General features: G+C 39.1%; 1 long non-coding RNA gene across 1 annotated transcript; it reads left to right on the forward strand.

Annotated features, from left to right (window-relative positions):
* Positions 1 to 4,401: 4,401 nt before the first annotated feature.
* LOC121943961 lies at positions 4,402 to 28,435 on the forward strand. The gene is made up of 4 exons (XR_006105884.1): positions 4,402 to 4,473; positions 8,122 to 8,225; positions 27,301 to 27,433; positions 28,326 to 28,435. It is a non-coding gene; the product is annotated as an uncharacterized LOC121943961 (long non-coding RNA).
* The last annotated feature ends 43,654 nt before the right edge of the window (positions 28,436 to 72,089 follow it).

Genomic DNA, 72,089 nt, shown 5'->3' on the forward strand with positions numbered 1-72,089 from the left:
ACAAACAAAATAGTTTGGAGATGAAAAGACATCTGAAAGGAGAATAAAGCGGCTGAATTACCCAAAAGATGCTGTGTGTTTAAAGAAGCTTAGACGCTGCAAATATCCTTCATTTCAGCAGGAAAGGAGCTCACAAATAGGATACAAAAGAGATACATGACGATCAATTTGTACAAAAGAAATTAATTTTGAAGCTTTTTATGACTAAAGTTAATTAAACTCGCCTCCTCTCACACGTCAGGCATCGCTGAGACAATTTGTGGGTTTAAACAAGAGTTTTTGTGACTCTGAGTGGAAAATAATTCACTGTTGTATCTGCTTGATCCCTCGTCTAACATGCTGATTGGAATAAAAGAGGCGCATGAGGACAGCAGCATCCGAAGGTCTTTGCATTCTTCTATTTTTATATTAACACTCGCAGCCAAGAAAACACCAAGCAAACTCCTAAATCCATCCTGAGCTGTGCCACAAGGTTCTGTTTTCGCAATTTGATGGAGGGGGCTTAGCTGCCATAAAATTTCAACCTCCACTTCCCCTGATAAAGTTTCCCTGGCAGGCAGTGAGCGGACTTAAGCAGCTGTTGCCCCCCGAAAGCCCGTCTGGCTTCCCAGGTTATCCCGATTTGCACAGTTGTCTCTGAAATTTGGGTAACTGTGGGATCAAGTGCTGCGACTCTGCTCGGCCGCTACCCTTTCAAAGCCTGAGCCGCAGACCCTGTCGGATGCAGAGGGCAGCCCATCCGCCCTAAGAACAGCTTGTTAGAGTTGACACTTGATTTTATGCATTGTATTTCTGAGAGCATTACAACTAAATCCCCTTCTCAGGCGATATGGAGGGCTGCTGTTCGACGACGGCTGTGGAAAATGCAGGTGGGGGGATTAGGAGAGCTTGACGGTTCGGGATTTCGCAGCTTTATCTTGATGCTCTTTTCCCTGGGCTCCCTGTGAATTTTAAAGCCCAATATACTATATATGCTGATAAAGATTTAGGAGTCCTGTAAGATGATTAGACTATATGTCGGTGTTGGTGTACTGTTATTTCAAGAGAGCGACGAGGAAGCGAAAACCCTCGTATGTATGTGTAATATAAGTCCAATCATATTACACGCAAGATTTGGACAATTGTGTGCACGACAGTAAAACACAATCACAATGAACCATGAGACAATAAAATGTGGCTTTCCGAAAGATTTAAACCTACTTAGAACACAGACTCGGGTATATAAGTACTTCTACTGTGGTAGTATTGCGCTTAAATTCAGAAAAGAAATATAAAAATGAAAAACTATACACCTCAACACATGTCATTAATCTGAAAAGTATCATAAATGTTCTGAAAATGGTACAATGCAAACAATGCAATGTTTTAGTAACATTAGTGTTCAGCTGCAAGTTTTCCCTGAACGTTATTCTTAAAGTTCAGGTAACATTCTCATTAAACATCAAACAATGTTTAAATGTTTTTGTTGTTGTTAACATATCAAATTACATTTCCATAAAAAAAGTAATCTCAGGCCTCAATAACATACTCTGAATGGTGCTTTGAAAATGTTCTTCTGTTGTTTTCTTGTAACATGTGGGAACGTTTATAAAAGAACATTCAACGATTTGTCACCTCTAAAAATAACCAAAATATTCTCACAATGTTGCGGTTATAGCGTTACGTCTCAGTAAGGTCAGCATTTAACCCTGTGGCGTGGAAATAAGGATGTGTCAGGATAAACTTTACAATTAAAAACATCAAAACGTGACAAACAATCCTATCTTGTAGGCATCATTTAGCTCTTCTTATTTGTTGTGCATCGGGGGTCAAAAAAAACTTTATTTAAAAAATGATGTGATTTAGAAAGGGCCTGTGATCACAGTGCAACAGTAATGAAAGCAGCTTGTTCAGACACTTCGTTTTTCTCAAAAAAATAGTGTAGTTCGCTGTAGCCTAGCAACAGCTTTTTACTTCTGGTGACTGCATTAAGGCTTCGAAAATCATTTAAGTGTTTATTTGTAAAGATTATTTTGCTGAGTAAAACATGTAAGTATCATAAACGTTTGTTTACTGCAGAGCTTTTTCTGCAACAATCCAAAAATCCAGTGGAAAAATCCCATAGGCTTTTTCATGAGGGAACCAGGGCGACGTAAGTAGATGCAGTGTGCTTGACTGAAAAGCAAGAACATCAACACACGTATGCAAAGTGTAATACGTAAAAACATCTGATGAAATCAAATTTGCAGGAAAATAAAATAAAATAAATATTCTCCAGTTCAAACCTAAATAACCAAAACCAAAAAACATTTCACTTTAGCAGTCGCAACTACTGAAAGACGACCTAAGAAGTTATATTGCATAGAAAAGGTTGATATTCATAAACAGGTCAGAGATGCACTGCGGAGCAAAGCCAGTAAGTGATCTGATTTCTTCTGACTCAGACAATGTCTGTTTAAAGAACATAATAATAATTTCCATGGAAATAAATCAGTGTTTTAAATATTGTGTGAATGTGTTCTCAGATGAACAGATGGTCGGCTCATGTAAAAGGTTGCAGATGCAGTTCTCCGGCTCCCACCTCTTGCTACACAGAAAAAAACCTACTTTCACAGTAACCTGCTTTTGCACCTAAATCTGTGCCGCGCTCAGAGATGCTCCTGCTAGGTATGAAATAATGATGGCACAATATGTGTGTTGAAGCTCCGCGGGGGCATATGTTGAGTCAGACGGCCGGGCGAGATCACCTGTCCGGCCCGGAGGGGTCGGTGGGCCGTCTGGAGCCCGCTAATGATAAACCTCCAACATACTGACTGTCAGCTCATGGCAGGCCTTCTCCGAGCAGCAGATCCACGCAGGCAGCCGCAGTCGCCTCTGCTCCGCGTCTGAACCCATATTGACCCGGCACGGCGGCTGATGGAAGGCCCTCTGAGCCAATCGCGTGAGGCCGAGCCAGCCCGTGCCGGCCCCGGCGGGGGTGGAGCCGTGGCTGAGCCGGGTCGAGTCACCTTGCCAGCAGCGCTCTGCGTCGACGCTTTAATGAAGGCAGAGGGAAAGTTTGGCTGGAGGTCTTTGTGCGTAATCATGTCACATTTCCAGAGAGGCACAGGCAGAGGAGGCAGCAGATCGCTTCTGACTTCTCCAGCAGATGTTTGGAAATGGTGCTAATGTTGTGGATTATGTCTGTGGGTGAACACGTACACAGAAACTCTGATGACAGCTGAGTCAAACTGGGTGAAATGTGCCTTTAAAGGTCTTATTGATAACATTTTAATCAGTCTGGGAAAAAAAAGACTGTGGACTTATCCTTTAAAAAAAATTTCAAAATTAATGTTTTAATGCTGAGGCTTGTGAGCCAATAGTACAACAATAATGGTATCATGTATTTCTCCACTAAAAATAAATGTCTTTCATAATTTCTGGCAATGATAAATTGTGTAATTTTGGAGATTTTTTCAAGGTAAACATGTCTTTTGAACCTAGTTGCAGGGTTTGGAGCTCTGAGAGTGATTAAATAAATACAAAATATGACCAATTAAAGTTAAATATCCCTCTCCTGAGCCAAATCAAAAACTATAACTACCTCCCCGATGTTTGAAATTGTTTTTTGAACTCCACTCTCTTAACAGTCTGCTAATGATACACAGTGGAAGAACGCTTGAAAAAAAAGCTCAAGGAAGTATGTTTCAAAATATTACACAGAAATAATTCAATAATTAAACTCAGTTTTTGAATAAGGTTTATATATAAGAATTTATTTTTATATTAGGATAAATATTTTTGTAATTAATTTATACCTTGTAAGATAAAGATTATTGGTAATTAAGATAATATATTAGAAAAAGTCTAGATAATTAATTATTGTAAAGCTTTATATTGATGTAAAAGCTAAATAATTGATTATTATTAATTTATGGATAAGGGGTGGGATTAAATAAATTGTTACATTTTCCACTCCTTTTCTGATATGTGAATCAAATCATTATGTGTTGTTTACATTTTTCATGTCTTCTTCTGTAATGAAATAAATAAATAATAATAATAATTTTTTTTCACATGGTTGAAATAAACTAATACTACTACTACTAATGTTCAGAATGATAAAGCTATTAAGACCCTAAATTATTAAATAATCATAATAAGATACATATCACACAATATCTAGCACTATAAATGTAAATGTAGGTATTATTCTTGTTATCATAATTACTGTTTGTCTTATAATTTTGTGTGGACATTTTGTTTTTGTTGTCGTATATTGGACCTGTTTATTGCTTTTCTGTTCATGAACTTGTGCACAATAAAGAAAGTGAAAAAAGTGTAAAATAAACGAGAAAAAAACGGGAGCTTGAACTTCCGGCGTCATCGCGCTACCTGTCCCCGGTACTCTACAGTTAAAGCCCGAGACCGCGGTGGACGTCGGTTCGGCTTTTTTTCGTCATTTGAAGGAGTTTTAAGAGCTGAAAAGTCGAGTTTGCACCATTTCTTCCGTCGGTAAGTTGAAGCTGAAATGTTTGCTAAGGTTGTTAGCTAAAGTCCGGCGCAGACTCGGCGCTGTTGGACCGCCTGCCGAGGAGCCGCTGTCCTCCCCGATAAAGTGTAACGTTTGCCCGGTTAGCAGGAGCTAACACAGCGGCAGCATAGCTAACTGCGAGTTGTTAAACTGTAACAACAAACTGACTCGGACTCAGTCGTTAAACCCGTAAATAACCGTTAGTAACGTTAGCTGTGTGATGCTAACCGTTAGTAACGTTAGCCGTGTGATGCTAATCGTTAATGACGTTAGCCGTGATGCTAACCGTTAGTAACGTTAGCCGTGTGATGCTAACTGATAGTAACGTTAGCCGTGTATTGCTAACCGTTAGTAACGTTAGCCGTGTGATGCTAACCGTTAGTAACGTTAGCCGTGTGATGCGAACAATAGTAACGTTAGCGGTGTGATGCTAACCGTTAGAAACGTTTGCCATGTGATGCTAACAGGTCGTAACGTTAGCTGTGTCGTGTGGCAGGCGGACTCTGGCTCTCTGTCCCCGTGTGTGAAGCTCAGACACCTGCAGCAGGAGACTCCTAGTCAGGCCGCGGATGCTTCACTTTATGGCTGAGCACCTTGAACGTCAGCTATGTTTGTATTTGGGCAAAAAATATTTATGGTTTCTGAACATGTCTGAGTCCCATTTTAACGTTACATCTTGCGCTTAGTGGCTTCATTTTCTTTTACCACCCATAATCACTGGTACAGGTGTATAATTGCTAAGTTACCAAAGGGTTAACCTTCCGAATTTATTTAATGGGTATTTTGTATTTTGACATTTTGATAAAATTAATTAATAAAAAAGTGCAAAGAACGTGTTGGCATGGGAGGAACTTTTAGTTTGTAAAACCCCAGGAAGCTATTTTAATTATTAATTTATTAAAATTCACTTGACTTTGTAAAAAAAGTTGCTGGGAACTTGTTGTATATGATGTTTTATGTTTCAGTTTTGATTAAGCATTTGCTGAAGGCATTTAGACAAAGTTTTGTTTTTGAGTTTGTTACATTTCAAATTATAAGTATTTACAGAAAGATTTTAATTTTTATTGTAAATGCATATTGGTTAATATCAATTATTGGTCTTAAATGTCTGCCAATAATTGGTATCAGTATTGGCCCTGAAAAACCAATATAGGGTGACCCATATTTTATGCTATGGAGCAGTAAAAACACTCCATTTCATGCTAAATTAATTTGAGGTCAATTCATTATGAATCTTAAACTTTCAAAGACCAAAATGTTTACATTGCTGATGACACACTGATGTTTTGGGGGTCTCTAGTTTGAAACATAGTCAGTCGTGCCTGTCTCTCCATCTCCTCCCTCTGGAGACCCATCCTGGAGCGTCCAGTCCCAGTCGGTCCCTAATCTAGCCCGGACCGCAGGAGGGACGGCAGATCCGCAAAGCTGTTTACAACCTCAGCTGCTGCGCTCGCTGGGCCGAACAAACACAGCCCTCCCACACGGCCGGTGCCACTTCTCTCCGTGGCTGGCATCGTTTAACATTACAATATTTTCCCGGTGTTTGCCCACGGATGATGAGGCTCTCATTGCTATGCATGTGCCAGATGAATCATAAACCTATACCATATGCCATTGCAATTTGCTGATGGGCCCAAGCTGTTTTGGTGGATATAAAATCCTGGGATTATGGAGGCTTGATCCTCAGTGAATGAAGGGAGAGAAGGACAGGGAGGCAGAGAGAGTGAGGGGGGGGGAAAGGTGGAGGGCGATGCTCTCTCTCTGCTTTCCTATTGGTCCACAGGTCAGTGAGCGTGGAAAGGTAGAAAGCCAGGGCTGCTGATTGACGCCTCCCAAATTTTCTAATCTATCAAAGGCTGTGAGGTATTAGCCCAACCTGGTTGTTTGTGAAAGCAAACAAACAATTTCGTGTGCACACAGACAACAACATGTTTGTCACCTTGTCCCCAGTGTCACATGGTGGTAATTGGAGTAGCTGTCAAAAACAAAGGGACAAAAGCCCTCGGGGAGTTGCTGTTGTTGTCGTTTCTCCTCTCTGAAATGGAGAGTTTTACATACGGGCCAATCATCGTCTGTGTCGGCGCTAAAGCTCTTATTTTAGATAAAGCATGTTTATTGACAAAAGGTGAGGAACGCCTCGATGCAGGGAGATCAGTTTGATTGTTAACCAAAAACAGGAATTAAAAGCTTAGTTTGCATTAGTGAGAGTGAACGTTTTTGTTTTTCAGCACACAATACCTGAAATCCTTGTCTGAAATATCTGCATTCAACCTTAGCTGGTTCCCATATACGGCTGTAGCATCTGTTGTTCTAAGAGGCTGTCATGATGGAGAAAATAATATTCTGACGTTTTTATATTTTGGTCGAAATGTATCCTTTTAATTTAAAAGAGTGAATAAAGATGAAACCCACATGTTATTTCCTCTTATGGACTCAACAAATACGCAGCCGTTATCCACTGAGGATGAGGCAAAGGGCAAAATTTCTAGGGTGAAAATATAGGATTGATTTAATTAATGAGACAGTTTTTTTTATAGCCATGTGTCAACAGTGTTTGTTTGAAAAATACTAATGGCAGCCGTTACTTGTTGAGATTTCATTGAATATTGTTAGTTTGTGAAATAAGGGGGAATATGCACTGTGTTTTATATTTGTGTTACATACTGTATATGTATTAAACTAAAAACATAAAAAGAAAATTCAACAAATGTTATTGTTTCGGTTTGGACAGTTTTTTTTTAAGGGAAAAGCAGTCTTTCTTATCCGTTTAGGTTTTCTAGAAGTGTTTTTTTATACAGTAAGCTCCAAGATAGACATGTCTGTATCTCCTTTGTTTTGGACTATGTGGGGCTCCATGCTATGGCCTCACTGTGTTTTCCAGCTAATATCTCCCAGTTCTAGTCATCTGCACAGCATCTTTTTTCAAAAAATTATTCAGGCGAAGATTTAAAAAAAAAAAAAAATCATTGTGCTGAAATGTATTTAATTTAATTTACTTTGGGTATGCCTTGCATAGGCATTTTAAGTGTATTTAGGAGCAATTTACAGGACTATTAAGAGGTTTTAACCAACAAATCCAATTAGCCAATAAAACCAAATGTTATCACCTGGTTTTCTGTGAAAATCTAGTAAGTTACAGAGTTGCTAATTTTTCATGGCAAGCTGAAAATCGAGGTCATTTTTGTATTTCATTAGGGTTGATAACAATTAATTGATGAATCAGCCATTAAGGGTTTATTTGAACATGTGAAATGTAATCAATAGGCTATGGATCGCTCTCAAAATATATGCAGTATGTTGCTGTGAGCTTTGACTGAAGAGAATACGCATTTGGTATCGTTTGAGATACGCAAAGTTTTAATATTTTTTTTTTTTAAATAACAATGAATCGATCGTTATTTTTACAGATAAATCGATTAAGGAAAGTGCTTACAATTGGCAACCCTATATTTCACTCATGAATATACTGCACAGGAAATGGGTAGTAAGGAGTGTCATGGTAGAGAGTGAGAGGGTAATGGTAATTGAATAAAAAGATCAGTTTTACTTGCTTAGGAACCAAATAAATCAGCAAGCTAATGTTTTTTTGTTTTTTTTTCTCTAACAAATGCTTCTGCTTCTTTGCACAGATGTCCAGTAGACGTGTTAAAGGCAAAGACTGTAAAGGGGAGCGCCCTTGAGACAACTAAGATGGCTGCAGCTGATGTGGAACTTCCTGTTGATTGGCTTTTGTGTAAGTACTGAACAAACTCGACGGTATATTTTTGCAAAAACAATTAATTGCGCTTAAAGTTTTTCTTGAGAAGAAATATGTTTGCTGAACTTGTTCATTTGTGCACACTGTTGTCTGTTTACATTTTTTTCCTCTGCTCTGAATAATTTTTTCCCATCCTGCTCTGCCCCTATTTCCGCCTTAATTTCGGTGACTGGCAAGTACTACTGCGTTGTGATTGACTACCATCCACACCAGGCAGACCTGGTCATTGTCTTGTGTTTGCATGTTTGTTAAGAGGCCTGTAAATCAATTCTGAAGCAGCAGCATGTTGAGTTTGTGTCTTGAATTTTGGTAGCAAGGTGAAAGTACAGTTGTGGAGGTTGTGCTTGGGGGGGTGTACTTCACTAATGTTGGCGATCAGAGAATTCTTGGTACCTTAGAAACAATCTTTCCCCGATTTTAACCCTACTGTAGTTGCCATGTGTAGACATGTTAGAGAGAAAAAAAATTACGTCGAAAAATGCCACCATTGAGCATCAAAAAAATACATAGCAACAGGGTAATTTCTTTACACATGGATCGGAGATTGTCCTTTATGCTCAGTTTTATTGTGACTAGTTTGCAAATATCCGATATTTTCCAACTTATTTTGTCCGATGCTGATATATGAACAAATTTTTTTTCACCTTATCTAAGAGAACATCAAATCTCATTAATAAAAATAACATTATTTTGCCAGCTCTTATCATGGTGGACCACTCAAAGATGCAGACATTAAACACAATGCTTTTCAAAATGTGCAAGATCACCTAGTAAAAAAAACTACTTCAACTTAGGTCACATGTAAAACATACCTATGTGACAATTTCCAACAAAACAGTGAAGTTTATCCTAATTCAGCGGACTTGAATGTTGCTCTCCTTTAGACAGTCGTAATAATAGCCAAAACAGGGCAAGATTGAACTAGGTTGACTATTTAAAGTGTCATGTTATGGCCTGTAATGTCAACAGAAATGCAGAAATTTTGGATTATATCATTTTACAGCATTTTCCTGCCTACATGAGTCATTTGTTCTGATTTGTTTTTTGTTTTTTTGTCTACCCCTAATTATGATGTTAAAACATTTAATTTCATTTCTTTTATTTATAAAGACAACACACATTAATCAACATGTCTGTAAATGTGTGGCTAATTTTCAACTGTAGTCCTTTGACAAGAGGTTTTGAAACCTATTACATGATAAAATTCAGATAACAATGACAGCAGAACGCCATAAAGACAGCAAAAACAATAACAAAATGGAATTCTCAATACAGAACACAAGTCATGCAGAGCAACAAGAAACAGCAGGACGTCAGTCACAACAAGAGTAAACAGCATTTTAGCACAAACAGCCACGTAAGCAGCATGAAGCATCAACACACAGCTAAGCATTACATGCAGATATGCACAAAAGCAGTTCATTTATATCCTCATTATTGATCAAACATTGAAGTCTCAAGGAAGCAACTAGGAAACAACAGTCCCACCCTCTGTTTACTTTGGATATTCGTCCTGGTGTGAAAGGTCAAAAACAAATCGATAAACAAGTAAAGAGGCTTAATTCATTTTCAGGTTTTGATTAATATCAATCTTTGGCTTATGGACTAAGTTCATGTCACGCCACTGACAGCGGCGGGAGGCTCAGGGATTATGTTTCGCTGCAGCAGCTGAGCAGTTTTAATAGAAACCCCCCACAGTCCAACTTTCTAGTTAACTTTACTGCACTTTGTAAAGGTCATCTGAACTTAAACCTTTGATACTTTTTAAAGGTTTAATGTATCATTTCTTAAGTAATTGCACAAAAGACTTAGGAGCAGCGGTGACGAGAGACTGTGCTAACCACCATAACTCAAACTAACAGCATGTATAAGCGATTACCTCGTACTTTTTAATTGAGTGGGTTCAGAGAAGCTCTAACTTCCGAGTTTTACGAGTCTGGGGTCTTTTAACGGCTCGGCCACAGTAATTCGATAATCATTTTCATTTGGTAGAATGCTGGCGATCAATCTGATGGATGACTTCATCAATCCTTCTAACACAGTCGTATAGGCCGAGGAGTGTGAGTGTAAGTCGAGAGGCCATGAATCGTCCCTTTATGAATCATATTCCAACTAAAAGTTGATTAGTGAGCTATTGCAGCAGGGAAATACAGCCGCACTTGATATTCATTAAGATAAGGTGTTACTGCCAGCGTTACATGGTTTGTGACAATAAATTTCCCATTTGCATGAAAATGGGCTCAGAAATTTAAATGGCAAAAATACAGTCTAGCTCATTGTAGCACAGTTTGGCGGCGAGGAGTGAAATAATTTATTCATGAGGCTGGCAGGACGTTGGGTGCTACCATCTGAAGTGTGTGGTAAGGAGAGCTGATACTGGATTTCACTCTGTTTTGCTATGTATTGTTTCTTTAGAATCTATAGAATTTAATTTAACATTTCAGGCACTTTTCTGATCCTCAAATCCTTGGAAAGTACTTTAAATCAAACAAGGTCAAATTCCAACATCAACAACACAACAGCCGACCAATAGGGTGCGAGTTATCGAGCCAAAAATGCCCAAACACATCGCACTGCTGATCCCAGATTGATCATGTACAACACATACATGATAATTCCCTGGCTGCCTCCCGCTCTAACCCCGCTGGCCTGCCTTTGTTTTGCTTCAGCTCTGTCGTGTGTTCAAACAATCGGTCAGTGAATCATATTTGTACCATCCTATTAACAGTCGAGATTATCCTCATGATTATCCTGTTTTGCACACAAGCTCCTCAAACCACCAGATTATGAGAAAATAGTTTCAGGGGATTTAGGTATGCTCACAAACATAGGTAAATATTAAAAAATGGGATTTCACAGAGAATTCAGCTTTTGGTCACTTTGTTACTCAAAAAATAAAGATAGGATAAAATCAATTTTTTTTGTGACCCACATTTTTTAAATGAACTTTTTTTTTCACAGAATAGCACAAACATATTATTATTACACCGCTCAAATCAATCAAATCAAATCGAAATTGTATCCTAGCAAACTTTGTGATATTGGCAAATACTGCATTATCGTCCAAAGTATCAATAAAATATCATATTGTGATAAAACCAGTGATTTACACATTTGTGGTGGCCTCCACAAATTGATTAATAATTGGGAAACTGTGAAATTTGTGGGGGTTTTTTTTAAGTTGGACCAAAGCTTCAAATGTTATACATGTCACCTGATAACAATTAAAAGTGTCATGTAATAGGCAAAAAATACGCCTCTACTCTCCAACTACCTCCCAAAGTCCCAGTGACTGTTAGTATTTCCCCTTGCCCGTACATTACAGTACATCTCTCCTCCTCATTGACTCGCTCTTCTATCAAATCCTTTTCGGACAATTGGCTGGGACAGCCTCAATCATCTCACCTGCCTAGACGGATGAAAGAGAATGACATTAAGACAAAGTGAGAGTGGCCCCCGGGGGTCCGAATGGCTCTGTGGTGAAGAAATCCATCTCCAGCTCCAGATTCCCCTGACGTCCTCTCACCTGAGGAAGCCCCTGGGCGCAGGTTGACCTCATCCACAACCCTCCACTGCCACTCGTTTCACTTCCAAACCTTCACTCCTCCGTCTCCACGAGAGAGAGACACGGTCACTGATATGAAGTCTTCGCTGCAGTCCTCGGTAAAGATTTGACACCGGCTGTATCAGTGCAATATGTCTCCTCGTTTTACAAAGTCAAGCTGCAGGGGAGTAGAAATTACACTTGTTTTTGTTATCAGGTGCCATGTGTAACATTTCAAAATCTTGAAACTTTAAATCTAAAGGTTTGGTCCATCTACTAAAAAAAGAGAGACATCACATTCCCATACCATCAGTGAATATTTCTTGTAAACCTGCTTCATTGCTTCACAGCTTAAAAGGAGAATATTCACAAAACCCTTTTGTTACAGTGCCACTGATCTAACTCATTATTGACTATTGACTGACTCACTGTTTCCGGTCAGAATGACTGTCTTGAGCCATGCTGCTGACATAACTTCAAGAGAATAAGGACATAAACAGTGGATTTCTTTCTGTAACTTATAACAGACTTACTGCTCTGTCTGAATCAAGCTCAAACATGCAACAATTTACTCAGTTGCCCAAACATTAGGATTAGTTGTTAAGCTCCTTCACAGCAGGAAAATAACATTTATTTCTTTACTTTAAGATTGATTTGTTTTTTTTTTCAGACTGAGAAGCTTGGAGTTTGTCTGCTCTTTAGTGTTGAGTGTTGTTGTTGAAGTGGTTTATGGTCTGACTGAAGCGTCTCGTCTTGGAGTCGTTGAGGGGAAATTATATATTTCTGATTTTGGTCAGGTTCTTTTTCAACTTGCAAAAAAGTGAACTTGTGGGCCATGTAGTGAGTGTGCAGGCGTTACTTTTTTCCTTATGTGCGCCGTTTTTTTAAAGCCTTGGACCTATGTGATGTGCGTATAACTACCCTCTCTCAACTTGGAGAGCTGGCGCTTCTTAACATTTTTTGCAGGTTATTTATTTATTATTTTTCAAACACAGTCGGTACCCACGCCTGCCATGTCATATATTTAACATGTTTGGTTCCATGTACAGTGTAATGCAATTGTTGTGCATTTGCTGAATTTACAGCTAACACACACACACACACACACACACACACTGTGCTTAAAGGGATTTTAGCCAATGGGATCAGCGATAAAGGTCTTGATTGCATTAAGAAGCTGATAGTTCAGCCAGTGCTGTAGAGATCAGAGGTGTCTCTCGGGGTATTATCTCACAACAACACACAGTATGCTTTGCTCTGACAACACATATGCATTCTCATTTGTAGTGTATGCAATATATAATCCTGTATATTTTGTTTGTCTGGAGATGTTGTAATCTCCAATAGCGTGACCAAACTTCTGTGAGCTCCACACTTCCTCTGGAGGATCAATGGCGATCAGGTCACTGATGTTGGCATGAGGGCCAAATGAAAATCTGTTGCTGACATATTACAAAGCTTAACTCCTGCACTTCTTAAGGCAGGAAGTGGTGATCGGAAATCACGCAATGGCTGCTCTGCAGTTTATCCTGTCTCGTATTTTCTTAATACTGTAATGTCTGGAAAACATACATGAAATGTCTTCCTGTATGGAAGAGGGGAGCAACTTCATTCATGCAGCCTTTGTAAATACGTGCGTGCCAATTTATTTGTTTATTAGTTTTCATCATCATTATCATGCTGATTTTATTATATTTTATATTAATTAGTAAATACAAGTGTTGGTATAACTCAATAAAATTCAACATGGCAACAAACTACAGCTACAAAAGTGCCCATGAAGCTCAATAAGCAACTCTGACACAATTTTAACAAAACTGAACATTATATCTCTTATGAATGTATGATTTATTATAGGGTTGTTGCATAAAACTGCATTAATGTTTGATATGTGAACCTAACAAATTGGCAACCGATCATCCATAATTTGTATATTAACATATATATATATTACATGCGATTTTTGTGCCTCTGAACTGGCCATAGCTAACTGTCCCTTCTTTCCTTCGTCTGTCCTCCCGTCGTCTGTTCGAGGTGATAGCTCAAGAATTGCTTGAGGGAATTTCTTTAGATTTTGGACTTAAGGATGAGCTGACTTTAGTGACTACATCTTTTCACTCTTGTGAATGTGATATCTCAAAAACACCTGAAGGGAATTTCTTCAAAATTGGCACAAGGATTTATTGGGAGTTGAGGATAAACAGATTAGATTTGGGTTATCATTGGTCAAAGGTCAAGGGCACTGTGACCTTGCATCTATCTCATTCTTGTTAACTTGAGGCAATATCTCAAGAAAGCCATGTAGGAGTTGCTTTAATTTTGGCACAAACACCCAGTCTGACTCAAGAATGAACTGATTAGATTTGATGATCAAAGGTCAAACGTCAAGGTTTCTGTGCCCTCATTTTTGCCCATAACTCAAGAACCTGTATGCTAATTATGACAATATTTACACAGATGTCTAATAGGATAAAATGAAGTAATAGCCAGGCATACAACTATCAGCTGGTAATTGTAGTTTTCTTCTTATTTTGCTGTGTCAGGGACTATGAAAATTGCGATCAGAGATCCTTAAATATGCAAATATAGTAAAAGAGAGTGAATCTGTTGTTGGCTTCCACTCTCACTTTCAAAACCAAATTACCTACAATGTCTGGTGCTGCTGTTGGCTTAAACATGGAATAAAGTAATGGGAATTTGAAACATGTCTTAATTTAATTGTATCAGAGACATTTTCTCTTGCACACACAATTATAGGCTGCCTCAGGGACAGATAAGGTTGAGCTTCTTTCTTCTTTTCTATCAATCAGATGCCACAACGGGGGCTCATGTTATTTACATGCCAATGTAAATGTCAATAATAACTTTAGTGTGGAAACAGAACTCTTTGTGTATGTACTGTGTGCATATATAAACTAACACATGTAGATAATTAAGTACATAAATCTAAAATGAACCCAAACACCTCGAGCTCTTCTCAGTCATCTTATGTCTTTAAGGCCGTGCACATTAATTACAAAGCTCACTCCGACACTCTAACACACCCAGTATTAACACAGCACGTCATTAATAAGGAGGGGAGAGTGACATGTGAAGGTCTCACATTGTGACTAATTGAAAAGGCATCAATCATCCGGGGCCATTTTACTTGCCTCAGCACCTGCTACTGTATGGAGGAGGTCACACTTTGAACAGGATCAAGACAACTTAATCTAGATAAATTAACAGTGCAGACTGTGCCAGGAGGATGTCTGCCACGTCCCTGATCTCATCCTGCTCGTTCAGACAGTTTTATCATATGGGATCTGATCCATGATGTTTCCTGCGCCTCCAAGAATATTGTACAAGAATGTGGAGTGATTTTTTCTTTATTTTGTCCTCTAGTTGAAGTTGTTGAACTGAGTCCCTTTTGGTTTTTTGGATCAATTTAATTACTTTTAAATGGTTTAATGTTTGCGATTGCAATGATGACAAATACCAAACATGGAAGACCTAGACTTTCCTAGCTTAGTCCTCTTTTTCTCCATTCAAACAGCTGGTTAGGCTTTGGTTGCTGTAGTTCTCAGTGACATTCAGCCAGTGGTGGGTAGTAATGAGTTACCTTTATTTTGTTAAATGTACTTGAGTAATTTATTTTACTTAATTATACCTCTGGGCCACCGAAAAGCTCACCTGGTAGAGTGGGCGCCGTATGTAAGAAGGCTGTGTCCTTGCTGCACTGTTGCTAACCTGCAAGCGTTTGCTGCATGTCATCCTCTCTCTTTCACTCTGAAGCTGCCGTCCTATCATTTAAAGGCAAAAAGTTTATTGTAGCTTGGCAGTCAGTCTCCGATGTCACAGGATCCATCAGCTCCACCAACTCCTGATGACAAAGGCAGCTAATGTAATATTTTTCCACTTTAGAGATGTTGATATGTTACATATGAAATGTGTATTCACAGTTTGCAGGAATTAATATTGCAACATTTTCTTCTGGCGTTCGGGCTGCTGTTTAATGTGCAGTATATAGTAGATTAGCAGCATAGTGTGTAACCAATACTGAAGTGTAATCAGAAATGTAAGTAAGACCCCTCTGACCCTGGAAGCATCATGTAATATGGAGAAGTTCTGGGAAGCAAAATAAGAGGAACAGCAGCTCAAGAGACGGGATGAAAGATCATCAATAACCCACCGCCCTGAACTCACTTCTGTGTTATCTTTTCTATACTCGTCATGTATATTTCATCCTGGTGTCCCAGCGGCTCGGGCTCGGTCACTACAGAGCGGCGCTCCACTGGAGCCGTGGCTGAACAGATGTTTGGAATGGCAGATGAACACAACTTAGGCCTCACATATGCTGCACAATCAAGAGTTGGGAGTGATTTATTCATACCAGTGAATAATGTAAACACACTTTTAAAGCGAGCAGGGTCCGGTTTCGGGTGTGTGCTACTCAGCTCAGCTCACGACAAACTGATGTTTGTGTCACAGGAAATATCAGTCACGTTTCACAGTGGGGTTAACTCTGGATGACTGTACAGATACAGACAACAGCGGCGACTTTTAAGCCGGTGAAGATCAGTCTTTTTACCACATGCTTTCTAACTCTTAAACGGCGTGATGTCAGGAATATGTAAGCTGTGTTTGTGATAAATCCAAGTGGGAACGAGATTCAGATCCAGTGTGTGGACGAAAGGCTCAAAATACATAAATACCTGTATATGTGTGGATTTGTTTCAGTACCTAAACGTAATCTGTATTTATTGTTAATATTACTGTTCATGCAGCTGAGGGAAGCGCTTTCATGCTTGTAAAAAAGCTTGGTTAAAACCTTTTTTCAGGTGTGCCTGTGTATCAACAGGATAGAAATCCTTGGCGGAGGTAATCGGCACTGAAAGAGTTAATTTCCTGCCCCCCATCTCGTAGAGAAGATTGCGATGGTGAATGGTGAATTAGATATCTAAAATGACCAGTGTGATTGTAATGACAGCTCTCTGTAAGAATCATTTCATCTGCCTACATTACTCTGAAGACGTGATTAATGAAGCGCAGCGTCCTTCACATTTCTCCTCCGCTCTGCCTCTCATCCGCAGATATCCTGATCTGCTGACATTTACTTAAGTTTGGGCTAATGTATTAATTCCAAAGATAATTATTCAATATACTTTTGTCACTGTTGATATAACTCAGCGTCACCCTGCGAGGCTCTGCTCTCGGAGGCTCTGTATGACTTTGCCAGATGGGAAAGCGGCTCCAGCAGAGAGCTCGTTCTTTGAAGAAGGCCATATGTGAGAAGTAGCATGGAGAGATTACCAGATGGGAGACAAATGGTCCTCCAGGACACAGACATATAGTGTACAAGTCTCAGTAATACATCTTCCACATACTGGGCAGCTGATTTACTGTCAGGTTACTGTACATGCTCAATACAATTAAGTATGGATTGATATCATACAGTCAAAATATTTTTCTTAAAACCTTCCATGAAGTTATGCAGTTAGTCATGCAGTATAACACAAAAGAGACTCATCAAATCGGCTGCAGTTCTGCAGTGGGAATATCAATTTCTGAAATCAAGAAAATGGTCTTTCCTGCAAATCTTAGGGTGTAGTTTTCAAGGAGTATAACATTCGCAGGCTGTACGCTGTAGGTGATTTCATATTGACCTTAGGGAAACATATTAAACATTTGACCAAGGTTAAAAACGATTGCTGAAAACAGAAAAAACATTTAAAATGACCATCAATTTGTCATTCCATGCTACCTTGAATTCGTGAAGCTCTTCCTTGCCTTAGTTTGAGTTTTTTGATTGAGCACCTGTAAAGTGTTTTTTGGATGTGGGTCATTGCCAGTTTGCTTTCCTTGTACTGTGTTGTACTGCTAACAGCTTTTACTCTCAGCACTAAAGTTGTAAAAGTTGCACAACTGAAAAGCAACATCGTAGATAGTTTTGCAGCCGGAGACCTGAGATGTCCAGCATGGCTACCAGAGAGGCTAGAGTGTGGATGTATTCCAGAAAGTCTGGATACAGCCACAGAGGCGGGGCCCAGATCATTCCTATGAGAGCTGCTTTAATGGCAAATGAAGCAAAAAAAAGATCTTTCCAGGTGTAAAATACATGGATTTATAGGCCCATGAGGCACGCATACCAGAGACTTATTGCAGCCGAGCACAGGCGAGTGTGCCCGAGCTGGTAACTTCTGTCAGTGGAGCGACTGACTTCGAGTTTAGACCTTCGCTAACTTGAATTGCGGGTTAAAAAATGTAATCTTGCACCTCTTTTAGACTTATGAGGTAATGAGATTTTGACGTTCACAAAAAAAAAAAAAAAAAATATATATATATATATATGCACTGATTCACAGATGTCTCTCTAATGTAAGTCAAAGGAGAAAATTCTTTCTGGGCCTGTGCACATCATGTGATGGACGTGGACAGTGTAATTACACCTTTGGACATTATGTGAAATTCTCATATGAGCCTGGCACACTCTTGAGCGCTTGGGCTAGAGAAAGAGATCCTTCTGTCAGTTAAAGAGATGCAGGACAGATTATTTGATATGAAGCATGAATAGCAGCATGAATGACCAGTTTTTCTAGAAAGCATAAAGGAAAGGTCCTGCTTGAAGCCAGATTAATTGTTATACGTGGAAAAGCACATTTTTCAGAGATTATTGAAGTCGTTGGCTTGTATGGACCGCTGGGTCATTTGTCAAATAACACACTCCACCTTTCAGCATGCTGGATCGCCAAAACATCTGGCTGAGCTCAACTCCACCGGAGCAGCTCAAATAGGATCCACATGCCTCTGACTTTTCTTTATGTCTTGTGATTGTCAGCAGTATGGCACATCCCCCAAGGAGCCATAAGGCAACAGGTGTGGGGGTGTGTGGGATGTCTATGGGAAATAACTTGGCGAAGGTTTGTGTTTCCCTTCAAAGTGTGATAAGACAGTATTGTGAGAGCTGAAAGACTGCAGGAACCTGAAACTCCCACTGAAAGTTTAACAGCTGACGAGGTGAAATGAAAACCTCAACAGTTTCCTGAAAAAATCAAGTCGTTATTTTATCTGGTCCATGATATGGTGTAACGGGACATGAATCATTAACAAACAGTAACCAGATGCTCGGTGGTAAATTGGTATTTTTCATTGTTATCCCTCTGGGGTCATAAATCAATCAGCCGGATAAGCAGGGTACCATGAAAGGAGTTTTCACTGTAATTAAATATGGATTGTTTACGTTCAGTGTTTCTCACAAAATCATATTACTGGGCTTGTTCAAGATGGACAAAACCTGCGCTCATGTCTGCATCCTCATTACCTTAAACAAGTTTTTGGAGTCAGGTGACGTTATGTGATGGGCTGTGGGAAAAACAAAAACAAGGATGATTGTCAAATTTGTGATTAAGTTGCAGTGATTGCTCAAAATTGCAAGGTCGAATTCACAGGGGTGGATTGAATTTGCAATAATTGTTGAGATTGCAACATTAAGTAACTAAAAAGACAAAGGAGACGTTATAACTGAGCAGTACATAACACAGCCCCCCTTCTACCATTTATTTTAGCCCAGTAGGGCTAAATTTCTGAGAGAAACTCCAAGTTGGTCTCATACCAATGACACCCATGAATCTACTTTGTTTTTTCTAAAGATGGACGCTTATGTCTGAACTTGTCTTTGACCATCTGCTTTTTTGCTGCATGTGGTCAAGATTGGCTCCAAGGATTTTACATGGTTGCATTTAGACTCGAGCTGTAAACGCGCATGAACAGAAGTGATATCTCCAGGAGGTCCAGAATACCATCAGAGGTCGTAACAATCAGACAGCTGAAGCAGAGAGGACGAGGACGAGGACGAGAATCAGAGTGACCGTCGAAGGCCTGGACCATCCCTGAAAGATGCAGCATCCGATACGCCTCCTCATGCTCCGAACAAAGACGCTGGACATCATGTCCTGTTTGCGTGTCAGCCGCTCACCACACAACACAAAAAGAAAACAGCAGGAATGGGATGAAGCCCAGAGAAGAGCACATCACAGCGCCGCGCTTGTCATCCACCCAGCAAAGGCGACATCACAGCAGTTCACACACACATCAGTGTGGTTGTGTGTCCGAGGCCATCTTGCAGATGTCTTTGTTGTGCCCTCTCTCTCCAGGCTGAGCTGGCCACTGTGTGTGTGTGTGATAGATACTAGGAGACATGGGGGGGCCGCCTGTGATATTTCAGCAGCTGTTTCCTTTATGCAGCTGCACCGCCACAGACAGGACACTTCAAATCATGCTCATCGCTGCCACCACTGTGTGTGTGTGGCAGTCCAAAGGGATCTGGTGCCCGACGTTGTAGTGAGACACAACAGAGAGTCGAGGGGCACCCTACATCTTTCACTATGGATATTATCAGCACAGAGGAAACACAGGTCTACTGCGCAGGTCGTGCATATGGGAAGAGCGGGGCACTAGCTGTGTTTACATAGATGCTTTTATTCCACAAATAACCAGAATAAACTCTTAGTCAAACCAAAAATGTCACTTGAAACCACCTCAGAGGGAATACTCTGTGTGATATAGTGGGATAAAAATAAAAAAAAAAACAGCTGAAAGATTGATGTTTGCCATGTAAATATCCACTTTGGTTTCATTTCAGTTTTTAGATGATTTTTATTCTACTAAATTATTACTGTGCAAAATGATATTTGCTTATATATAAGGCTTGGTATCAGTACTTGATATGTGTATGTCTCCAGTCAAACGATACCTGCATTTGATCCTTTGTGTACCCAGATCTTAAACACTAGAGGAAAAGTTGTGTTGCTAAGCCTCCACGTTGGTGATGAGGCATTATGTTTTCTGTTTGTCCATCCGTCCAGTTCTCATGAATACGGATGACTTGATGGAATTTCTTTAAATTTGGCTCCAACGTCCACTCGGACCCAAGAATGAACTGATAGAAATTTGGTGATTGAAAAATGTCACCATGACCTCACAAAACATGTTTTTGGCCATAACTCAAAGTTTATATGCCAATTACGACAAAATTTCACTGAAACAATAAAATGTTGAATTGATGACATTTTGTATCCAAAAATTCAAAGGTAAGCTTCATTTTGACATCATAATGTTCTGCAAAAACAGTTTTCTTGTCATTACTCAACATCGTATTTCAAGACCCGAAGGGGAGACATTTGGTCAGTATAGTAGCCGTTTCACCATACCATAGTTCCTAGACCATTTAGTCTGCAACGTGTCCCAGTTGTCACTCATCTTCCAGCTATATTTTGTAAAATCCAAGTTCTCATGTGAGGCAGGAAAAATCTTAATGAGATTTATTTTGTAATGCAGAAAAAAATACAAAAAAACACAGCATGCAAAGTCCTTCCTTAATCACATTTCATCTTGTCCACAATTGACTTGATGTCTGTCTCATGTTCCTACATGATAAAATGCATCACATAAATTGTGATTACATTTTTAAAATTTTTCTAATTCATGTAAAAAAGATCTGGTTGGGGAGGAGCGGTCATGGCTTCTTATGCAACTGAATGCTTCTAAGGTATCAAATAAGGTGCACTATTTGTATTGAAGGCAGGTGCTTTTTTGGTGATGGTCTTGCAGTTGTTTTGTAACATAAAGCAGTAAACCATTATGCCATTATGGTGCCCAGTATTTATGTCCTCTTCTTCTAAAAGTTTGCCCAGCCCAGGCCAAATTTTGGCTTCTCCATGAAATATTAGTGTCAGTGACAGTCTTCAAAAACACATACCAGTCGAATCCCAATGCCAACGCAGAGTTCTCCTGGCGACAACTAGACAACCGTCTTTTATTTCCTCATTTATTTTTCATTTAAAGCTGAACCCACACTGGTGCACCCATGAAAAATACAGATTTCACCCTTGTCTAGTTGGGGGAAAAAGATCCAATCAGGCAGAAAGACACATCAACAGGGAGGAGAGGGCAAGAGAGGAGAGAGGGGGAAAAACACACAGTGTGTCCTTTGAGCCGGTGTCACCCTGCTGGGTGGAGTTTGACATTCAGACCATGCGACAAGGCTCGACCCAGGGTGGACGGCCCCCCTGCAATATTAACTCTCATTTGGAGAGCAGCTGTGGCTATGAGCATGAAACATTGAAGGAAACAGCTGCCATGGATCCAGTGCCATCGCACCACCTCTCGCACTGTCTATTAAAGCGCCCTCCCCACTGTTCCCTAAAGCCTGCATGGAAAATCACACAAACCGGCTCTTATTCCTCATGTAATTTCCCTTCTGACCGCGGTCTCCGGGCGACTCAGCCTGTCTGTGTTAAGGCTTGAATAGCCGGGGAGATGTCACCAACATCTGGACGAGAGAAAGTGCTTTCAAGGCCTCTCTGTCCTGCTATTTGGTTGTTTGTGTGTGTTAGAATGTAATCAAGGAAATGACACAAAAAGAGCTATTTAAGACGTGTATAAAGACCGAGAGGTCAAGGACAGTTGTGTTTTGTTAGATGCCTGACTACTGAGAGTTTAAACAGTAAATTGGAAGGGTAGGAAATGGCTAACTGTTTAAATTTTTGTCAACATGGACGACTGTTGAAGAAGACTGTAATACCTGCAAAGTAAACAAGAGAGATGCCAAAAAGAGCTGTAAATAAACAATTTAATCGTATTTCCATCTTTGCTGAGAAACAGTTTTGTGTGAAAAGAATTTAAAACCTGTTACATATAGACGCCTGTCCAGAATTTAAGCCTGTTGAGTTCAGTGGATTAAGCAAACAATAGCCCGTGCTTTTAATTGAAGTTTTACAATATTTGTGAGAAAATAAAGGAAAAACTACAAATCTTTGTCCGACACAAGCTTTTTTCATGTTTCTGAAACCCCCCTGGAGGGTTTAACACAAGTCTTCCAAAAGATTTCACCTTGTTTGCAGTTTGATGATGATGCTGTCTAACACTTGGATACAAATCTCCCATTAGTCTTTATTTGGTTGAGATGCGGTGATCGTGAGGGACATAGCATGATCCACATTTTCATATTCAGCATGTATGCAGGCTTTTGCTTTGCTTCTCCACTCATCTCTTCATGTCTTTCTAATATGGTGTAAACAGTTATTTTATTACCATAATGTTGCATTCATGTGCCTCCTGTTGTTGCCCAGACATCACCCTCCACCCTTCAGTGTTGTAGCTATCACTTCCTGCTTGCCTGTTCTGCCTGAATCACTCTGAACGCTACAGCGACTTCCATTTTACAATCACACGTTCATGAGATGAGCTGCATCTTAAAAGACCCTCGCCTTGTAAAGTAGCTCCTCAGAGACACGGGCTAATTCACTTTCGCTTCGGGATGGGTGGCAGCATTAAAGGTCGTCGGTGACTCCTAGTGACAGGCTGAGAGTTAGTGTGCAGGCGGCTGAACCTGAAGCTCCGCCGGGGCCCGGACCCCCTGGTGTTCTCCTAGTAGCTGTACAAGCTCCTGACGTCGGTGCAGTGTGTCAGTGACTGATTCAAAGGCAAACAGCTTTAAATAATTGATCAGTATGGTCACTGTGGCGGTTGATTATATACTCTCCGATTTGTGTGTTTTGCTGTCATGAAAAACAACATCTCCCAACGAAACATCGTGCTCAACAAGAGTATGAATAAAGAATCCTCCTGCAGAGCTCACGCTGCCACCGTGGATGTAAATGAGGCCCTGACTCTTCGCCAGCAATGTGGACAATTAAGCTGTTATTAATTATTCAAGAGTGGAAATAATTGATCAGCGAGGTTGAAGTGGCTGCGGATTGTAATGGCATGGGCAGTGCCACATTCACGGGGGACAATTAGCAACAGGGGTAATTACACTTACAGCCAATTTGTAATACCAGCAGCGTCTCTTAATGCCACATGTGCACGCTGGTGTCGGCAAGCTGGATCATACTTCAGCCCAACAGGTTTTTTTTTTTTACCAAGTTAAAGAATGCTGCAGTGATTGCTGTGCATGTGGCATCAGTCATTTTAATAATAACTTTATTTATATAGCAGGTTACAAAGTGCTTTAACAAAGAAAGCAAAAGTAGAAATGGGAAATATATAGAAGGCAATACAACAACAAAAAACAAAAAGTACTGTTTAGCACAAGCGAGACAAAACTGAGGAGAGTTAGGATAAAATTAACCCTCTGAAACCTAGATTGACATCACTTTTCTGGTTCTGCATTCAAACACCTTCACAAGTATTAAAACTATTGAAATCTGGCCACATTGGTTTGCGCTCTCTTAAAAACGTGAAAAAAGGCCCTGAGCAACGTGGCAAGGACTCATCTGCATATTGCACGAAACAAAGACAGGAAAAATGTAAATCGTCATAATTTTATATTCAATCTTTTTTACAGAATTTTTGATATTATTTAAAGTCTTTTTTCAGGTCATTTTCATTTTGTTTTTTCTTTTATTCTTACTTTTTTACTTTAAATTCATAAGTAATTTTGTACTTTAAAAAGCAGTTTTGTACTTTTTTTGGGTAATTTCCTCTTAAATTGCTTATTTGCTTTTTCCCATGTTTTTGAAAGAAATCAACACTTGCTTAGGTTCCGAGGGCTTAAAACATGAGGACAAATAATGCAAGATGCAGGACACATCATGTAAATATAAAATAATACAAACATATACACCCAAACCAGCAAAAGCAATTTTGAAAAATACAAAAATAAAAGGAAAATAAATAAATAAAACATGAATAAAGTAGGTAAAATAAATGAAAATAAACAAAACGAAATAAAAGAAATAATATTTTTTAGGTAACTCATGTCACTCATGTATGTGCCTCAGTGGTAACTTCAACTGATGAACCACATCAGAACAAACTTCTAATAATGTGTCACTGTTGAGAGGGGGATTAAATTGCAGGAATTCGCTACAGTCAGCAAAGATTGAAATACAGAAATAGAGCATTTATACAAGATTTTCTTTTTTTTTTTTTACTGCACAACACTCATGATGTATTTTTAAGACAAAATCTTCATAGAAGTATATCTGCTGTAACCACAGCCTTCCAAAAATTAAAAAAAAAAAAGTTAAATCAATTGAACAGTTTGCGAAGACATTTGGAAGTGTATACACAGTTATGCTCTCCAAAGTATGAATCCTGAAGACTTGTTGGATTTGTCAGAATTTCAATTTGTCCAATATTTTGGGCGTTTAAAACTAATAACACGTCCTTCATCCTCGATCATGTATCTGCTGTTTTTTGCACCTCTTTATTCTGGTGGCATTGTGATGTCATTTGTCTGGTATCCCTTGAAGGGCCCCTGACCTTCCTTTGGCTTTTCTATTTTAATCTTTTCAATTATTTTTTAAAACACTCTGTTTTGGAGCCAGTCTCAAGTGGATATTAGAGGAACTGCAGTTTTTGGCACTGGGCTTCATTTTTCTGCCCTGGATGTTGCCACTTGTGCAGAAGTATCATGACAGTGGCTACTAACACAGAATCAACAACAAATAAATTAGACAAAAACATAAATTTAGAGGAAATCCAAATAATGGTCCGACTGTGCATGTTAAATGCATTTCTCATTAAATAATCAATCAAATATAAAACATTCGAGTCGTATTGAAAGAGAGGTCACTGACAGAATGCACCAAAATAAACACTGCAGAGCTGTTTAACTCAAAGTGAAACCACAATGAGTCTCATTTCTGTCCACTTTATTGTCCCTGTGTACTCTACACTCTCTCCCTCTCTCATTTCTCTCATGATTCATTTCCAATGTGCCCTTTGCAATTAAACCCGGGGGTTCCTCACTTAAGACAGACAGGCCAGGGGAGGCGGGTGTCAGCCGAGACCATCAGTCATGCATGGACGCTGCGGTGTGGCTCTGTGGATGTGATAATAAAAAAACAACAAAAAAAGACTGCACAGCAAACAACTGCTGACTGCCACACACACAAACACACACAGAGATACACAGACAGTCAATTATCAATGAAACGACACAACGCTCAGTTTCTTCTGTATAATGTTTCCCTTTCAGCTCCTTCTTTTTCACATGGCGCTCCCGTCTCTCTTGTCACTGTCTTTTCCAGCTCCCCTCCTCTCTCTCTCTCTCTCTCTCTCTCTCTCTCTCTCTCTCTCTCTCTCTCTCTCTCTCTCTCTCTCTCTCGCTGCTATCTCTCATTGACGTTTTAGCACATTAATTGACTCATTATTCTGATTCGTACTCCAGGAGGGGGAAGGGGCTGTTGATTAACGAAGGCAGATGCCCGGTCTCTGTAGAGGAGCCCTGGATCACTGTTGTTTGTCCCGTACGTTTACATGACTTATTAGATCAGCTAGAGACTGCTGCCTGGATGAAGAGGAGCCTAAAAATATCATCGCGGTCAAACGATTGAGAACTGTCGATCAATCGGCTTGTTTTTCAACTTCAGTTTTGATAATGGATCATTTTCTGAGCATTTGTCAATCAAAAATGTCAAAGATTCTCTGGTTCCAACCGCATATGTGAGGATTTAAATTTCTAGAAATGTCCTCAAGTCCCAAATCCTACAAACGTCCTAAAGTCCTTAAATTTCCGAAAATCAGAAATGTCCTAAAATGCTTGAAATGTTGTTATCTAAGAAAAAGCCCTAAAATCCCCCCAAAATTCTTAGAATCCTATAAACATGCTTGAGTCCTTGAAAAGTCCCAAAATCCAAGAAACATCAAAATTGGAGAAACGTCCTTAACTACCCCCCCCCCCGACCCCTGGCCCTCTCTCATCTTGCAAATGTGGCCCCCGAAGCAAAGCAAGATGAGTATCTCTGTTTTACTCTGTTTAAGATCAGTGTGTCTTTTGAATATTTTGACTTTTGTTTGGATTAAACAGGCATTTTAAGGGCATCACACTGAGCTCTGGGAGCATGTGATGGACATTTTTGGCTTAATAATAACCACTGTTTGCTCTGCTGTGGGTTAGCACTTTGTACTTTTACCCCTCAGCCATTGCATATTGATATGCTACATACAAATAATTCACCTTTGGAGAACAGGAGAGTGTTCAAACATGCTTTCTTGAAAGGAAAGTCACTCATAGTCACTCTATTGTTGATTTGTTTTTAGCGCAGATGGTTAAAGATGATCTGAACTCATATATGCTGCAGCAATCTCTGTAAAACATCTGGCAGGTGTGTGTGTGTGTGTGTGTGTGTGTGTGTGTAATGTCATGTACAGTGTAATGCAATGCTATGTGTCTCACAGACTAATTAAATTGGTGTCCAATTATCCGAAACATGATGTCTGCACTGAATGCGCTTGCGTTTTCCACGTGCTTGGTTTCAGGACTTATGGTGTTTTTTTGTGTGTGTTTTTTTTTAAAGTTAGCATGTTGGCCAGTAATGTAGCTGACCAAGCCACAAAAACAGCTGTTTGCCAGCTGTTATCAGAACAAGCTTTTTTACATAACAAACACCCCATACCAACTATCCTTTCATTCAGCTAGTCTTTACAGTATGTATTTTTCTTTTTGTATCGATGTTATTAATCAGCCATCTTAGCCATTTTTCACAGAAGTCCATTAATTCTCTGTTATCCTTGTTTCAGAGCTCCAAAGTGCTGCCCACGCCTCAGATTTTCTCAGTGACTCAGGTGGGGTTAATCAAGAGGAGAGTAGGAAAAGACGCACATCCCAGTGATGCATTGTGACAACTAATTTGCAGCGGTTGTAGCATATCAGGTGTGTTTCTTGGCTGTGTTTTTATCATAGGTATTTAACTTTAGACCTTTACGGAGTCCTAAACATAAGAAGATACATGATTTTTGTGAATACTGGTATTCTCCGTTTTATTCATTAGGGTTGTACCTGACTCAGAATTACATCATTTGACTCAGATTTGGCAGTATTTGACAGTTCGTTTTGTTTTCCATATAAAGTTTAAAAGTTTGAACAGGGTCAACGGGACGTTCAGTGTGATAAAAAAAAAAAGCTAACTGCGCTAATGACAGGTTGTAAATGTGCAGCAATTTCTGCAGATAAAATATAAATAGATTTAAAAAGTTAATAAAAGTTTCGTAATAATCATTAGTTATAATAGTTATCAAAACACTATTCTCTATTTTCTTTTTAAATTATTATTAACTTAAAATATCTTTTTCTCTGTGTCTTTCATAAACTAATTTTCTTGTCGACCTTTGCTTATTTCTAGGCAAATTGCCATGTTGCTCCTTGCTTTTTTAGATTTTTTTTAAGAAATCAAACCAATTTGCTCATATTTCAAAGGTTTAAATGCATGTTGAGGTGTCTGAATGCAGCACAACAAAACTGATGTTGTCCCATGTTTCAGAGGGTTCAGTGGGTTACTGAGGCAATAATCTCAGTTTATAAAAGCAAAACCTCAAACAGGAACTGTGTGCATGACTCATGGTACCCCCCCCCCCCCCCCCCCCCCCCCCGCCTCCCTGTATGTGATGCTAGCATAAGATTTTTAGGCCATATCTTTAACCCCATTGTTCAGTGGCGACAGCTCAACATTTAGGCGCCCTGACACGTCCAGTTAGCTACAAGCCCAAAGTTTACCTGACACAGGGTGGCCTACTTATTGTCTCTCGCCCCTTTTCTTCCTCCGCAGCCCCACCCACCGAATCCGCCGCCACTCAGTGTCCTCGGCCCCCGTTCCTCCTCCACCCTCATACGTCCTATTTGAGAGAATTAGGAGGGAATCAATCATTTGTCGGGGTCTGCATGTTGTTACAGCCGGCCTTACTTCGCATGTATCTTCTATCTCCAGGCGGACAGGACGGGGTGGAGGAGGAGGGGGGGGGGCGATATCATGTGGCGAAACCAGGAATTCAAAGTGACGCAGGTTGGAGCTCTGGTGGCCGCTGAGTTTCTCTGACAAACTGACTGCAACACCCCCGGGCTCTTTCTCCCTCTCCCTTCCTCTCTATCTGTCCGTCTCACTCGTCTGAAATCTCCTCCGCCACCGCCACACTCTTCTGTCATTTACCGAGACGGGAGGCCAACGCCATCGCCAGGGTTAAAAAGTCTTCAAAGGCATTGAATTAAATCATCCAAAAATAAGGCCTTAATTGGTATTAAATAAACTTAAATTATCTTTCAGAAGTCTTAAAAATGCTCAGACATGGGAATTTATATTTTATTAACTATTTTTCTGACATTACTTTTTAAAATCTCAAAATAATTAGTAACGTCTTTGTTGTTTTTGTGAAGTAATTAAACAAATTCCTTTTCTTAAACCCGTCATGATGGGAATCCAAGCAGTTGAATCTCACGTGCAGAACGAGAAACATGTAATCGCCCAAAAAACACCCAGAAATGCCAGATATTTCCACTTCTGTTGGTTACCTTAGTAGATACCTTTATGAGAAGATTGTGTGTTTGTCTTGTCTGTGTTTGTTTGTATCATCTTCCATGTGCTCCCCTCTTATTTTTCCAACATTTGATGTGTATAATGTAACTTTTTCACTGGACAAAAATGTTTTTGTTACATAAACATTCTTGGCAAAATAAAATTGTCCTTGTTCACTTTTAGTGATTAGAAAATTGGTCTTAAACTTAATTCCAAGTGGCATTAAAAAAAAGTCCTTAATCTAGGAGCCGCTACAGACCACAGGAGATTTTGTACCGGGAGTTGACCTTGTGACCTTGTTAATGGGTGCCGAAACATCACAAGTGAGCCACCAAATGTGACTGACACGATCCTGATAAGAACTCACACAGCAGATATGACACACTGTATCACAGCTTACATGCACGTAAACACACCCATGAATACATAAACACTCTGTGGGCATAATACACAATTAAAAATATCTTCCGACTAAAATAATGGGCTGAATTAAAATGAAAATGTGTCCAGTCGCACCAGAGGGAGCTGAAAGTGCCTGTAAATCTGTGTTTGTAATGACGTCATTAGCTCTCAGCTGTTTAAATAGTTGATTAAGGCCCGTGCAGCTTGCACGCCGACCCCTGACACCCACAACATCTGTTTTGTTTGTGTGGGCTGAAAAGCAGTTGCTCTCACACTGTGCAATATGTGCCTTCATAGCAAGGTGACATTAGCTCTGAGAACAGCATACCCGCTCCGATTAGCTCAGCACTGGAGCGACTGCAGAGGTCTGACTTTTTAATGCAGCGTTGCTCAACTGCTGCTGCACTCTGACTCCGTGCCCCGGAGGTTTGTTTCAGGAAAAAAAGTGATATAATTTCACTTGATGCATATTGTGTCTACTGCAAAAAAACATAATTTTTATACAGTTTTATATCAATAGTAATTCAGCATAAATGCAATGTAAATATATAAAATTAGACTTGACGATTGGCTTTCCAATAGAAAACCTGATTCATTTGGGTTTAGAACGGTGTATTTTTTCAGATCTAAAGGGCAATAAGACTCATTTAGTTTCTTAATTGAACTAACTTTTCATTCGACACCTTAAAAGTCCAGGTAAAGCAAAAAATAAATGTGTCGTAGGTTTGTCACACCACAGAAAACTGTGTTATTAAGCCAGATCTGAATTCTGAAAGAAAATCAGCAAGTATGAGGTGCCTGGTCGCTCAGCTGTTTGAGCGGGGGCCCATGTATAAGGTAATCTGTATTTGCCAGTGTTTACTTCAAAATGAATCATTATGAATGAATTTGAATTGACCAGCAAGTTTTTTTTATTTTTCACAATAAATAAATATTACATACAATGAGAAGTAGGGGTAGACAGATTATCGGCCTGGCCGATTGTCACGGCAGATATTTGGGATTTTGCAGATTATCTCTATCGACGTTTTATTTTAGTGATCACTGATAAAATTAATTAATGTTATGTTACACTCAACCAACACCAAGAAAGTCAGTCTGCAAGACATGCAAAGAGAGTATCAGAATGTAAAACCTCAGGGAGCTATTTTTATTCATTCATGTCTTTATTTAAGTTTTCACTGAACTTTATAAAAAAATGTTGCAGGGAATTTGCTGTACATGATATTGAAAGCTTTAGTTTTTTGATTAAACATTTGCTAAAGGAATTTAAACAAAGTTTTCCACTGGAGTTTGTTATATTCTGATTTCAACAGAAATATATATATATATTGTTTTTTTTGTAAATACATATTGTTTCAACAAAATATCGTTTTTATTGGTATCAACCCTGAGAAACCAATATCGGTTGACCCCTATTGATAAGCACTGTATTTTATGTCTCCATCTGCTGGTGGGCCATCATGATAAGAGTTTGCATAATATGATGTTAATTTCACAACAGAAAAGACTTGATGATCACTTAAATTAAGTGTGGAAAAAGGGGGATGTTTTAATATCGGCATTGGATAAACGCGTTGTTATATATCAACATATTGGATACTGGCAAAAAGTCCAATATCGTGCGTCTCTAATTATCTTGTATTGAAACTTTAAAATTACATGGAGTTTGAAAGTCGTGGACATTATTTAGCAGAAAGGTTGCACGTAATTTATTACAATTAAAGTGTGCGCAACACTAAATAGCTCAATGTAAGCTTTCTAATATTAACAATGCACAAATGCACAAACGCATCCTCTGCAGCAGTTACTGTTGTCTCTGAAAAGTCTCTGCAGGACATATGTTAGATTTCAGCTTGCCTGCTAACGAGCTAGCATTAGCATGTGCTAATATGTGTTTGTTTTGGAGCATAATCTTGTGCAGTCCCCCCCCCCCCCCCCCCCCCCCCACCCCCCTTTGCTTTATCTAGACTTGCAGATGGTGACCCGCTCTAATAATAGTCACTTAAATAGGACATGACTTTCCGACGTGCACATATGTTGGTTGCTCTCTCTCTCTCTCTCTCTCTCTCTCTCTCTCTCTCTCTCTTTTGTATTTGGCCCATTTGTTTTGTATCTCACTTTATGCATTGTTGCAGCTTTGGCCGCTTGAGGATCTTCCTCGCTTGTCGTACGCTCTGACGAACGACCCGCTCATGCAGAGCAGCCGCGGTGCCGATGCCGGGCACGAAATGAAACGTTCTCTTTATCAGCTTGGCATGTCAACAGAGAATGGGGGAGTGAGGGAGGGGTGAGGAAGACAGAGACATCCATTGAGGACAGGAGAGAGAGTACAGAGGGGGATGTGGCGGGAAAGAATCAACACACATGGTTAGCTCTCTATGAGCCCGGTCAGAGAAGTCACTCTATAATGCACATGCACAGATACTGTCTGTGCACACAAGCATCCACATGGATGTAAACACTGCAAACACATACACACAAACACACACACACACACACACACACACACACACACACACACACACACACGCTGTTGCTTCAGCCTCATGTCATGCTTACTGACATTGAAGCTTGTCTCTGCCCATATTGGTAGAGAGCTCCCACCATGTAAACATAATATTATCAATGGCATCATAAAAGGATGAAAGTATCAACAATAAATTCAATTTTTTCTTTTTGAAAAATACAGTTTAGATTGTGTAATATATACATTTTTAGACTGAATGAATGTTAGTTGATCTGATCCAAATATTGGTTGTTTTTTTTTGTTCTTTTATTTAACCCTTTGAAGCTATCTTCATTCTGTCACAAACTTGGGAAGAAGGCAACTTAGGAAATGAGCAAAAAATTCATAAAAGGGAGGAAAAAAATCCTAAAATTTTAAGAATTAGTAAAAAAAAGAAGGAGATAAAGAATAAAAATTATGGAAATTACAAAAAAGAGGAAATTACTTGAAAATAATCTTTAAAAAAATAATAATTCTGTGACATAATTTTCAATATATAATTATGATAACAATAACCTTATAACCATATAGTTTACTGAACATTTTTCCCTAGTTTATTTTTAATCATTTTCTACATATACTATTTTTGGGGGAATTTGCACGATATTTCTTGCCATGTCGCTCATCACCTTTTTCTCCATGTTTTTGAAAGAAATCAAACCAATTTGCTCAGGGTCCAAAGGTTTAAATGCAGTTCTGAATGGCATCTGCTCACAGCACAAGAGAAGTGATGTAGATCCAGGCTTCAAAGGGTTAATCTAAATCTAAGTATCTCAACTTGCATACACAATTTATTTCAGCAGCTTTTTGACCTCCAACATCAACATCATTCAGAGCCTATAATTCCAAACAGATACAGAATCACCAGTATCTGTAACTGCACAGCAGTTTCACTACTGTAAAAGTTCTTCTTAGAGCCCTTTTTTGGTGGCATCTGTCCTATTCTTGGGCATGTCCCAGTGTGTTTGCTCACAGCACAGCACCCAGCCATATCTAGTGTTAAAGGGTTAATTAAAAAAGACAAAGATAGCCTCAAATAACTTCAGTGATAAAATCCAGGATTTCAAAATATTATTGGTGCAAATCAAGATTTAAAAATTGTAATAAAGGAGCTGCATTCTGAGCAACTTTCGTCATTTCCTTGAAGTCCTTTTACTTTCTAGAGTGCGACGCAACACAAGCCAGAGATCGAGGACAATGGTTCACGATCACTGCTTCTTGGCCTCAATCTCATAATTGCTCCGTTTTCATTTGTCAGTGTTGGCTGCTGCTGCAGACTGCTGAAAGCAGCTTACAGGCCAGGGGAAGCTTCAAATTCATCCTCTTTAAGTTTTTTAGCTTATGGAAAAAAAAAAAAAAACATGACACGGATCTTACATATGTCAGGGATTATAATGTGCGCTGGACTAACGGCACGCACGGTTGTGCCAGAAGTGTGTGGAGTGATCTCTGGGTTGTGACAGAGCCCTTGTCATTTCACTGAAGCAAGCTGACTGTGGGAGAGTGGTGGTGTAATACTGACTCCGACCAAAAGAGGGCTCTCTCAACCTCCGGAGGCTTTGGGGGGGTTATAACTGCAGAGAGGGGGCATGAGAGGAAGTGAGAGGGTGATCTCTGAGAGGGTTTATTGGTCGGAAAATTTGAGTGGATGGATCAAATATACTGAAGAAATGTTGAGGGAGAGAAAATGATGCAGAGAGGGAGAGAACATGCATGTCTGCACAAGCCCTGCTTAGCATATCGGTAACCGGCAAGACTCCCTGAGAGCACGACACATAACTGCTCCAGTGGAGCTGCTCGGTGGCTCGCTATAAAACTTACCATGCAGCTCCCAGGTGGGATGTGTTTAACTGCTGGAAAAAAGAGCATTTTGTGCTCTCTGGATAAGTGAGGAAAAGTGTTAAGGGTTTTCACAGTCATGGAAATCCTGGAGGAGTCATTGAACTCATAAAAAATCATTGCAAGTTTTGGAAAAATCATGAAAATGTGTAATGAATTAAATAATGTAATGTAGTATAATGTAACATAATGCTGAATTTATTTTCTGTAGCTAATGACAATGTAGCTCTATTATGCGCTGATGTGTGACAATGTTTTGGTTATGTTATGTTTTTGTTTATTTGTTAACCATGAACGTTTCCTCATTATCTCCCTGCGTACTGTCTCTCCCTTCATGTATGCACACTAGGAATGTAAAATAAAAATTTAAGCACTTTTGGCTTTATGGGACGGGCATCCAGCTTTAAATCAAAGATGGCTTTTTTTGGTGATTTTTTTTTCTTTAAAGAAAAAAAAGTTGTTTTTTTTTTTTAGAAAACATGAACAATTTTGGCAATTTTTTTCTTTGTGGGGTGGATTTTCATAGAAATCTTTTTTAAAAATTGAAATTTTTCTTTTTCTTTTTTTCTTCAAGATATTTTTTCGTTGTATTTTTGGCTTTTTTTTCTTTAGATTTTAATTTTTATAGAAAACTTTTTTTTTTTTAATTTTAGAAAGGCATGTCTTCTTTGAAAATTGTCAAAATTAGACCATTTATTGTAGCTAGAAACTGTAAACACAGAAATTATGGTCGGATAATACAGTATGAATCTTATATGTTAGAAAAACATAAGAGTTGGGAAAGAAAAAAATATATTTTGGGTCCTTGAAAAGTCATGGAAAAGTTTTGAAAGTTTGTCTATGACAATGTGAAGGAACCCTGAGGGTTGTGTCTGCTGCTGACATATTGTACAAATTTCCACCTCGACAACCACAAAAGTCACCTGTCGTAAAAAGCTGGCACCAAATGTGCAAAAGTCGTTGAAATCCAACTTCCACACGGGCCGTTTGTGATAAATTGGCCATTCAGCGGCGACCATCACAGAGGTCAACAGCTGCCGCCACGAGAGCAGTCTGCCTGTTTTAACGGCTCCACTGTGGGCGACACCGATCTGACACACCTCACATCCCTCTCTATTGGAGTAACGCGGGGGCTGTGTGACAGAACATGTTTCCCCCGCTGATATCTTGTTCCCCCGTCGGCACCGTCCGACAGTCGGAGATGCTGCTCCGGGGAGAGCACGGCTTTATAATTGTAACCACATCCAATTAAATTTCCAATTCAGCCCCCTATTAATCAGGCCAGTGATCAGAGAGGCAGAAGCTACAGAGCATTTCCTGCAGAGACCTGTGAAGGGAGCGGTGTCACATTCACAACAAGAGGATCTGTTTCTGATGGGAATGTTTTTCTGCCTCTCAGCATTCGGGGTCTAACTACAGGGGGGATGTTAGCTCCGTGCCACCAAAGGTAACCAACCATCATTTGAGGGCTATATTCTGTTTAATAACTACCTTGGCACTGATAGCTGGGGAAAGATTCTCTCACTCATCTCCCTTTTTATTTCTTATTGAAAGCAGGATATATTGGCAGAAATGGAATTTAATATAACAAGTTTGTTTTCTTAAGTGTGTTATAACTAGGGAATGAGAATCCGTGTGTTTTTATGTCTCTGCGGCTGCAAGAGCAGAGGCTGGAGGCGTTATGTTTTATTGTTGTCCATCCGTATGTCTGTCCGTACTTAACACCTGTCCAGCCGATCCTCTCTCATGAACTTCCTTCAAGAACACCTTGAGGGAATTTCTTCAAATTTAACACAAACATGGTCTTGGGCCCAAAGATGAAGTGATTATATTTTAAGGGCCATAGGTCAAAGGTCACTGTCACTGTGATCTGTCTCATTCTTGTAAATTCAATATCTCAAGTAGGGGGCGACCGATTTGGGTTTTTCAGGGCCAAATTGATTAATGAATTAAGAAAATAAATAAGTAAGTAAGTAAATAAATAAAATGATTTACAATGACGGTATTTGGACAAGTAAAGTACATTGTGCTGTCACTATCATCAACAACATATGGCAAAAGATGGTCTGGGAAGTATTGGGAAAAGGGTATCAGGAAATCCTGAAGGGTATCAACCTTATAACAGAGTTTGCTTGAGTTCAGTGCCCCGCTGTATTTTTGGTTTTCCTTTTGGGATGATGCAGTAACACTTTATGATCTCTGAAAAAGGCCACATCTGTCCTACAAATTACATCAATGGAATTCTGTCTGCCAGTTACAGAAATCATGCACCCATATGTAACCTGAAGTACTAGGGTGTGAAAACTGAAATTATATTGGGACCCGACAATAATCATAATCCATCTAATGGATCAGTCAGTTCTAATCCACACATAGAGTTGAACTGAGGACTGCTAAATCCACATGCAGCTGCCTGACAAACAATAACAGAAATGGACGTTGGTGCGGTAAACTACCTTTTCTGTAATCCACGTGATGAGTTTAAGTGTAAGAGAGGCAGCTTTCTGTTGTTGGACAGAGAATAATCTGTGTGACTGTGGGGGGTTGCTGCTACAAGTCGGAGTCAGATACCCTGTCATCTGTGAGGGAATTTAAATTTAGCTAAAGCATCAGCATTTATCACCTCAATCAAAGGGGTTTTTCTTTCACCCCAACACATTTTCATCATATTTGGATAGACACCAAATCCTCTTCAAAGCAAACACTGTGCATGAGAGGGACTACAGAATATCTATTCATCTTCATCTGACTTTGATACCAAAGCCGAGCGGTGTCAGATGCCGGATGGATTCTAGGCTCGGTACCAAGCTTGACTTGCATGATTATCACTTGCAAAATCAGATTCTCTGTCTTTGTTTTAAATAAATCTTAGCAGTTTTTCATGCTTTGCACATTAACCTTTAGACCCCTACCACAACCAAACATGTCCACATCTGCAGAGCCTCATTTTTATGCTTCCACACCAGTAATATCTGTGACCAGAGGCATTATATTTTTCTGGTTGTCTTTTCATACATACGTCCCATTCTCGTGAACCAGAAATCTCAAGAATGCCGTGAGGGAATTTCTTCAGATTTGGTACAAATGTTCACCTGGACTCAACAATGAACTGGTTGGATTTTGGTGGTTATATGTTAAATGACACTGTGACCCCATTTGTCTCATCTTTTTAATGTTATATTTCAAGAACACAGAGTCTTGTGTCCTGTTAGCTCTGAACAAGATCCACTCATCCAGCGCAGCAGTTTGATCCGGGATGTTAGGGGTTAACCATGTCTCTCTGAAAATGTGCAGAGTGCAGTCTCTGATCTCCCTTTGCTGAGTGAGCCTCAATAATATCTCATCCACTTTACTCGCCTGCGACCGAACATTAGCCAGAAGAAGGCTTGGTAGAGAAACAGCTGTTGGTCCAAGTCAGGTCAGCCTCGCCCTGATGCCGGCTCTCCTCCCTCTCTTCGTCCAGCACTTTCGGTTTTGTTTCTCCTCTCTGGTCTGACTGGCCGCTTGGCATATACCATTGGTGAGGATCAGGGTTGGAAATAAACTTTTTTGTCCAACTGCCAATGTGGCTGGTGGGTTTTAAAATTTACCAGCCACTCAGTAGGTTATTATTATTTTTGTGGCTGGTGAGTGAAGCAAATCTAGCAGCCACTTGCATAATTTATCTGCATTTGACTGGCGGCTGGTGCTAATTTCCAACCCTGGTGGGGACCTTCTTGCAGTCTGCTGCATTCAGTCCAAACCCCATACAACTTTTCCCGATGTCGATGAGTGCTTCTGTATTGTAGAAAAGCCGTGCTTCAGCACAAGGAGCCATGGAGTCGAAAAATCAAAACATATATCAAGATAAAAGGATTTTAGGAGCTACTGGCTGCTGCATCTACATTTGCCACTGTCCATTGCTTTACCTTGTTAATAAAGAAATGAGAAATAGTTTAATTTTAAATATGCGATTAATCTGAATTTTTAAAAAAATAATCATTTGAGAGCATCCGTGTTTTCACAGACATGGATGTCAGCTGTAACTGCAACTTGACCGGTGCACAGATGCATACAACCATGTGACAGTAAATTCTCTTTTTTTTTTTAATCTGTCCTTGAAGCATGCATGTACGTAAATCAGTGGTCAGACTGGGACAAGGCATTAACAGAAGGTGTTGGTGCATTAACACATGCAGCAGCTTTAACGGCCTCTGAAAAGAACCTGATGGGCCGCGCAGTCAGAAACTGTTGAGGCCAACTGGGCTGACTCATAAGTCCATTGTCACTCAGCATGTGAGACATGGATAAGCCCTCAGCCTGAACAATGGATTGGGCCCCCTGTATAGGCATCTGACACGCTTTAGCTCAGATTAGTGTGTAAAATATAGGTTATCCTCTGATTTAGGTGACAAATGTGCTTCAGAGAAATGTGAACGGCGATTTGAATGACTAAGTGCCATTGTTTCAAAGCTCCCTACACAATAAGGCTGTTTATTTGTTTGTTTGTTGAACAATAGATATCGTAAACCACTTCTTTTTAAAATGACATACATGCTGAAGCACATAACTTGTGATTTAAAAGGTGCACAACTGGAAACATTAACATTTATTATAATAATTGTCATGAGGTTGAAGGTCAAAGCAATAGCAAAGGCTTTAATAATCATCTTAGGGCAAAACTGCTAGAAAAACAATAACATTTTAGAATAATTAAAAAGAGGAAAATGTTTATAATTCAGTGGGAACCGGGCGGATTAAAGATCAATCAGTGGATACAATAATGTAAAGTAAAGCAACTGGACTCGAGGATGAATTTAAGCCATTAATTGCCCAATAACTCAGTAACTGTACATATAATATTAGGCTGGGATGGAAGCGCTATTGTTTTACTACCCGTTGCTTTTAATTCACACATTTGCATTTGTGATAGGGGGTAATTAGGATCTATTTATTATTCACACAATCCCTCATAAAAGGCTAATGAGCATTTGTTTTGATGACAGTAAAAATGCAAGAGAAAACGATTTATATTTGTTAGCACTCACAGGTCATTATGCTGTAGCCATTTGTCAGGGGCGTAGCATCCGCCGCTTGATCTGAGTTGGGAAGAGAGCTCCACTCTTTCACTCCTCCTCTCCGGATGGACTGATCTGCCCGACAATGTGTCTGCCCACCAGGGGTCCATCTGTAATTCTAACAGGCCTAGGGTTTGTTTTTTTTTCTATCTTTCTTTTTTCTGTCTGTCTATTTTTTAGTTATTTTTTACTGTTGCCTGATTTCACATCTCACTTCTATCTCAGCAGTGCTTTTCAGGACAAGCTTTTTTGTGGTTGTTTATTTGGACAGTTTTGTTTCTATTTCATTCTAAGTTTTTATCATCTACCCTTTATTATGAATGATAGTTTTCTAATGTTGATGCTCTGCCTTTTTGTTTTTCTATTGATAAAGTGACTTCAACACAGCAGTGGTTTTGTATTATATTTTTGTGGACATCAGACATAGAAACAATGTTTAAAGCTAACAATAATTAACTACCAACAGATGTTCAAAGAGTTTTCTGTGATCGAAATGTAATTTTAAAATTCACAGGGTGTGGACAACCGAAAAGTTTTTGGATCTCAGTCTGTGGTGTAAAATTATGTAATTGTTTAAAGACAGAGTTGAAGCAATGTTCAGATATGAACCAATTTAAAAAGATGTACAAGGATATGATTTTCATGAGGTACTTGGGTGAAGAAGGTTTCCCCAGCTGTTTACGGAGATGGTTTTATAATTTTATTATTTTGTACTGTTTTGTAGGGTTGTTTCCTTTTTCTATCTCTTCCTCTTTTTCTGTAAATAATTAGGTAAATTTGTGTACACATAGTTAATGTGATCTATAGTTTATGTAGTTTAACAAAATTCAGTCTATATGAAAATGTAAACAGGTCAATAATTTGTGAATAACTGATAGAGAAAGGGTGGGATTTAATAAGTTTGCACTTTATTGTTTCCTTTCCTTTCCTTTCTTTCCATGTCCATCTTTCATTCCAAGCAACCACTTTTCTAAAGCTAGAAGCAATCAAAATTAAGCAAGCAGCAACTACAGCTGACTGTCATTGGCTGAAACATCTGTCAATCAAACAGTCACTCTTAAAATTACATCATCTTTTAAATAAATAGTTGAAAATTCTCACTGTGCTTTGTGTGAGATATGAAGATATCATAACCTGTGATGCACGATAATGATTATTTCTACCGATAAACCGATAATTTCCAGCTTCTCCTGGCCGATAGGATACCAATAACTTCTTTTTGTTTGTTTTTCATTACCTGAGGGTAGTCTTGCCTGGTTACTTAAACAAGCTAACGTCAATATTTGTTTGGCTAGCTCAGTTTCAAAGTAGCTTGTTAGCTTGTAGCTAATTTATTAAGTCAGCTAGTAAGCTCACTAAAAAACTTTCCAGCATCACATATGAATACTATGGCTTTGCATGCATTAAGTAAAGGCACTTATATATAGCACATACTGCATATGCATAGCCTACTGAAATATTGCTAGCTTGTTGCTTTGCCCATGAAATCTTCAAATATTGTGATTTATTTTGACTTCAGGCAATTCAAAGTACTTTACAGAGCAATAAAAATAAAACATGATAATGGATACAGATATACAGTAAAACGGTATAGAGATAAGATATAAAGGGTAAAATCATTTACTAAATGTCCCTAAAAATAGCAAGAAATCAATAAAAATATTACTGAAAATAAGAAAAAAAGGGAAAAAACAAACAAAAAAAAAACATACACAGTCAACAAACTGCCTCCCAAAATGGAGAGAATTAAAAAGAGATATGTGTTTCTTTCTGTGACTTACTAAGACTATAAATATATTTTTCTAAGCATTTTCCCTTAATTTTCCCCTTTTTTAAAAACTAAGGTTATTTTCTTCGTCACCTTTTACTGTTCTTGCACTTTGTGGGACATTTCTTGCCAATTGCTCATTGCTTCTTCCCTCCATGTTTTTAAAAGAAATTGAACTAATTTTCTCACCTAATAAAGGGTTAAATAGATTGTGGGAGGAGTTTGAACACAAACGAAATTATGTTGAACCAGGTTTTAAAGGTTTAACAGGCACGATTAGTGTAGTCAGTCTAGTTTCGTTTTACTTAGGTTTTCATTTCCCAGCAAGGAAGGTCATTGTGGGACTAGTAAAGGATTATCTTATGATCATGAGTTGATAGGAATTTTTTTTAAATGATTTTTTTGATTGGTTTAGCTCCACCTGCAGCCGTTTCTTGAGTTCCCTAAATTGTGTAATTTTGTATTTGATATCTAACTTTATAAACCATCATCGTCTTGATCGTAAATGGTGCTAAAAGCCTGCTTACACCTGCATTATGTTGTGATCCGTACTCCTAATGCTGTCTGGGTTTTAACAAGGGGAAACATCAAAAAGCTCTCCCCCTGATGTAGAGCCGGGACATTAGCGGCTCAAAGGTGAGAGGGTTAGTGAACCAGCATGTCTTCAGTGTCCCGGAGGCCCGCTGGCCTTCACCTGTTCCCTGTCCTCCTCTCCTCCGCCGAGTTTTCCCCCCTGCCCCACAACAGACGTCTTATCAAACGTGACTGATTGCTGTAATCTGGACTGGAGCCATTAAGCAAATTACCTGAATCATTGCGAGGATTAGTCTCATTAACACATGATTAGCATCAAATTAAAATAATGAGTGTTTAACTTGTGATGTCTTCCAGTTGTTGGAACAGCTTGATCAGCCACGCCGGGCTCGCAGAGGGGGCAGCCCTCCGTGTCACGGATCCTGAGGTGGCGGAGGCCGACCCCGCTGCAGAGGTGGACTATCCAGATCCTCCCCTGGACGACCAACAGTCAACCAACTCAAGGTAAGTGTCCCCGACTGGGGTTTTTCATGTGAAAATATGAATGTACTGTATTTATCTCAAACATGCGGGTCTGCAGGGGTTTGACCCCAATGTTAAAGGTCCAGTTAAAATGATCTTAAAAGGAAGGCCAACATTAGATTGAAATCTGAACCTGTTATGGTAATAATTGTGATTTTCCAACACATGCACTGCACTGGTTTATTAGGTACACTTTGCTGAAAGCTAAAAGAGCTGTAGAGCTGTTGAATTTTATTACGTTTTACCCTATTGTTTCTATTATTTTGTCCATCTTAGTTATATCAGTGAAGACAAGTTAAATAACAGCCACGATTTTGTAGAGAAGTATTTTGATAACATGGAAATAATCATGTCATGTCATGAGCCTATTGATTTATTATATATTACATTACTATAGAGGATTAATTTAGGAAGAAATTTTTCATTTTCAACAAAAAAATGGCAATTGTTTTTCTATTCTGGTCCCGAGTCACGAGGACATATTAAAATAACAAGACTAAAATACCAAACTTTCAAAACTTGCTTAGGGAACAGTATATTTACCCTCAGCACAGTTTAGCTTCTCTCTTATCTCATCAGCATCTCAAGATTGATCTTATATGAAACGTTAAAGTTTTGTTGTGGTTTGGCCATTTGCTTACATGACGAAAACTTTTGAAACCAGGTTCCACAGGGTACTCTTTTCAAAACGCCACCCCTTCTATTGCTGTGTAAACTGGCAATGTGTACAAAGTTACATTGCCCACCTACTGGCCTGGCATGCATACTACAGCGTTTTTAGTTGTTTTTGAAGATCTGTGTACACAAGGATCATTCTCACAGTGTCGTCGTATGAACAGGATTTTTTTCAAAAACACAAAGGAAAGACTCATTGGTTTTTAGCAGGGCCATTCTTGTCTGAAGGTAGCCTTAATTAATGACTGAAATGTGTGGTATCAAAGACAAAAACACAGGATTACCCAGTTTTATAAAGTATACTGCTGATAAAGTATGAGAAAACACTGTCCTCTGCTGAAAAGGAAATGTAGGAAAGTTTAGCCCATTCTCAATCGTCAAATACTGCTACCTAATCAGTGATCTTGGCATTCGAATCCGACTCCTGAAGCCACCTTTTGCTGCAGCATAATACACTGTTGGATGGCATCAGGTTGAAATGCTGCTTTGTCCAATAAAGTCCGGACTTCCACCCGGGAGCCTGCTGTTTGCTCCCCGTATGAATCAAGAGCTGAACCATGATGTTTTGTTCTTTGTTTTTTGTTTTGTTTTTTTTTCTCTAAAGCTAACCATGTGCTTTATTGACATCCCGGCACTGGTTACAGCATCCTGAAACATAAGCAGCAGATGCAGGAGGATACATGTAATATGTAGATGCTGAAGTCCACTGACAAAGCAGCAAAATGTGACAGTTTTGGATGAGACATTGTTGGAAAGTTATGGGATGTTAAACAGTGACTGTGATTGTGGAAATTATATGTGGCTCCATTTAATTGCTTCCTGCACTTCAAATGCATAAACCCCCAAACAGCACTATGACATACTGAAAGAAAACAAATAAACCAGTAAACAAACAAGTACAAAACCTGCATTTATTAGATTTGATTGTAGTCACCCACTGACATGCTCTGACCTGCTTGGATCACTGTGCCTCTAAATTCAGCAGCAAGTCAGAAACAAACTATCTAGCTCTGTGAGCGCGTCACCTTGAAAGTGGCCTGCAGTGCAGCACCCTGAGCATTCACACAGATGTCAATCAAGACGCTCGGTGTCCCCAGAAGATACCCTTTAGTGAGCATCTTCAGGAAGAAGGGAAGGACATGATTTTTGGGGCTGTTTTTATAGTGCAAATTTGCCTTAGTCATTGTTTTTTCCGTGGCTTTTTAAAAAGTCCGTTGGGAGCCTTTTGGTTTGGAACTCAAAAACTAATTTTCTCTTTCATGATTTTTAAAATTAGCATGAAAGCCAGGGATGTATTCAGAAAGTCATGTGTCACAGCACTCAGTGACCTGCAACTTCATGTGCTTTCACTTTTACATTGTCAAATATGCCCATATATTTATTATATTTAGGACATTTTTTCTGAAAACCTGTCTGTACATTAACAACTGGAACTAAGGAAAATCCAACATAAAATCTATTTTTTTTGTCCTGCCTGATCTCTTCAATATGAGAATTTGACCATTTTCACCATTTTTAAATGTCATCTTGACTGGTTCGTGTCAACAGACAACCTCAAAGCGATAGCTGGAGTTTCCCTTTTTAACATTTAGATGAATACATTCTGTTGCACTGGAATATATACAGCTTAATGGCCTATGTGTCTCTCTGTGGACTACTTTAAATAATTTTGGTGTTTCCTACTTTTGGCTGTTTGCTGCGGTTATGATTAGGGATCGACAGATTATTGGCCTGGCTGATTATCTGTATCAGTATTTTGTTTTAATGATTGCCAGTAAAATGAATTAATTAAAAAATGCAAAGAAAGTGTCAGCATGGGAGGAACTTTTAGTTTTTAAAGCCGCAGGGAGTTATTTTTATTTATTCATTTTTTATTTATTTTTTCACTTGACTTTATCATAAGTTTTAGGGAGCTTGCTGCATATGATGTTGAACGTTTTTGCTAAAGGCATTAAAACAAAACTTTGAGTTGGAGTTTGTTTAATTCCAAACTCTAGATATTGATAGAAATATTTTCATTTTTATTGTAAATGCATATCGGTTCCAAATATCGGTTATCGGTCTCATTAACTACAAATAATCAGTATTGTATCAGCCCAGAAAAAACAGTATCGGTAGACCCCCAGGAACAATAGCGTTCAGTTACAACCTGCATATTTTATGAAATAATAGCATATAGCATAGACTCTGTTTCCATGCGTCCAAGTGTGAGAGGAAGTTGCGCTTGATGTCCGTTTATAACCGGACTCGTTCAGTGGGATAACAGGATTGGACGAGGCTCTCTACTGTTTCCTCAAATCCCAGTCTCTGCAGACATTTAGCAACATCTGTCAAACCATAATTAATCAACATTCGCAGATGTTGCTTCCTTGCAACCTGTTGACATTTCCCCCCAAAAAACCCTTTGCAACAGAGAACATCTGATTCCTTGAATAAACAGTAAAATGTTGCATTACCATCCTCACAATCCGACATTGCCCCCCCCCCTCACAAAGCGAAGATGAACAAATGGCTGGAAGCAGCCAGGGAGTGTAGTGCACCTTCTGCTTTTATCTCAACAGGAGATTTATTTTAATACCACAAATGCATATTTAGTAACCGCTAAGTGTAGTTAAAAACTATAATGCTAACCTGCTGCTTGGAGATTACGGACCCTGAATGGCATTATGTTTTATCAGAGGGGTGGGGGAGAACGGATGTCAAGTGCTCGACCAGCGGCACGATTTAATATCATACGCAGCGTGTACAATTCCTTTTTGCACTAATGAAAACAATAGCAGCACTAAACACTCCAGCCTACATTTAATTTAATCTTTGAGGGATTATCTTCCTCGGCTAATGTCAGAGTGTAAGACGGCCTGTGAATATTAAATACATTTCCTCTGCAGATGCTCCGAAAACATCGGCGGGATAATGTCAACAGATTTTTTTCTGAGTTTCTTCATATGGGTGGAATTACTTTATGAAACATTTATTGGGAAAGCGCTTGCCTTTGCTGAGTTCTCCATTATGCCTGAATGTCATGACACAAAGGGGGGAGGGGTTTGAGGATAAAATTTGTGTTAATGGCCTTGTGTTCCTTTGGCTTTGGCTAAATTAAAGGGCTTAGCAAATCCATCTTTACCGTGACTGTACTGCAAGAGGTGACGGGGAGAAAGTCACTGCTGCATTGTGCAGGATATTATAAGTGTCGTCACTCAGAAGGTCTGACTCACTGTGCAGTATCAACTGATTCAGTTAAATTCAAGTTGAGTTTGAAGAACTTCCACATTATGTTTTTGTATTAAACAGTTGCTTTTGTAAACCAAAACTATTTTGAGCATATGTGAGCCAAAAAAGAGAGCTTTTTAATACTCAGGCTGTACCAGAGGTGGGACCAAAGTCATTGTTCTTTCAAGTGACAAGTCTCATGTTTTTCCGCTCAAGTCCCAAGTCAAAAGTGATAGGTCCCAAGTCCTAAACTTTGAGTTTCGAGTCCTCAACAAGTCATAATGCAATCCTCGCCAAATGCATTGCTATTTTAACAATAGAGTAATAATATCTTAAATTAAAAAAAAATTGTTAATGCTTTTTAAAACTGTTTATATGTTGAAACAAGTTTGTTAAAAAGTTACCTTGCTGTTAACCAAATGTTACTTAAGCATTAGATTGCTAACTGCAGTATTTTAACCCTTTGTTTAATCTTGGAATTTCCAGCTCAGCTCCTACAATAAGTCTAAAATACACCGTGGAAACAAAATTGTTACGTTCATACTGTTCAGTGCAAAAAAAATGCTCCACTGAAACCCATTCAAACTGACATTTTTGATCCCAGCCATCAAAACATAAAAACATGCATTGCATTATTTCTGGGTGTCATTCTGGATTTTGGTCTTTGAATTTGTCATTTTTACTATTTTCTACCTGATGATGTCATTTGTACCATATTTAGCATATGGAGAAAATACATGCTATTTCCACTAGGTGACCTGTCACAGTCAATGTTGCTGCTAAACATTGACATATCCCAGACTGTGACAATAAAAAAAATCTACTTTTCATGTAGTATATTGCAAATAATTCATTTTTTGGCATACTGTTAGGAAACTGGCATTTATAGGGTTAAAATTCGGAAAGTTATTGAATATTTGATATATTTGACTAGGACTGATGTTGATTAAAAAAATAAACTCAGTGGAAGTAAACAGTAATGTAAAATATTTTTTATAGTTTAATTTTGAAATGTGCATTTTCTGCACAGAGTGATACAAGTGTGTGTAATATTAGAACCGGTCTAAGGATTAATATCAGCCTCAAATTACTGTTCTTTGTGCAATTTCAAATATTGGACAAAAAGGAAATTCTTGTGTTGACCACCCATAGGACTGTAACATATAAATGTGTATAATGATTATTTTTGATCAGCATTGAGATCCCGATTATTTGTCACAGTGTATTTCATTGCAAAGTGCACAATGATTTATCCGTAAAATAAAGAAATTGCCTAAATATTCCAACTGAGCTTCTCATAAAAGAGACGTTGCATCTTTACAGGGAGTGATAGTCCCCAGAGGCTTTATGTAGGATGCATAGACCTAATCAACTTTATGTTCAGTATCGACACCATGAAATATGGGCTCATCAGTGTGCTAAAAATGAATCATAATCCTAAACATCACTGTCAGTGTGGTCACTTGACTACCACACATGGCTGGGGGGTTTGCTAAGCTGTCTTTGCCCAGGGGGCCTTCATTTGTGGGCTGTTGTGATTTGCTAAACCCGCAGTGTGGGATGTGAGGCTGTTTCATCTGCAGGCGACTGATACTTTCTAAAACTCAGCAGCCAGCTGGAGTTTCAGAGTGATAGTCAGCCTCAAAATGGCGTCTGTTATTTGCTGAAGTCACTGATGAAGTAGACAAACTTTACAGCCAAAACGCGCTCGCATTTGGTTTGTGGCTGACGATAATTTCCCCACATTGTTGCTACTTTATGTCTGTCTGAGCCCATCTGTGATCTCTGCAGCAGCCGACTGTATTTCTCACTGTTGTGTTGGCGCGCAGTTTCTCCCTCGCAAGTGAATGAAAAGTCATCCTAAGGACATAGCGGCACTGCCTAATTGCAGTTGATTAATAAAATACTAGCGCGGGCAGCAGTTGGCAACTCCATTATTGTGTTTCTCAAACAGATTAATTGCAGTGAACAATATGAGCCTGCCACCAGTGATAGCGAGACTTTGGATACAAAGGCAGTCATCAAGACTGAGCTCGGCGCGCATTAGTCATTTTAAATAGCTCACTCAGTGATTACTCTCATGTATGATCCCAGTCTGAGGTGTGGGGATGTGCTGTGAGGAGCTCACAGATAAATACAACTCCTTAACATCAGTAAAATCCAGCCACTGTCAGTTCAATCAGTGTGAAAAAGAATCACACAACATTGACTTATTTTCTTTTTTTGTGTGTGTTGATTTGATTTTATAGAAATAGATAGATGACAGTTCATTATAATAATTGTGCCCACTTTCCTCTACCTATCCAACCCGACCCTCCACGACCACGCCCTATGAAAATAACAACAGCAACAGCAATAACAATAATAATAACATCAACAATAATGATAACAATTTTTTTTTTAGATTTTTTTTTTTTTTTTAACAGCAGCGCTCTCCACAGTCTCAGAGATCTCACATTAAGAAGACACAAAAAATAAAACAGAATAAAATGAATAATAAAAAATAAAATACTACAACTAATAATAACAATAATACTAAGAAAAAAACAATAATAAGTTTTAGTAGCAGTAGTAGTAGTAGGATTATTAGTATTAGTATTATTATGTAACAGTCACACATAAGAGACAAGATAAACAGATTAAAGAAAAAGAAAAGGAAAAGAAAAACGTTTTCAAAGATTTCCATTTGATTGACATTTTGATTAAAAGGAATTGGCCATATTACATCGACATTTTTGTTTGTTGCAAACGTAAGACTCACATCGATGCACACTGGCTCCCAGCACTGCCTGTGTAGTTTGGACTGGAGGCTCCGACTCCGTTAATGAACTTAGGCTGAGGGGAAAAGGGGCTCCCATCCTCACGACAGCAAATAGCCAAGGGCAATAGCCGATAACTAATGTGTGGAATATTGCAATTAGCATGGCAAAGTACTTACAGGGATCAAATTAAAAAATTCATTAACGCGCGCACTTAATTAAGAAACACTTTTCGGTTTACATGATAAATTATGACACCTATTAAATCTTCCAGTACAAGCTGTAATGGCCTTCTTTGCTCCTGGGTATAGACAGTGTTTCCTTTCAGGTTCAAGGAACTCTCCAAGGACCTCAAGTATTTATTAAAGAGTTTTATTAGGAATAATGTTTCCCTGCGAGGGATACAGGAGCAACCATTTTAGGGAAGACGTGCGGGTGTTTTTCCCCCCTTTTTGCTGCTGTTGCACCTCAGCATCTTGTCTGAACATGTCAGCTTTAATTGAAACAAGATTGGAAAGAGCCTTGAGTTGAATGTATTGTTAAAGGGGAATTAAAATAATGAATTAAGGGAAGTTTGATGACAATAACAACGTTCATGTTAGAGATGTAGCTATTATACAAGTCCTACAGCACTTTTTACAGAATGCTTGTTGAGCTACTTTTTTCTGTTTGCTAATAGGTTTCTAAAAGCTTTTACTTCTTCCAGCAATTAGTTTTAATAATTCATGAATTTGCACCAGGGAGACCCAAAAATCTTAATTTAAAGCATATAGGTGCATTGTCGAGGGATTTGGAGGATCATCAGTGCTCCTCCTCTAAAAGCGTGTGGCCGGTTTTATATCAACATAACTAGTGTCTTCTAAACTTTAATGGAAGTAAAGGACTCTTCCAGGATCATGCATACACATGTTTAACCCTCAGAGACTATTTGGTGCATTTTGGGCACTTTTTACTCTTCTCTTTGATGTTGGTAATTTTGGCTATGTTCAAGCACGTAGCATAAACTTTGTCAAGATTGTGTATTTTTGTTTAATTTCTGAATTCCCAGCACAGCTCCTACAGTGAGTCTAAAATACACTGTGTGAACAAAAACTGTTACATTCCGACTGTTAATTGCAAAAAAATCTGCCATTGAAACCCATTCAAACTGCAGTTTTATTTTGATCCCACAGCCATCAAAGCATAAAAACATGCATTGTTTGTGTATTATTTTGGGGTTTTGCCTTGGAATTATTAATTTGTACTATTTTCCACTGTATAAAACCATTTTAACCATATTTGGCAAATGGAGAAAATACATGCTAGTTTTTGTGCATTTTTTTTTTCATCTAAAACATAATGGCATCATGACAAAACCTGGCATCTTAAGGATTACATTTTAAAAATCAATGATCATTTAATATTTATGATTAGGACTGATGTTGGTTACAAATATAAACTCAATGAAAGCTGAAAATCATGTCAATGTATAATATTTTTGTAGCCTGATTTCAAAAAGTTTTGTGTGCAGAGCAGAATGAGTATTTGACACTGCACAAAAAGTAATGCATAAAAATTAATGTTGTTGCTAATCATTGAAATATCCTGGGCTGTGATAATTAAAAAATGTATGAGGTTATATATACTTACAGCAGATTTTGCCAACATACGTTACATTAGAATAAATGTACTTCATGTTTATCTTCTTTGTGTTGAGCTGCATTTACCCCATGCGCATCTTTACCATCTTTTAAAGGTTATAACTGCATAAATTCAAATTAAATAATACCGCAGGAAAATCAATATTTCTGATGCTTTTCTATGTAGGTCCATAAGCAGGATGTCTGTGTGCATCGTGTAGCTGCACAAAATGTGATTGGCTCACGGCATTCAAAGGCGGGGCTTATCGATAGGTCATTTGTCTGCTGGAAGTCAAAGCTATTTCTGTTCTCAGTTCCTCTCATTTTGGTGCTGGTGACTTTGGTTGGCAATTCCTCCGTGCAGAAAAAGCCCTGAATTTGGATAAATTAAGTATACTGCAGAGATGCATACATGAATCCTGAGGAATGGATTATAGCCTCTCAGTCCAAATAGTTCTGGTCGTCTGACTGCAGAGGTTTGTTAATCAGAGGTTTGGCTGCTGGCTGCAGTATTCTCAAACTGAAATCACTGCATCTTTATGCAGACTCACAGAGGAAAAGCTGCGTGAAGACGCCAGCTGATAAGCACACAATGTGTGTTGAAGTTTAGTCTCGCGGTGGAGGCACCGCTGTGTTCGGAGGCGGCTGTTGAAGTCCCTGAGCGGGGAAACCCTGCAGCCTTAATCATCTCATTTATATACCAAGGATGATTCCACACACCAGTAAACATTAGACTGATCATCTCAAACAAGCAAGTAAATAAATCTCATTTGCAGAACGGCCGTCCACAGATGAACCTGTTGGTACACAACAGAATATGAGGACATTATATGAATGCAGGCGCCCGCAGTGGCCTTAATGTGCCAGTGCTTCCTCGCAACAGTCAAGAAGCTCTTGACAGGAGGCCTCTTGAACTTTGATTGGCTCAAGTGGCCATCCTAGAAGGCCTCTTCATTTTAGTAATTTGAGTCTTTCAGTGTATCCAAAGTGGCCTCTGAGCCTCGGTGCATAAAGATAGAGCGTTTTCCACGGCATCAATTCATTCACAAAGATTTTTTTAAAATCCTCTTCTATGCATTTATCCTTCTTAAGTCTTGAGTCTGGAGTGCACAGTGGATTTCTATTTCACTCTCACTTGGAGAGTGCAATTGTTTAAGTTGGAATAACAATTTGGAAACTTTGGCAAGATTTATTTAACTGAGTTCGCCAACACAAACACACCAGATGTGGGTGAACAGAGCAGAAAGACCTCTTCATGAATTACTTTACTTGTTTGTCTGTGTTTGTGTTGTGAAACGCGTTGTAACATCCTACCATTCAGTTGATTTGCGCTTGATAGGAGTTTCTCTGTCTCCGTACGCACAAAGCAGATTCACACAACAACTTGCTATTGGCTGTGGTTCACACTATTATTTTCATTCACACCATTTCGAGCTGCTGTATGTTATTTGAAAGAGCAGAGATGAGCAGGAGAGTTTCCTTATTTTATTTTTTCCTCTAACGGTTAATGGCTAACGGTGCTGTGGTCATTGACGTAGGTCCACAAACCTCAGAGACTTCACACGCAAACTCTCAGTTTGATGTGGGCGTCCATGTTTATGGGTAGATGCACTGTGATATATTTACATCGTAAGTTTGGAGTGATGTTTTGGAATTATTGACTGCAGACTTGCAGTTGATTACAACATTAGCATGGATGGATTATGCAAGTGAGCACTCAGGGGCCCCAAATCCAGTGCATCTGTTTGAAGTAACATGAATTAACATGTATCTTGTATGTTAGGCCACCAGTATGTAAATCTGTGTGTGAATGGGTTAATTTTGCTTTGTAGTGTGAGTTCTTTGAGTGGTCAGAAGACCAAAAAGACGCTCTATACAAGTGCAAGTCCATCTACCCTTCCATCTTTATCAGTGAATGGATCGATGTATTTTTCCCTTCATAATGTACTCTAGTTGAACATTGTCTAATAAGAGCTATATATACAGCCTGTATTTGATGATTTTATTACCTTTTATAGTATGTAATAGTATTTTGTCTAAATATTTCATGACGAGTGTCGGTGTGGCTGTGATATGGCTGTTCCTGCGTGAACAAACCACTGAAGTCCAGATTCAGCTGTCAGGTGAAAACAGAATCAGAATCCAGTTTTATTGCCAACTATATTTCCATCTATAAGGAATGTGACTCTGTGTTTTGGTGCAAAACAATTAATATAAAGGAAGAAAGAAAATAGTGAATTTCAGGAGAGTAGGACATAAGATAAAGAATGCAGAAGCAATTTAAAAATTTAAAATGAAGAAATAGAATATAAAGAACACATAATGTATGTACAAAAGGTGCTGAAAAATGACCGTGCCCCTGGATGGTGTTCCCATTCATTCCTTGTAACTTTTCCCACATGAAAAAATAGACAAATTAGTTTTTCCAGATATCCCATCGCATCCCTCATAAGTGCAGCAAATACTTTATCAAGTATCTAATTAAAAGTTATGGTATTTTCAGTCATTTAATCTGCAGCTTGAAACGAGCTGACATCATGAGAACTCAAAGTAAAATCTTTGCTAAATTCAGTAGATTGACGGTCATGCACTTAGCTCTCGGAGACAATTAAGATCTCGGAGTATTGGACAGACAGAGAGTTCGGGGTTCAACAGTTCCCTTCTGCTGCCTCTTCTTGGCTGATTTTATATCAGAGGCGGTTATTTCAGCGTTACACAGTTTTTCTACCTCTTTCTTCATCAGTCCTTTGGGTGAATAATTGGCAGAGCGTGTGACAAAATGGCCGGTGGACAAGTCATGAGTGTGCAAATGTGCGGTTAATTTGAAGCCTTGAAGCAGGCCCTGGCTCACTTCTGTTAGATTATTTCAAACAAGTGTCCAGAGCCATGTGCCATGACTAAATTATTAACTGTGTATTTCATAATGTTACTGACAATATGTTAACGTGTTTTTTCACCTCCCCCCGCCGTGAACAGATGGGTCCTTTTACTTTATTTTCCACATCAAGTATGATTATTTCTTTGTGCCAAAAGCCACCTGCCGTTCCTTGGTCTCTGTTCTAATTATTTATGTTGGTAACACACAGCAGGACTTGTTATCAGTTGGATGGTATCTTAATAAAGGAAGGCACATCAACATATTGACATCATGTTCAAGGGGAAAATCTATCATCAGGCAAAAGTGGGCAGAGGGGGGTACCGGAGCAGATCAGGCCATGTGCCAACACCTCCAAATCTGACCTCCTTTTGTTCCCCGACTCCTGAGTTCCCTCTCCAGCGAACATCTGAGGAACCATGTGATGATAATTAGGTGAAAGCCCATTAAAAAGTCAAATAAGAGAGAATACATTATCATTGAGGCACCAGGACCTGATGATTTTCAGTTGTGTGTGACAGAAAAGGACGAAGGGGTCCAACTGCCGCTCTGAAAAGGCAAAAAGTCGCCACTTGTTTGTGGCACGTAAAGGGTGTGATCACACCTGGTAATGTGTGTTTTATTCAGTCCACAAAGGGAAAGTTAACCGTGTTGCATTCTTGAATATGGTGCGTTATTGCTTAATATTCGTGTCACAAGAGAAGCTTGAGAACAAAAGTTTTATGGAGTCACATGAAGCTCACTTATTGGACAGAGTGATCGTCCGTGATATTTGCTACAAGTCATTTACCAAAATCAAAAGACGCAATAGATAGTTTGTCAGTGTGATGCCTTTAGCTGCTCCTTAAGAGTGTTTAGGGGGCTAAACACCCAAAGTAATCAGTGTAGGTGTAGTCAAGTCAAGTCAGTTTTATTTATGAAGTCCATAATAACAATCGCAATTTGCCTCAAAGGGCTTTACAGCATATGACATCCCTCTGTCCTTAGACCACCCCAGAAACCTATAATGAGTAAAAGGCAACTAGAATAACTTTGTAAGATATGGGGAAAGATTTCTGTCATCAGGGTTTGTATGGTTATGAAAAACCTGGGAAAGTCATGGAATTTGCCATTTGCAATTTCCAAGCTTGGAAAAGTTTTGGAAAACCAGATATAAAAGTGTCTGAAATGTTTTTACAGTAAAATGATGTGTTCATGGACCATCAAAAAAATTTGAAAATCCGACAATAATTTCAGTTTTCACAGTCTCTGGCTGTGATAAATGGTCATATTTAAAAATCAACATTTTTTTTAATGAAACAAAAAAGACCAAATTTTCTTTGAAAATCACAAAAACTTTTAAAGAAAACAAAACTGGCTCCAAAAAATCAGCAATAAAATGAATACAAAATACAGTCATTTAAGGTTTTATCACTTCCCCAAAGCCAAAATAAAAAACAAATGTCCCTCCCTAGTGCTTAAAAAACCATTCGACATGCCTTCCCCTTTTTGCATCACCCCCTCCCCCTGCAGCTCACCCTGGTGGGAAGATAGAATATCAGAGCGTAGACCGTCTTACCTAATGCGCTGAATATAAATAGCTGAATACAAGATTCAAACCAGAAATTAATCTGGTTGTCTATCCATGACTAACCTTTACTAACTAACTAATGCGTTGCAGTTTGCAGATATTTTCAGTAGCTGTAAATTAGGGTTTGTTACCATGCCGTCTCTTCAGTCTCCGCTCTTGAAAAGCTTTAAGAAGTCATGTCATTTATTCTTAGGAACATTGCCCATTGGGTAACATCACTGTAAATGTGCCTATGTTATCCAAAAGGCTAATTTCCAAGGCTAATTTTTGTAAAATATTCTGGTAAACTTCATGCTGTTGGTTTTTCTTCAGAGGAAGTTTGATTGACGTTAAAATTTTACACAGCACTTTTATTTCTATAGTACTTTTTGATTGTTGGGGTACTGTACAGGAGGGGGTAAAGAAATGAAGTAAAAAAGACAGACACAATATATAAAAACAATGACCCAAAGTGTAAAAATCACAAAATATAAAGTTATTAGATCACGCTAAGGCTGATGAAAACGTGACTTTTGAACTGAATGAAAGAGGAAACACTGCAGAGCAAAAAAAGAAAAACAGAAAAAAACCCTGTTCCACCAACGCTTATAAGACGAGAGAAACATTACATCGGTTATTCCCCGCAGAGCTAGAGAATGAAGATTGAGTCAAAGTATTGCAAATAAAAGTAGCAATTAAGTTAAGTATTAATGGCATTTCAAAGCATCCTGTCGTGGGGATACGTCACTCTTAATCAGGGCTCCACTGTTCTAAAAAATGTAGAACACTTACAATTAAACATACTCAATACTTTAATCCCTGGGAGCTGAAAATGAATACACCATAATTACAATTTCACATGTACAGCTCCGCTTGTTTCTAATGTGACTGGAAATGGGTTCAAAAATATGTCATTGATGACGGTTGATGCATTATAATTACAGATTCCTCTATCCTTTCTAAGCTTTTCTATCCATCCCGGGCCAAATACAAAAGCCATCGTATTACCCCACGAGGGCAGTAAGCCATTGTAGCACTCCCATTACGAAGCCAGATTTAAAAGGGTTACAAAACCTTTATCTACCCAGTTAAGAACATATATGGGCTCACGGTATCCACAAGAGTGCAGTGAGGAAAAGCCATTGTGGAGCTCAGACAATGCACTGACCATAAATCTATAATAGCCTTTAGGATTAAAGAATATGCTCTCTGAGTTTAATTACATATTGCTTCTGAGAGGTTTACCCCACCGGGACGGAGAGGCGCTCTGCCGCTCCCGGCGACCGCAGATGAGGGACAGACGGCCAGAAAATTAACAGAAGGATTTATTTAATCTCAACTAGTGAAAGTTTTTTGAGCGTTAATGCATCCACGTTCACTGCCATGTGGAGAGAGTGAGAGTAAGAACTTACAGTATATCAGGAGGACACCGACATACGGCACGCACACAAACAACACACGATGTCAGACCCGCCTAATCTCACCACAGTATACACTATCAGTCATTTCCTGTTCCTGTTATTAAGGAGGGAATTTGAAAAAGTTTTGGAAAACTAAATATGAGTGTTTGGAATGTTTTGGAAAAGTCATGGATTTTTTTTTTGTACGGTAACACATAATGTGTTCAAGGACCGTTGAAATTTGAAAATCCAACGATAATTTTAGTTTTTACGGTTTCTGGCTGAGATAAATGGTGTTATTTTTGTAAAACAAACATGCTTTCCAAAGCTGCGGTCCTGCGGGTTTGGAAGGCCTGTTTTTTTTTGTCAGTTAAGTGTAATTTTGGCAAATGTTTAAGTGATTGTCTATGATTTGCTACAAGTCCTTTAATCGCAGGACAGAATAGATATTTTGTCAGTGCGATACCTATAGCTGCTTCATATGAGTGTTTAGGGGATTGCGCACAAAAAAAGATGTTTTGCTCCCCCAAAATAATCAGCGTAGGAAACGACGATTACTTGGTAAAATATGGGGTAAGATTTCAGTCATTAGCGTTCGTGTGGTTTATGAAAAACCTGGAAAAAGTCATGGAATTTGCAAAAAACAATATCCAAGCCTGCACCCCCCCCCATAAATAAAAAACTGTCCTGAAATTGTCCTTTAAAATCTAGACAACAAAAAATGTCCCATTTATCTCAGTAATGTGTCTTTTAAATCAGCCTCGCATTACATCTTCTTTCTTCTTTCTCATGCTTACTTTTCATATATTTGTGTGAATAAATTACAGTTTAACCACCATGTACTTTGTCAAGAAAACAACAGCCTGTCACTTTTTACTGCCACACTGTTATTTCGTCCTTCGCGTCCTGTGATCAGGTGTGATTCAGTATCCTTGCAGGTGAATATTCCCTGTCTGCTGCTGAGCCTTTTTGTCGGCGACAGTTTGTGTTTAGGAAGCTGTCGAGGAGGGCCATATGTTCCCTCTACTCCAAAGGGACCGCGCTATGCCGAATATAGGTTAGCACCTGCTTCATGAATGTAATATCTGAGCGAACTTCTTTTAAACTCCCACTGCGCTGCAGAACAGACACCTGAGTTTGTAGATGATTTGTTGGATCGCTTTTTAACAAGCAATTTTTAGTGATGAAGGTGCTTACTGAATACTGTCGAGTCTTCAGGTTAGACGATACTACCTGCAATGTCACTGGGAGGAATTCATTAAAACCCTGTGAGTAGTTGTTTGATTTATAGCAGGTCTTGGATCCCTTCCTTTGAATTATAAAGTCTCGCAATTAACAGATTGAAAGGACATTTAACCCTGTGTGGAGGGTGTGCCGGGAATTACAATGAATGACGCCGAAGTTTTGTAGCAAGAAAGTTAAATAAAAAATAAAAAAAAAAACGACAAGAAAAAGCTTACAAGCAGCAAAGTTCTCCACAGTAGGACAGCAGGACAATAATTCAGTAAGTTATGGAAATGACTTCTATTGAGTACACTCCTTTGAAGAATATTGGTGAGATTATTACGCTGTTTAATTAGTATGCAAATGCATTTCTTTATGATCACTTTCTTTCTTTCTTCATTATATTTCATCTCTCTATTTATCCTTCAAGAAAGAGAAAGATTCAATTCACTTTGTCTCGTGTTAGAGCGCTAATTTATCGCTCTGTAATTAATTCCAAATATATTACCCATTAATCAGACACATCTGTACAATTATATGCACCGAATTTCCTTTGCAATGGCTCAGCTTACCTGTCCGTTCTGCAATCTCGCACATTTGACTATCAAGGACTCTTCATTTAACAACTCAGAGGAGGTCAAACAAGTATTTGAAGTTATATTTTACTCAGCTGAAGTGTTATCACTTTTTAAGTGCACATACAGTTCTTCCTAGAGTTCCCAAAATCAATTATCCTCATTGTCTCATGAAGTTTGGGAATTTAAAAAGCACACACAGCAGAAAAAAATGGTAGTTCTCAAATTAAGATCATTTATTTTTTAGGGGATGATAGTTTATCATACTGGAATATGGAAAGAGTAGAAATGGCAAATTTGAAAGGAAGATGAAAACCACTAAATATAAAAATATGTCCATCGCTGATGTTGAGGGAAGAATGTTGTGAAATTGCACCAATTGGTTGTGCCCTGTGACAACATGCTTGTGTCCCAAAATTGTCGTGAACACATAAGTTTAAGAATGTGCTGTGTCAGATTGTAGCGCACAGTTTTTAAAATGCTTCCTGGGCTATCAGATCATAAGTGGACAGCAGTTAATGTACACGTAAAGACTGTCATCAGTCAAACCACTTGCCAAGTTTGCATTTGGCCGTATATCTTTTGTAGAGTAAACAGTCCCTTACAGAGACGTTACAGGAAAATATTACTATTAATATTATTAAACTTTATTATAACAGTAGCTTCTGTAACTTTGTCTTATGACACTAACTACTTTATTTGTAATTGTAGTTCATTTAATAATTTTGTATTTTAGTAGTTCACTCGTGCATCGCGATATGGCCTAAAAATAACATAATGTTATTCTTTATTTTTTTAAAGATTATTTTGGGGGATTTTTCCCTTTATTGATAGGACAGCTGTAGAATGACAGGAAATGTGGGCGAGAGAACGGGAATGACACGGAGCAAAGGGCCACAGGCTGGAATCGAACCCGGTCCGCTGCAAAGTCCTCGGCATATGGGGCGCACACTCTAGCAGGTGAGGCAGTGACTGCCCCAACTTAATGTTATTTTAAAGCCATATTGACCAGCTCTAGTCACGGGGAAAAAATCTTGGAGCCTCTGTTTCTCTAGATGCGTCGTGCCCGAGAGGCAGCTGAGACGCACCTGACAGACGCAGCTCACGCAGACAGTGTGGCCGCTCAAATCTGTTGACACAGACACTGAAAAAACCTCGGACAGGTCCTGTGACGCTCACATGCTGCTCACGCATGCAGTGTGTTCCAGACGTAAGTGCCAGTTTGGTTTTAAGTGCTTTTGAGGTCTTAAAGATCACGATCTGCAGGTACACTTTGCAGTTCACGAGCACCGGGACACCTGCAGAAGGCAGCAGAGAAAGCTGTTCACCAGAGGGTCTCGTCACGTTGCAGCTTAACAGAGAGATCAGTCAGACCTTAATCTCCCCATAACTGTCCATGCATGCCTTCCCCTCCACCTCTATTCTTGTTCAGATAATGTTTAATTCCTGTAATCCATGGCCTGGGCTCTGGTCTGAATTAATGTAAGCCCATAGACTTCACAGCTAAATGAAACAAGACCCTATTGTTGTCACAACAACGTATATATATTACAGTCAGGAGGAGGGGGTTGATTAAATCACCCCCTTCCTGTGCACTGCTATCAAAGCTTTGTTTTTTTAATCATTGCTGACTAATAAGACCCCACAGAGCAACCGGGCCCGCAATGAACAAGATCACATTGTGGCAGATCACCTGCGCTAACCTTCTGTCGAGTTACAATGCCCGTGATGTACTGTGACTGCTTCAATCAAAGCAGCAGATTTGAATATCCACAAGACTTTCCAGTAACAGCCTCTGTGTGAGATTTATGCCCTCATTGAGAAAATTACATTCACTCCCTGTCCTCACTGTTTGGCATCCATTACAGTTCATTATTATCTTCTGAAGCCGTGCAGCTCTGTAATAAAATGGAAAAAAAAAAAGAAAAACGGAAGTTTGTGCCTAGATTGAGGCATAAATTGTCCCGTCCCTGCTGTTGCAAAACACTTGGCCGTATCTAATTATTTTCTTTCTCCTTCTCGGCTTGTCGTTCTGCAAGTCTACTTGTTGACCAAAGTTGTGCAGCCTGAATTCATATTGGACTTATTTTTAGCCCTGCTAGCAGTGCAGCGCTGGAAATGGACAATTTTGTCGGTCCATCAGTCTGTTGGTTTCTGAGTGAAATGTCGTGACAAGTACCCCATGGGTTGCCATGAAATTAGGTATTCATGGTCCCCACTTATTGACTTTTATCGTATTTGCTCAGATTGCAAACATTGCATTCATCTGGGGTCATTTCTATGTTATCAGGGTCTTGTGTTCCCCATATTTATGTGGTGCATAATGGGAACACAACAGTTGGTCGTATGTTCCACCGCACATAAGGGATCCTGAAATTACTCTGTATTTTGCCTAATATGACACAGGTTAGGATAGAAAATCATGGCTCATGATGACATTGGACAGGCTTATGTGTTTACATAAGTAAAGATATTCTGGGGCACCGTGTAGCTCAGTGGATAGTGCCGGCGCCCCATGTGCACAGACAATGTCCTCACCGCAGCGGCCGTGGGTTTGCGTCCGGCTTGTGGCCCATTGCTGCATGTCCTCCCCTCTTTCTCCCCCTGTTGCAATTACATCCTTTTCTCTAAAATAAAGGCAAAAATTCCCAAAAAAATAATAATCTTAAAATGAGCTGTTCTTTCGGTTAGGAGTACAGTGTCCATGGCAGCCAACGAAATTAAAAAAAAATATATAGGAATGAATTACTTAGGAGAAAAAAACTACAAACTGAGTAAGCAATTAAAAAAGGGCTAACTAAACGGCCAAAAAAAGACCATAAAAGAGGGTCTGAAACCTTCAAACACAATCTTACTCATCAGTCTAATCTTACGTCTGAATCTATGTGTGCCGCTTTTTCTGATATGTCTCACATATTTATTTGCAGAGTAAACAAAAGCTATTTTGGGACAAAGAGTGACAAGAAAGTGCATCAACACAAAGGAGGGTTGATGTGCATCATAATATTGAATTAGGGAACACAGAAGAGCTGTACTCAATGGCAGAAAATCCTGGTCCACTTAAATACTCTTCAGTTAATCAGCTGGTCGATGGGGTCGTAATCTGTAGATTAAGTACACTGAGTTTTACCTGGTGGTGGTGTGTGTCCACCAAAGTGTTTTGTTTCCTGTCACAGAGCTCGACATTATTACTTACCCAGGGTAAGTAAACTTGTGTACAGGCAAGTGGAATACCTGGAGAGAAATATACGTGTAAACTCCAGTGTTATATTATCTGAAAATAAACTGCATGCTGTAACTCTGCACGCAGTTTACTGAATTTAATTGTGGGGTTTAAGATGATATAAACAACATAACTTTACTAATGTTAAATATCTCTACTGCTGCATGTGAGAGAGAGACTTACTCATCACTGGGTTACTATGATAATGTATTGTACCTTACTCGGGAAACAAGATGTTGCATTATAGTCATACATTTTCACAGTTGTAATTTGATGAATTCTAACTGCATACATGAAAGACACAGTGAAGAGATAAATAGGCAGTTTCAAAGCCTGGAATAATTCCTAATATGTTCCTAAAGTGGCACTAAATAACACCAAGTCTTGGTACTCTTCCAAGAAAACAGTAATGAGCCTCATTAGAATTTATAATAAATACACTGACATCTGGACAGATGCTTATATTTAGCTATTTTTTCCTGTTCGCCTCAAAGAAATAAATACAGGGAAGTCCATATTTCTCCAAGTTATATCTGTAATTTTAGCTGTAGGATGATTGTCAAAGTAAGAGATTTTCTTACACACGACTTTTGATATATTTGTTATTGTGAACTGAAATAAACAGAATACAAAACTGTCCGTAGGCAGGTTTCCATTAACCCTCAAAATGCACAAATTGAAATGGCAAATAAAAAATATGCCGAATGGAGTTGGTATTTCAAGTGATTTGAAAACATACATATTTCAACACCATATTTCACAAAACTTCAATGGAAACACTTTTTTGGCTTTTCTAGGTCACATGATGCTATCGTTATGTGCTTGTCTGTAGGAACTGGCTCCCTCATGATGCAGCAGGAGCTACAAGAGCTGTTATTGCATCACATACCTCCTGAGTTGAGCAGATCATCTGAAAGTTTTGAATCCACAATTCCTCTGTGAAATCGTGGACTATCAGCTCCCAGAAATCCCTATCGCTCGCATAGCACGCCTACGTCGCCTTCGATAGGAAATAATGACGGCTAGTGCGGTGGCTACAATAGAAATAAGTCGCAGAACATCACTCAGTGGAAACACATCTCATCTCGCAATTGTGTTTTATAGACATTACGAAAAAATTGCTTAAGTTTTGCACACATCTGTAATGGAAACACACCTACTGTTAACTTTTCTGCTCTAGAAACCAAACTGACACAGATGACAACTTATTACACTTGTACCTGTTTGCCAGGCCTCAACAAATATTCTCCCTCCTCTGTGTGAGGCAGATGTCAACATCTGTCTGCGATGAATTCTCTGAATCTCTCACCTCCCTCTTCCAAGGATGAGCAGGTGTTCTGGTTTGCCTTTCGGAACAATCAGAAGAGTATGTTTTACATTTGTTGATTATTTATTTTCCCCTCCCACGATGAAATCCTCCTGCTCTGTGTTGTTAAAAAACACAGGTGCCGCGTGTGTTGTTTTTTCTCTGCGTATATTAGTCATTTCAGTTGTTACCTTGGGCGTACGGGGACATTAAAACAAATGTTTGGAGATGACAGTGGTAGCAGCTAGGCTAACAGCTGGGACGGCCAGGGGAGCAGGTGATGTCGGGGCATGAGCAAGGGCTGATACCACCGCTACACACACACACACACACACACACACACACACACACACACACACACAGCCCCCCTCCCTCCTCCAACGTGCTCTGTGAGGAGTCTTCATAAATAATCTTCCAGCAATCTGCCTCTCCCTCCACTCTCTTATTAATTACTTTTACGGCCAAAATCAAACATCTGTCATGCTAGAATATACAAATTAATTATGCAGCTTCTCCCCATCAAGATCCATATAACATTGTTCCTCAGAGCGTCACTGGCTTCACAGAGAGGTAGCAGAACAGGAAGTAAAACCGTTTATATCCTCGGTGTTAATTTCTTTAAAAAGATCTGAGACTTGCCTCAGGAGAATTAAGAGTATTTATTGTTGTTTCACTGAGGTTTTTCACATCAACTGTACCAACAGATTACCTCAAATCATTATGTTTTTAACCTTTATTTATTCAAGGAACAACTCGTTTGATCTTTTAATCTGTCTGACAGCACAATTACTCTTTTTTTTTTTTTTATTAAATGCTGTTTCTTTCCACCTCACAAACCCCCACAAGAAAGAAAAGAATACGTTTGATTATGAACCACAGTTCCTTTAGCAGGTATCCTTATGCATGACCATAACATTATGAACATGTTTGAGATATGTAATTCCTAACACTCATTCTTGTTTTATAAACAAGTTAATTCTTGGAAATATTATATATATAATATATATATATATATATATATATATATATATATATATATATATATATATATATATATATATATATATATATATATATATAGTGCTCATACGTGCCCCTTAAAGAAGTATTTCACCAATATAAAGGGGATCCTCCTAAAACTTGGTTGTCTCTGCAGTAGAAATATGCAAATACATTTGAAATTGGTGTGACATGTCCAGAGAAAATGAACAAAAAATTGCTGTAACATATTTGTTTTAGCTCAAGAGGCATAAAACCTACAACTACCAGCATGCACTGCGCGGTACTAGACCAATTAAGACTCCCACTGGTGGGTGAAGTAATGCAAACCTGTCCTTTAACACAATGGCAGCTTGCTGGCAACAAACAGTTTCGTATTTCAGTTAAATAATAATAATAATCATTTTAGGTAAGCAATATGCAAATCAGTAACAGAATTTTGGTTTATATTTTGGTTTATATCAAAGGTTTTACCCTTTGATGGGATTTTGGTTTGTGTGTGAGAGAGAGAGGAGCGGGTCTGTCTGTTGATTTGCAGCTGTACTCTTTGTGTCCGTGGTGGCGGCATGAGTGGTGGGCAATATGTCATCTACGGGGGGAAGAGGGATATCTAAGCACTGCTTAGATGGAGGGAAGTCTAACACAGTTCATCCACACTAAGAGAGAGCACACATAACACCGATATTGAGGTCTCTGCATTGGCTTCCAGTGTGTTTCAGGATTTTTTAAGACGCTTTTATCAATTATCTTATCAAAATCTTGGTCCCAGTCCTTGGCCCTCTCGAACTCTCGGGTCGTCTGGCAGTGGCCTTTTTAAAGTACTCGGTTTTATTGTATGAAGCACTTTGTGTTACAGTTTTGTTTGTATGAAAATTGCTACACAAATTTGTGCAGTGTCGTGAATCCAGCTGGCTCGCACAGTAACTTAATTTGGCCAGACGTGGATGAGGAGAGTGAAGCTGTAAACACAGAATCCTGTACCACTTGAAATCTTCGTTTCCTGGAACATTCTGCATAAAAAACGGCATCCATATAGACACTGTTTAGAGATCCTCAAGATCTGCATCTGCAGGGGAACATCACAGCTGGAACATTTAGTTGCAATGTGACTGTTAAAACAAAATTCCCCTGCTGTACAGCCCTGTACTTAGCTGGTTTTAGACCAAGTTTCCTGCTAAATGACCGCGTGTGTGTGCAGAGAAGGATGATCTTCGAGGTCCACGGGCCCACTGACAGAAGACAGCTGTCTGCCTATCCTCCAGCTCGGCTCGGAGGTGTCCTGGGACTCTGCCTGCTCGCAGGTCAGGACCCCAGAGGGGAGGCACCATTTGGTACCAGTTACCGAGCGGCAGGGGGGCGCCGGTGCCTTCCTCCCTCCTTTCAGTCAAGGTAAGGCTGGCCAGGCAAACCCGGGCAGCTCCTGGCTGGCTGGCTGCCTGGCACGGGCAGGAGCTACCCATCATGCCACAGTGGTGAAGGGCCCGGTGACCTTGAGAACGGCCGGGCTCCTCCCCCTCGCTGTGCTGCAGACTGCTTATGAGAGGATGGATGGAGGCACATTTTGTGCGGCTTGTGACTGAAGGAAACGTGCTGCATGAGTGGCACTTACTGCGATGCATTTTTAACCTGCCTTTATGGTGGGAGGGTTGACTGAGCAAATTGTTAGTGTGCTGAAAATGCTTTTTATCAGCAACTCCCACATTTAACAGATCTCACAGCTAAGACGCATTTACACCAGGCAGATCTGAAGAGACTGGTTTGAACTCTGGAGCGTTCCTTCCTTATGTTCAGTCCTACTGTCTTTACATGTGAAAATAATACCTTTTTATGAACGCAGGTGACACTGAAAGATGATAGAAAAAGGTTACTCTTTCCTGCCTAAGTAATGTGTGGTGAGATGAGGACATTATGTGATCGTAATTCATGAAAATGCCCTAAAATGCAAGAGTTTCTGGGTATATCGAGACAAATTTTGACTGTATTTTTAGTAGTGGCTACTCAGTGTTTTTTCATGTATTCTTAACCAGACTTAATCGTACAGAAGTGAGTTCTGTCAAATAGAAATGGTTTATTTTTCTCACCTATTTAAATTGGGGATTAATTAGACATTTAAGAAACAAAATGAGTCAAATAGTCTCCTAGAAAAACACATGCATCTGCTCATTAAGTTGTTATGGCTAACATTTTTGGCTAAACATATTCTTTATACATTGGGCACACACAGAATGACATAAAGATCCCTGAAGTTTTGTTTCTTTCCACCTTATGATTGCAAGTTGCTTAAAGTCCTTATTGCTCTGATTTGGTCTCCACCAACTCCTGAGAGTATGAAAAATATCTGGCTCATTGGTTGTCACATGTTCTATTTTCCTCACCAGCTAGTCATTGAATTTGCCATTTGGATGCCTGGCAGTTAATATACAGTCAGCCCGTCTGCATATGGGGCTGAATTAACAATGAGAACACTCACTTAGCCTAAATTTTTTAGCAAGTAGTCCTAAGCCTAGGAAAGTTCTTCTTGAGCAACTCTGAGCACAAGAGAAAAAACTGCTGTTAAGTGAGGAGGTGTGGTTGACCCCTTTGCTAGGCATGACACATGCTTTTAACAGATGTGATTGGTTGTCACAGACACGCCCTTTTGTGAGCTTGCAGGGTGTGAACACCCAGTGTAGATGAATTGAACCGTGACACATTATGAGACCTTGAAAGCGTCTTTTTTTCGTGATCATTTGGATGCACTGTTGCATTTTTCCAGTTGCAAAATATCTTAGTTTTATTATTAGTTTATTTTTTTTGTGTTATATCATTATATTGGTGGGTAGGAGATGTGAGCGATGTAATGTCTAATTTTTTGGAGTGTTTAAAATTTTCACATTCACATTTATGCCCTTTGCAGTTGTGCTAACTGACTGGAGAAGGCGGCGAACATTAATGTTAGTCAGAGCATAGTATCGTTCATTATAAAATACAACCGATGGCTGGAATCAAGTGATCTGAATGAGGTAAACACAGAGGCTCGGTGCTCCAAACCAGCGTGAACCAAGACTGTCATATTGTCCACAGCAGTACATAACCACTGTTTTCATTTTTTACTCGGAGCATTTTGCAACATAACAAAATGGGTTTGTGAAGTAACAAGTACATATTTTGATACCTTAACATGCAATCCTTTTGCTTGACTCACTTTTCTCCAACCCCTCACCTGTTCTGTTCTGCACCTAAACAATACTAACGTTGAGTCGTAGAGCTCCAGGTGCCCACTGACTGCGAAAATAAGCTAGGTTTTCATTTTTGACTTTCTACGACATCCAGAGAATCTCAACCAGATCTCCATGTTAAATGGCTTTGGTGATAACAGTGTCACATTAATTTTTGCTCAAGTTCAAACAAGTCTGAGATCGGAGATTAATTTATGTGCAAAGATAATAAACAAGGCAGGGCATCTTCAAGAAAACTTGATAAAAGAGTGATTTGAGAATCTTCAATAATCCATACTTTCTCAAATCTTGAAATATTGTATTTTGAATCCAAAAAAATGCCCATTAGCTTCTTTTGGATCTGTGAAAAAGCTTTCAGCTTTAAAGTCACATGTATGTAAGTATGTACCTGCTGTTAGTGTGGTAATCTTGGTGACGGAGCCTTTTGTCTTTGCCATCAAACCAAAAACAAAACTTACCAATCCAAACAATTTATGACTGTTAAGCATGGCAGCATATATTATGACAAACAACACATGCTCCATTATGCCAGCTGGTGTAATGATGTGGTAATGCCGGACTCATTAACTTCTGCACACAGTTTATGGTGGCCTTTTATGACAGAATTAATTGATTCACACATGCATTAAAGCAAAAATAACTGGAATGAAAATGCAGTTGGATGCCGGCCTCTAATCTGTCATAAACACTTCTGGTGGTAAAGCGGGGCGACATTACTCATGTAAATGACTGGTCATATACGCAATAAACAACCCCAAACAAGCCTTCAGTTTCACAGCGAGCTTTGCATTTCTCACGAGCACAAATCTTTAACAACTACTAATTACTGTTAACATGTTTTGAAATGTGTTTATGCCCAAGTTTCTCGAATCCTATAGATATGTTGTCTTAAGAATATTATTGTCAGTGGTGACGTTTTTACTTGCAGTAGAGATCTTTGTTTGGTGTTAAACCATGTGTGCTGATTAAATCTTTATTTATAATTTGTTCAAACAAGCTGTTAACCCTTTGAAACCTTGGTTGACATGAGTTTTCTTGTGTGGCAATAAGGCATCTTTCACAAGGATGTACCCTGCCACTATGCTTTTAGATGACAAAACACCAAAAATGAATTATTTTCAATATACTGCATGCAAAGTGATTTTTTTGTTATTGGATTATCACAGCCTGGAATATGTCAGTGATTAGCTGCTTGATTGTGACAGTGCACCCAGTGAAAATAGCATGCATATTCTCCATAATGCCAAACATGGTAAAAAATGACGTCATCAGGTGGGAAATAGTAAAAATGACAAATTTCAAGGCAAAAGCCCAGAATGACACCCAGAAATAATACAATGCATGTTTTTTTATGCTTTGATGGCTGTGGGATCAATAATGCAGTTTGAATGGGTTTCAGTGGCGTATTTTTTGCACTTAACAGTGTGAATATAACTTTTGTTTTATTTATTTTAAAATTATTATTCTAGAGACACAATCTTGAAAAAATGTATGCCATATGCATGAACACAGCCAAAATGATCATAAAATGAAGAATGAAAGGCGCCTTAAATGCCCCAAAAAGTCACTAAGGGTTATTTATATAAAAACATTGAATGTATTTATATCTAGAAAATTATATTGAAATAATTATTGTTATCAAAATTGTAGACTGAAATGGGAGATAAACTGGGATTCAGTACCTTCCAGTGTTTTCTTCTAAAAGTGTTGTTATTGTCTGGATGGAAAAGCCTCTGAGAGTAAACAGTCATGAAACATTGAAAGTCACAACAACAAACCTTTACGCAGAGATGTTTGAATTATAGTCAGGTTGAAAGGAAAAATAATTTCATTAGCTATTTTGTTGAATTAACTTTACGGATATTTTTCAGCTAAATCAGACATAAAAGCTTTTCTGTTGTTCAGTTGTTTTGTCAAATACAACCTCCAAAATGATCCAATACAAGAAAGGCAGCATTACGTCTGATGTCTTCATCATTGTCAGGCTGCAGTTTTTCTATTTTTCTTGGAACAGCCGAATAAGGAACCTCTTAGGAGAAAGAAAAAAGGATTTTCTTCCAGCGTATGTGACAGTGAAAATCTGACATTTAATCAAAGAAAGAGCTCGCATCAAAAAATGAGAAAGCGCTCAGGCTCCTGCCCCAGATGACTCTCTACCCACCAACAATTTAAGCCATATGTTTAAGAATTTCCCCCCAAATCTCCGAGATGAAATGAAGAAAGGATTTAGCAGGAGATAATTTTCTGTTGAGGGTCACATCAAAGCGTCCCGCCGCTCCATATTGAGGAAATGATTTTTATCTCTTGGGCTGGACTTAAAGGTAATTGTACACAAGCTGTGCTCCGCTACAAACCCGTAATGAATTCCTTAATCCGAATCTCATTGTTATGAACCATGCAATTACGTAGCCCTGGATAAATAATCCATCTTTTGAAGCTGGACAGACACTGTATTGGTTCCAGCAAAGGACACTCAATCAGTGGATTATGTGTGAATTGCTTTCGCTGTGATGTTTCACTCTCACTGGTCAAGCTTTTTTTTGTTTTTTTTTACATTAGGTGATGTGTGTTGTGTAGGGACACTGTCTTTCTTTGTCCAATGCAGGAAAAATAAATGTATAAAATAATTATTAGAGTACCTTAAAAGTCTACCAAGGTACTGCGTTAACAAATCTAAAAGTAGGGCCTTATTGGTATTAAAGAAGTCATACAAATGCTAAGACATAGGATTTTCTTTTTTTCTGATGTTGCATTGTAAAATCTCAAAAAATGGTTGCATCTATTAAAAATGATAATAATAATATTTAATATAATAATTATTATATTTTACTTTTTTTGTTTGTTTTGTTTAGTTTTTTAAAAATTGGTCCTAAATTTAATTCCATGTGGTATTTAAAAAGTCTCAAAATATCTTAAATTGAATTTTCCTTTAGATGTGGGAACTCTGCAAAACTTAATTTAAAGGTATAGTCAGTAACTTTTTCCTTAAAAAAATAATAGAGACCTATACAAAAGTAATCCTGCTCAGTCATCACGTATGGGTTCTTGTTCACGTGTGGTGGTGACTGTGTCTGCAGAGACTCAGCCCTCTGCCTGTATTTTAATGTTTTGGTATTTTCGGGATGAGAATGGGCGGGGAGTGTGTGTGTTTACCTCACCTGATGGCAGCGCGCAGGTGGATAAAATTCAGAGCTCAGACACCGTTCCGACCGGCAAACATGGCGAACACAGCGGCAAAGAGGAGAAAATATAACCAAAGTGAAGCGAAACACGAAGCGGATAAAGCTCGTCCCAAAACGAGGGTGAACCTTGGGTTGGCTTTCACCCGTTTTTGAGCACTTAGGTGACGGCAGCCTCGAGTTTCATGCTTGTGGTGTTCACATATGCAGCATTTTTGCAACGTTGCTGCTGTGTCGCTGCCCGCAGCTATTAGCACTGTATTTCCACATTTATAAGCACAAATTCCACTCATTTATGAAGTCGTACAAGTTCCTGCATTGCTGACATGTGGCAATCCTTTTTTTTTTCTCAATTTTGTTATACTCGAGAATCTGATTTCATTTTTTCAGTTTCTTTTTACATTTTTCATTCATTGATCAAAAACTCTTTGTGTAACTTATTCTGCTTGATAAGTTTCTAAATTATAAATTGTAAAATCTTAAACATAACAAGCAAAATTTGGAATTTCTAGCCAGAACACTGCTCAAAACAATCCAATCCAGTTTTATTTATATAGCACATTCAAAAACAACAAAGTTCATCAAAATGCTGTACGGGAAAAAAAGTGATAAGAAATAGCATAAAATCAAGTCAAGTCAATTTTTCTTATCATCACAAAACATGGTTTGCCTCAGAGGGCTTTACAGTGTACGACATCCCTCTGCCCTTAGACCCTCATATCACCCAAGGAAAAACTCCCGAAAAAGAACCGGTGACCCGTGTAACGGGTGACAAAAAAGAAAGAAACCTCAGGAAGAGCGGCAGAAGATGATGAGGGATCCCTCTTCCAGGACGGCCAGATGTGCAATAGATGTCGTAAATAACAAATGAAATACAATCATGGCAAAAAGGGAAGAGAAAGAGAGAGGGGGAGAGATAAATAACATAATCCAAGGGTGGAAATTTGTGCAAGTAGATGAAAAAGTTGTTTTTCACGTCATTCTGGTGGAGAATCGTTGCGTGGAGGCGCTTTGTGGTTGTAGCTCAGAGTACAAGGAGCCACGGCCACCGCGGCTCCACAGCCACTCAAGATTTCATGTCTGGGGCAATCCTTGTCACAGCTTGTATCACCTCACCGACAGATGCCAGCGAAATCAGCGACAGCCGATCATGCTGATCCCCCCCGTAATCATGTGCGATGATCCCGCCATGACACGGAGCTGTGGGAAATATGTCCGTCAATACCATCGCCGCGGGCAGATGCACCAGCATACCCCTGCCCATGCCGACCACCTGCCCCCCCGGTCCCTCCTTCTTTCACCCTCCTCCTCCTCCCTCCTCCTTCCTCCTCCTTCCTCCATGAGCTGCTGCCTTTTCTCTTGATCTCTCCATTAAGCCGCCTCCCTCCTGCCGACTGTATGTTTAACTGCTTATTCATCTCTCTGTGACCTCTGTGACCCACATGTTTCTCCTGGAGTGTCATTTCTGATGTAATGACATCCAAGTAGCTAAGTCACGTATTTTAAATACAAAATACGAGTAACTGTATTCTGATGTAACATTTATTAAAACTGGCGTGCAAGTGTTGGTGTTTTTGCTGTGGACTTATAGCTTCCAGTCAGCAGTTAGATGTTGGCGTTAGTTAAAGTTAACCTGTTAGCGTGTTATGAGGATTCAACCATTGCGAGCTGGAAACAATCTATTTAAGATTGCAAAGATTTCCAAGTCGCTCTGGTGCTCTGTGGTTGCAAAACGTGAGTAAATAGTCACTCTGCAGATAGAAAAACACAAAATCTCACGTGCTCACACTACTGCCACTACCACTCATTAAGTAAGACTGTTACTGCAGCGCCGTTAAACGTGATGATTTATTCTCTGTAAGCTGGAAACAAGCAGCTCTATAGTTCATATATTCATAGTATTTGCAAGTCATATTTGTGCTTTGCCTGACTTTTCATACACAAATCATGTCCGAACAAGAGAAGTATCCTTTATGGTATTAGCTCCTCCCTGTTTAGAGTAGGATGGTCGGTGGCAGAAGGCGGGTTTCCAGTATCCCCAAAATTGCGCAAATTGAAATTGCGAATATAAAATACTTCCCAATACTTCCCAATATACCAAAATACTTAGTATATCGGTGCAAAACAGTTAACATAGAGGAAGAATAAAAATAGTAACTTAAATAGAAGAAGATATAAGATTAAAAAATATACAAGTAGTATAAAAATATAAAATGAAAAATAGAATATAAAGAATACAAATGACATCTTAGGGCATGTATTCAGTACTCTGTAGTAAAATACGTTATAAAAGTAACCCTCCCATCACTGAAAGACATGAATGACATGGTGAGCTATAATGCACATTACTGTAACATGAGGTCAAATCTGAGGAGAGCAGCATTGTTGGTATGTTTTTGCTTACCTTGTGTTTTTAGCCAGGTCATGCATGTCATAATGCTCACAGAGGGCCCGGACAGCTGCTGTCCCTGACCGGCCCTTCCTCCCCACACGGCCAGAGCTGCAGCCGCTCTGTGAAAAAAGGCCACCACACAAACAACAGCCTCCCTAAAACAGAAAGTGGCATATGCTCAACTAAGGA

The sequence above is a fragment of the Plectropomus leopardus genome, chromosome 6 (assembly GCF_008729295.1).
Source record: "Plectropomus leopardus isolate mb chromosome 6, YSFRI_Pleo_2.0, whole genome shotgun sequence".
Lineage (NCBI taxonomy): Eukaryota > Metazoa > Chordata > Actinopteri > Perciformes > Serranidae > Plectropomus > Plectropomus leopardus.